The sequence below is a fragment of the Elgaria multicarinata genome, chromosome 12, assembly GCF_023053635.1.
Source record: "Elgaria multicarinata webbii isolate HBS135686 ecotype San Diego chromosome 12, rElgMul1.1.pri, whole genome shotgun sequence".
NCBI classification, from domain to species: Eukaryota; Metazoa; Chordata; class Lepidosauria; order Squamata; family Anguidae; genus Elgaria; species Elgaria multicarinata.
Genome location: NC_086182.1, coordinates 16,387,452 through 16,458,114, shown reverse-complemented (window position 1 = coordinate 16,458,114; position 70,663 = coordinate 16,387,452). Strand labels below are relative to the sequence as shown.

Below are 70,663 nucleotides of genomic sequence, written 5' to 3'. Positions count from 1 at the left end.
CCTCTTTTCTGGTGAGCACACTAAGATAGCTTAGGGCTATCTGCTGGACAGCCATCTGTCAGGGATGCTTTAGGGTGGATTCCTGCATTGAGCAGGGGGTTGGACTCGATGGCCTTGTAGGCCCCTTCCAACTCTGCTATTCTATGATTCTATGAAAATCCTATACATGTTTAAACTGGAAAAGAAGTCCTACAACTCCCAGCATTCTGCAGCCAGTCATGCTTACTGAAGGATGATGGGACTTGTAGGACTTTTTTTTCTGTCTAAACTTGCATAGGATTGTGCCCTAAATGAATGGCTCGAAAGGAGGATTAGAGACACTTTGCATGACAGTTGTAGGCAAAAGCCCCGAAATCACTGCTCCAAGCCACTTACTGTAATTTATTTTGGATGCCCGAATTTTCCAAGTGGTTCCATACTAACTGCAAAGATCCCTTGGTGCAGAGAGGAGAAGGTGATCCACCCTGGCAAGCTGGGACAGGCATAAACACAGCTTGCCATGGGGGTAAACAGGGAATAGGGAGTGACTTGGACTAAGTATTAATTAATGTGTTCAGGTTTGTTTGCTTTTTATTTCACTGTATTTTATTTTTGAAAACCTAACAAAAATTAAAAAGGAAAGAAAGAAAGCCTATTTCAAGCAGCCTTCCCGGGGCAGCTATCTGCTCTGCAGAGTGACCTTCCACTCAACTTTCGTGCTTCTTGCTGGGACAATTAGCTGTTTATGAGCATGAATGATCTGTTCGCCCATACCGCAGAGCTGAGCCATGGGCAGGTGTCTGGATTCCCACTTCCCATGATGACACTAGACTCCCCAGGGAAGGCAGGGGGTTTCTTCCTGGTTACACAAACATCCACTACACAAAAGACCCCAGACTTCAGATCAAAGGCCATGACCCAAAGCACAGTCAGGGGCCTGTAATCTGGATTGGATGCTGAGGGGAGTGGGGGGGGGAATATATCCTTCAGCTTTGGGTAGGGGAGGGATTTGACCAGGCTTGTAGATAAAGGAACATAAACTCCATCTGTCCCCTATTTGCCCAGGATGGGTTCTATTTGGGGGATACTTATCCCTGGTAAATCATAGAATAGTAGAGTTGGAAGGGGCCTATAAGGCCATCGAGTCCAACCCCCTGCTCAGTGCAGTAATCCCCCTGATTGCGCTGACAAGATGGGGGGTGTTCTACAGGTTCTGGATGGGATTGCACTCACCCTGAAGGAGCAGGTTCGTAGTTTGGGAGTTCTTTTAGATCCATCATTGTCACTTGAGCCTCAGGTGACCTCAGTGGCATGGAGTGCCTTTTACAAACTCCAGTTGGTGGCCCAGCTACGCCCCTATCTGGACAGGGATAACCTGGTTCAGTTGTCCATGCTCTGGTAACCTCCAAGTTAGATTACTGCAATGCACTCTACGTAGGGCTGCCTTTGAAGACGGTTCGGAGGCTGCAGCTCGTGCAAAATGCAGCAGCCAGATTGATTTCAGAAACCAGAAGGTTCGACCATATAACACTTGCTCTGGTCTGCTTGCATTGGCTGCCTGTATGTTTCCGAGCCCAATTCAAGGTGCTGGTTTTGACCCATAAAGTCTTACACAGCTTGGGACCACAATACCTGATGGAACGCCTCTCCCGACATGAATATACCCAGTCACTACATTCAACATCTAAGGTCCTCCTCCAGGTGAGTGTGGCAATGAGGGACAGGGCCTTTTCGGTGGTGGCCCCCAGACTATGGAACTATCTCTCTGATGAGGCTCGCTTGGCGCAAACGCTTCTATCTTTCCGGCGCCAGGTTAAGACTTTCCTCTTTGCCCAGGCATATGGCAGCACATCTTAATCACCCACATGTTTAGTTTTTTAATGATTTTTAATGCTTTATGTGTGTATGTTCTGTGTTTTAGAATTTTAAATTTTATATACTCGTTTTTATTTTAATTTTAGAATTTCTGTAAACCGCCCAGCGAGCCCTGGCTATGGGGGTGGTATATAAGTGAAATAAATAAATAAATAAATAAATAAAGCATCCCTGACAGATGGTTGTCCAGCTGCCTCTTGAATGCCTCTAGGGTGGGAGAGCCCACAACCTCCCTAGGTCGCTGGTTCCATTGTCCTACTGCTCTAACAGTCAGGAAGTTTTTCCTGATGTCTAGCCAGAATCTGGTTTCCTGTCACTTGAGCCCATTATTCCATGTCCTGCACTCTGGGATGATCGAGAAGAGATCCTGGCTCCTCTGTGTGACAACCTTTCCATTACTTGAAGAGTGCTGTCCTGTCTCCCCTCAGTCCTCTCTTCTCCAGACTAAACATGCCCCATTCTTTCAGTCTCTCCTCCTAGGGCTTTGTTTCCAGACCCCTAATCATCCTCGTTGCCCTCCTCTAAACCCCTTCCAGCTTGTCTGCATCTTTCCTGAAGTGTGGTGCCCAGAACTGGACACAGTACTCAAGATGAGGCCGAACCAGTGCCAAATAGAGGGGAACCAGTACCTCACGCAATTTGGAAGCTATACTTCTATTAAGGCATCCCAAAATAGCATTTACCTTTTTTGCAGCCACAAATCACTGACCCTATTTTTGACTGGAGGGGGTGTTAGGGCAATTCCCTGGTCCAGTTGGAAAGAAGCGAAGTCCAGGCAGGTCCCAATACAAAGGCTTTTATTCAAACTACATGTATGGGAGAGAGGCAGCCCTCAGCAAACTGAGGGACAGACTCTCTGAACAACACCCAGGCTCAGCAAACCTTTATACTTTCAGAGTTGCTGATGATGAACTCATATTTCCCCCTCCCTCCCATGATTGATTACAAGTCCCATAAATGTTCCAAAAGTGAAACTGTACTACATAAACAATGCCTTCTTATTATGGCAACCATAGGTACAAGTGTTACTTCTTGTTCCTAATAAGTGATGCCAAGGGCAGCTGGAAAGTCCGTAGCCCGCTCTGAAACTTTCCAAAATGCCCAGTCAGGGGTCTTTAGGTGTTTAAACAAAGGAAGGATGTGTTCTTCGTTTTCCGGGATGGTATGCAACCAGGGTCAAGAATGCAAGGTCTTCAGATACGAACTTCAGGCAAAAGTAACAAGTGAAGGGGGGAGCTAGGAGTCAGAATGTGTGGGTGAACATCTAAGGCAGAATTTGGCTTTCCGAGACTTCATGGATCCAGGGAAGACGGAGGGGGGCAGAGTGTCAAGGAGTCAGGGGTGCTTGTGTACTTTTGCATGACAGACAAAAACCTAGGGAAAATGTTTTCCCTGTCAGGGTGGTTCACATTTGTTTAGATGCATGTTGCTAGTGCTGTTCTTATTCTGTAGAACAGGGCTAGGAAGAAGGTAGATCAGGGGTGTAGTGGTAGATCGCCGATGATTTGAAGTAGAAGATCAACAGAGAATCCTCTGATTTTGAATTGCTTAACAGCATCAACATTACCCTCCTGCTTCAAATTAGACTACTGAAATAAAAAAAGCAGGGGTGTTGGAAGATACCGGAAGTGGATCATTGTGTAAAAAGTAGGGATGTGCTCCGCTCCGATTAGAAGCGTAGAAGCAGGAGCGATTTGGCCTGCTCCGCCTTGCCCAGAGGCGGAGTAGAAGCGGACCGCGGACCCCTAGAAGCAAGGCGAAGAGAAGCGCCCATTTTCGGAGCGCTTCTCTTTCCGCAGACCGATCCGATCGCCATTTTGAAACATTTCGCCCATAGGATTGCATTGCGGAAAAGAAAAGGGGATAACTGTGTTGTTTTTAAAGCTATCTTTCTGAAACTTCTTGTGCTTAGAGAGTCATGGCTGGGGGCCATTTTGAGCCTACTCTCAGCTCTGCGTTTTTTAAAACAGTAGCCCCACCAAATGCACAAACACAACCTGAAATCATATACTAAGCCAATAATAAGAGAGCACTGCTACCCACCCTAACTTTGGGGAACAACTGAAAAGATGTGGTGCAAGGGGATGAGCTCCCCTAGGGCATGCCATGTGGACGTACCCTCACTCTCTCCTGTACCTGGAGGGCCATCAGAGCAATGCCTTTCATGAGTTGAACTGAGAGCGTTGCTTCTTAAAAGACTGGTGTCACTAGGACCAGTCAAATTGGCAGATGCTTCCCCCTCCCCTGGGCACGTCCCCCTATTACTGGTAAAAGACAGATATAGCCTTTTTTAAAAGTTCTTCTTGTTTATTCAGCAACACTGCTGCTTTTAATTCCACCCCTCCTTCGTTTATTCATTTATTTATTTATTCCATTTTATATGCATTATTGGCTTATCCTTGGCTCACTTCCTTATGCCCCCAGAAATGTCTGCTGCCTGCCTGCCTTCCCTCCCTCCTCCCCTGCCCACCTCGCAGGGATGGTTTGTGTCTGGCTTTGACTCAGGGGAGAAGTCCTTCTTGCGCTCACTTGGAGTTTTGGAAGTTCCAAATCCATTTTTCAAGTGTGGAAGAAGATTCATATTAGGTTGATGATCTCTACTCCCCAATTCATGGCATCTTGGGATTTCCTTTGAAATGGCCCCATTGAGCTGTCTGCAGGTTTAAGCCCCGCCAAAAATCAGGGGATGATGGGATTGCCTTGTACCTTGGCATGATTGTGGGTCTAGATGGCATCTGTGAGTGTGCCCACTTCCCTTTTTTTTAATCTGTCCAAATGTCAGAGAACAGTCCACGTCTGCAAATGGGGTGCCCGATTTTCATAAATTCCCCAAAAATCAGGGGATGATGCGACTGCCTTGAGTCTTGGCATGCATGTGTATCCCTGGATAAGCTGTCATGGTGGTGAGTTTGAGGTTTCTAACATGCAAATTGACGGAGCTATTGAAAGGGGTGTGAATGGGGTGCCCGATTTTCATAAATTCCCCAAAAATCAGAGGATTATGGGACTGCCTTGAGTCTTGGTGTGTGTGTGTATCCCTGGATAAGCTGTCATGGTGGTGAGTTTGAGGTTTCTAACATGCAAATTGACGGAGCTATCGAAAGGGGTGTGAATGGGGTGCCCGATTTTCATAAATTCCCCAAAAATCAGGGGATGATGGGACTGCCTTGAGTCTTGGCATGCATGTGTATCCCTGGATAAGCTGTCATGGTGGTGAGTTTGAGGTTTCTAACATGCAAATTGACGGAGCTATTGAAAGGGGTGTGAATGGGGTGCCCAATTTTCATAAATTCCCCAAAAATCAGGGGATGATGGGATTGCCTTGAGTCTTGGCGTGCGTGTGTATACCTCCATGAGATGTCATGGTGCCAAACTTGAGGTTTCTAACTTTCACAGAAAAAAAGTTGTATACTTTTTTAGCTTAATGCAAGCCTATGGGGGGAAACGGAGTTCCGATCCGGATCCGGAGCTCCGCAGCGGAGCGGAGTGGACATAGGCGGAGCGGGGGCGGAGCGAAGTGGCCCAATCCGCAAATCACAGATCTGGAAGAGAAGCGGAGTGGGGTGTCCGTGCACACCCCTAGTAAAAAGACTATGGCCATAGCTAGACCTAAGGTTTATCCCTGGATCGTCCAGGGGTCAAACCTGTTCATCTAGGTGACACACAGAGGATCCAGTGCTCAGGCAGGGGCGAACCCTGGATGATCCCAGGATAAACCTTAGGTCTAGCTCTGGCCTATGAGCTCAATTCAATTCTGGCACTCAGAACAAGATGCTAGCTTAGCGTTCTAAGTGTACGTCTTTTGCACCAAACACTGGTTTTTAAATCTCAGGATACAAGTAATAAACAAAGTAGATCTGCCACCTTGAAGTCTGCCTTTCCCTGCTGTAGAGTTCACACAATCCAGGAGCCCCAAGACATTAAGAGTACAATCCTATGCATGTTTAGACAGGGGGGTGGGGGGTGGGATCCTACAAGTCCCAGCATTTTTGTCTTAAATCCACTGGAGAGTGTCCTCGAGCAAGCCCCATTGAAATGAATGGGCGTAGAATGGACATAGAGGAAAGATCTCCCATTCGTTACAATGGGACATTGACAGCAGATATTCTGGGCAATTTATGCCCAAGCTGTTGCAATGTAATAAGCTTGGGCTATTAAATATGCCTATGCACATTTGCCTTTTCTTGTCTCAGAATTTAAGGGTTGTTGCGGTTGTTGTTTTGGGATGCCAGATTCTGTTTCTCTGCTGAATTCTCAGTACAGGAAAGTCAGGGCATAATCCAGGTAATCTGAGAAACTCCACAGGATGCATTTGGGATACAAGAATAACAAGACACAGCAACCATCCTGTCTTTTCCATATTGCATTTATTTAGAGCACTGATGACAATAAAATAACCCAAGACCTTTTCTTATTAAACTTTCTGTTTATAAATGTCAGTGATACCTTTGGTGGTTTGGAATGACTTGAACACATATCATTCATCATACATATATGAAAGAAATTGGGTTAGAGATGGGGGATGGGATAGAAGGTTACACACTTTCCAAAACCTAGCTAGCCAGACTAAATCCACAGTCCTGTTGCACATGGACTCACTTCTTTGTAAAGGTGGATACAACTGGCCTGCATTTCCCATACATTTCTTCTAGTTGTCAGTGATCTCAGTCCTGAAAATTGGATTTGTTTGAGCAAACTCAGTGCAATCCATGTGGACTCTCCATGTGGATGCTCTGTGTGGAAATAAACTATCACAGACCAGGTACATTTACAGCTCTATAGATATGGGTTTCAATCCTTAGCCATTGGCTCAGCAGTTTGCTTTAGATGCTTTAAGCAGAATCAGCGCTAAGAGCAGCGTGTTGTTCTGGACGCTCCTTCTAAGTATTTCTTAATGATTTCATCTTTCCAAAAGTTTGCTGTCCTGCAAAGCCCTATACTGGGATTTTTAGCCAATTCCCTTATTTATTTTATGACATTTTTATACCATCCTTTCCTCCAAGGAGTCCATAGCAACCCAGACGGTTCTCTTCTTCAAAGAAAACAAGCAAAGCGGGGATGTAGGCTAGGGCAGAGTAACTGGTCACCCAAAGAGCTTCATGGCCGAATGAGACTTTGAACCTGGGTCTCCCAATTCCAATTCCAACACCCCAATCGTTAGAGTCCAACCTATCCTTCACCAAGCTGGTGCCCTCCAGATGTTTTGAATGAAAGCTCCCAGCATTCCTAGAATCATAGAGTAGTTGAGTTGGAAGGGGGCCTATAAAGCCATCAAGTCCAACCCCTGCTCAATGCAAGAATCCACCTTAAAGCATCCCTGACAGATGGCTGTCCAGCTGCCTCTTGAATGCCTCTAGTGAGGGAAAAGAAAGCATTCCTTTGACAGTGTATTGTAGCAGCCATTTTTGTTCTGTTCGAGAAATGGGAGGTCAGAAAAATAATGCCTTGAGAGGAAATATTTACCACAGGATCAAGTTTGTGCACTTAGGAAGAATTCATGCAAGTACACTGTGTTTTACAATCCAGAGCACCTCCCTTGCTGTTCTTTTACTCATTCTAGACCATCTTGAAAAGTCACATATATTTACAACACCCCCACTTCTAAAGTGTAAAATTCCAACTTAGTAACAGAGTATGGTTAGATTTAAATTAATCCCTAGTACATATTAAAGACAATATTGAAACATTTATTTATTTATTTATTTATTTATTTATTTATTTATTTATTTGCATTACCTGCAACTAAATTTTCTGTTTCACATCTGATTTAAACACTAGCAGGTAGATGAATAGAGATTAATAAGGTGTATTCTGTAGCAAAGTTTTCTGCCTGAGTTTACTCCAAAACACCCTATAAACTTTAGGCTAATGAAAATCTTGCGCCTATAGTGATAACTGGCAGACTGCAGGAAAAATATACATATATATTGTCCCAAGTGGCTAATAAGAAAGACATTATTATTTAGGCATTATGAAATCAAAAGTACAATACCATCACTACTCCACTTCCATTGCTATAACCTTTCCAATGCAGAACTTGGAAACGCAAATTATTTAGAAAGAAAGGTAAGGGTAGAAGGGCAGCAAATAGTTCATGTTTAAAGGTAAAGCAAGCAAGTTTAACACACTCTATCCCCGCAAACCCACAGTTCCAAAATGCCTGTCCCCTCTTATTACTGCAGCAAATGAGGTGCAAAGCAGGACACAAGTAACTTGGCAAGATTCCTCCAACTACATCCCATGAAAATTATGCCACACTTTCCCAATATGGAAAGGGGATGGGGTAAAGAAATAGAATGTGCAAGGTACTTCGATCATGGGAAGCAAGAAAGAGACCCAGGTAAAAAAATCAGATTCACAAAACACATTTTCAAAAGACGAATAACAAGAAACTGAGTACAGAAAAATACTAATAGAAGTGTTATTTCCATTTGTAAACTTGATCTTATGCACATCTGCTTGGAAGTTCATCCCATCGAACTTGATCGAACAAATGTCTAATTAATCAACCTTTCTAGGATAAAGGTTCCAATTACAGTATATCAATTTGTACCTATAATGTGCTGTTATACCTACCAAAGTTCGTTCTAAACTCAATTATGAATTGAAAACTCTCTGTCTGTCTCTCTTTCTCTGTGTGTTTGCACATAAAATAATAATTTTAAACTCTTGAATGCCATTCCTGACCATTGGCCATGCTGGCTGGAACCAGTGGGAGTTGAAGTCCAAAAACTTTGGAGAGTACCAAGTTGGGGAAGGCTCCTGTAATCAGCTCACCACCACCCGACTCTTATTTTGAATCCAGGGAGTATTTCCCTACTTTCTCAAAAACTACTCAATACTACTGATGCCACACTCTTTGCCAGGAGTGGGCAATTTGTGGTCCTCCAGATGTTTAGGATGATAACTCCCATGATCCCTCACCTTTGGGTCTGCTGGCTAAGTCTGATCAGAGATGTAGGCCAAAACATCTGAAGAGCCACAAGTTGCCCATACCTGCTCTTTGCAGTCATGCAGGATGTTCAGCAGCTGTCTTTATCATCCCACGGGTGTTGGCAGAACTTTCTGTCAGCCCACATACAAAATATAGGTCCACTGACGTCTCTCCCTGGTGGAACTTTGGAAAGCAGTGTAGAGACCTGAGCAGGATCATCCTGCTCCTAAAGTTAGATGGTCTATGGGAGCCTGCCCCAACCACTGCACCCTGGATGTTTTGAATGTCAACTGCCAACATTCCTGTCCATTGTCCATGCTACCTGGGAATGCTGAGAGTTGTCCAACACTAGAGGGCATCAAGTCAGGGAAGGCTGGTCTATAGGCCTGGTGTCAACACAAGGACATCCTTGGACAATTGCCCCAGTAGACCTGCAACTGATGCCTCCTCTGAAGCCCCTCTTTAACCCCAAATTTGTGCTGGGTAGCCAAGTCTGAGAACTTCCATTTTAATTTCCAACAATGCCCTAGAGTGAGACCACGGGGGGGGGGATTAAAATGGCAGCTGCATCAAAGTTCTGCTGCTGTTGCTGCTGTTGCTAAGACCACCAGGCTGGCCCATTGACATAGGAGAGGGGCTGCCAGAGGTTATTTCCCCCCTCCTCAAACCTGGAGCCAGCCCTAGGGACCACATTTTTGTGAGGATCCTCTTGGGGGATCAGCTCAAAGTCCCACTAGGAAGGTGTACCTTGCCTACCGCCATCCTCTGCCTACTCCATCTTCTATTCTGATCAGGTTTACAGAGACAAGACCCTAGGGGGCGGGGAAATTGCTTGATCGCCATGTGGTGAGGAGGAGCATGCTTCCTGCCTTTTACCAATGGAGGATTCTCTGGGCTTCTGCCACAAAAGGGGGAAGGTAATTTAGGTCTTGGGGAGCTGGTTGCTGGAGGCTCCATTAGCATCAGTTGCAGCCACATTCATCAATGATCATGTCCGCATGGTGATGGACCTTCACCCCATCCGTCTCAAAGTACAGCATGGACAGCGGGCTCAGTTTGACTGGGGCACAAGCTGGGCAAGGCACCCGATTAGGTTGGTATGCCTTCAGCAAGCTCTGCAAAAGAGACATGGGGAAAGAAAGACAGAGGAGCATTATAAGCAAGGGTTAGAATAGCAGAGTTAAGACCAGTTGTGCAGCTATGTAATTTTAGATCCTAGACTTCACGGCATCATGGAGATGCCTAGATGGCCATGTGCATTATTCAGAGGAGGCGGGTTGCTCCGATTTCGGTGTGGCGGTGAATCCATTCTGGGTTTCAGTCAGAACCAGCCAGAGCTCTCCAAGATGCTGAACCCTCCCCCTTCCCCCACCCCCAAAATAGGCCCAGTACTTTGGAGAGCTCCTTTAGAGTCTTGGCTATTTCTGATGGACACGCAGGATGGATTCACAGCCCCACCAAAAGCAGAGCCACCAGGCTCCACTGATATTATTGCCATTGGCCTGGTTAGGACAACACGCTAAACCATGCTGATTACCAAAAAATGATGAAGGGAATGCATATTCCATTAACCATTTTGTGATTAAGCAGCATGGTTTAGTGTGTTGTCTGAACGGGGCCATTGTGAGGCACACAACTAACATTTCTCTTCTACTTTCACCACCCTTCTATGCTTCACAACTGTTTTTACATTCCTGAAATGTTAGAGCAAAGGAACAAAAAGGAACAACCCTGCTTAAAAATGATGGTGTTGGTGTTGGTGATTGAGGAGGGGAGGAGGAGAAGAGGAGGAGGAATCTGAACATGTGCACTGTTGCATATTAAACCCCCTTAATTTATGGCACCATCATAATTACATCATAATTACAGGAACAAAATGGAGTTTGCTTCTGCTGCCCTGATGCTAAAACATTGGCTTGGGAATAAGCATTGCCATTTTACAGTGGCCCAGTTCAGACAACACGCTAAACCCTGCTGCTCAGCCACCATTAACCATTTTGTTGTCTGAACGGGGCCACTAAATGAGTTCTTTAAGTAGTCAGGGAGGACAATTGGGAACACATTCTGGATTGAGAACCAGAAGAAAGAAGAGAACAGGGGCCTTGAAGTTGCACATCCCCAGTTAGCACCTGGACACAAGACCATGCCAGCACATGGATCAGCTGACTGCAACCTCCCCCATGATGGTGAAATGTACTGTATTTCTAGTTGAGTTTTAGACATTATTTCCAGCTGTGCCTCTATGCATCTAAATTAGCACATAAGAATATACGAAGTGCCCTGCTGGATCAGACCGAGGGTCCATCTAGTCCAGCACTCTGTTGGCCCATGCTCATTTTAGGCAAAGAGGTGTCATCTTTTTTAATGGTGCATTTCCTTGTTATTCTTTTTATAAAGAATCTAGGCATCTAAAGTCCTCTTCCAGGTGCCTCCTGCAAGGGATAATTGGGAGGCGGCAACAAACCGTTTCAGTGGTGGCCCCTCAATTATGGAATGATCTCCCTGAAGAAGCCCACCTGGCTCCAACATTGTTATATTTCAGTGCCAAATTAAGACTTTTCCCTTTTCTGGGGCATTTGGCAGCACTGATGAGTTTTAATCGGTCGTAGAGTTGTCTTATGGTTACGGGTGATTGTTCTAAGCTTTCAGATATATGTTCTCTCTGTGTATATTGTCAGTTTGCCTGTTTTTACGCAAATGGTTTTTTAAACTTTTTATACTGCATTTTACAGATTTTTAATCTTTGTAAACCACCCAAATAGCTTTGGCTTTGGGGCAGTATAGAAATGTAATAATAATGCATGCATGCATGCATACATACATACATGAAAATAAATTATTTTTGGCAATGCATAAGTGCCTTGTCAGGGAGTTGAAATTGGGGAGCCACCACCAAGAAAGTCATCTACCATGTTGCAGCCTTCCAAGTCTCCATGAGAGGAGGCACCCGGAGGAGGACCTTAGATGATGAGAGCCTTTATAAAAAGAATTAGGAAGAGGAAATGCATCTTCAAAAAAGAGGACACTTCTTTGCCTAAAACGAACATGTGCTGATCTAGATGCATAACTAGCCATCCCACTTAGGCTTCTTCAGACCTTCCCACTTTCCAGATGTAAAGAACCTCGGGATGGGGCTCTCATTTTACCTGAACATATGCATGATTGGTGGGCTTGAAGGTCTCGTCTACTGGTGATGGGCATTCCCCCTCACACCGGTAGGCGTTGTACTTCTTGGGATGCACAATCCAGGTTCCGAAGCCGGTCTTCTCAAAGTCCACCATCATATCTACCCTCTTACACAGAGGTCTGCCAGAGGCATGGCTGTAGATCATTTTAATCTTTCGCCTTCTTTTCCCATTCCGCCGGTACCGACGATTCCCAGACTCTTTGGAATCAGGCTCCAACGTGACATACTTGGACATCTCCACCGTCCTGATGAGACTTGGGCCCTGAGAAGGCCTTTCAGGTTCCTTCTCTTTGGAGAAGACAACCAGGAGGACTTTGTCGGTCATGCTATGGTTTGATATCTGGGAGGCTTCTCTGGATTTACTGCTCTCATAGTTGAGCTGGACACCACTAGCCGCTCCGCCTCTGCCGTCATCCTCGTATAGACTCCCCTCTATCCTGTCCTCTTCCAGAACTTCTGGAGCACTCTTGCTGGATGACGCCCCTTGGTGGAGCCAGAAGCGAAGCAAACTGGTGACATTGAAGACTTTCCAGGTGGAAGGACCGGCGGAGCCACTGGTGACGAAGGAGCCAAGGTAGAGCGTGTCTGTGCAGGTCTGGTTCCTGTGGCATGTGTGGTCGTGGCTGTGGTAGATGCTTACTGTGACATTTCTGGACTGAGAGAAGGGCTGCAGGCGAATCCGGAGCTCGGCCAGCCTCACGTCAGAGCTGCTGGAAATGGAGGTCATGTCGAAAGAAAAGACCCAGTGGTCAGCAAACTGGAATGAATCTGGAAGGCAGCAGGAAGAGGTTTAATGAACGGAAGCAATGCCTTGACAGGTTCACATTTCTTATCACTCCTTGCAGTTGGGGATTTTCGACCCTGGCCTGAATGATCTTAGAGATGGCCATGTGAAGCTCAAAACTCACATTTCACCCCCTCCCCAGTTCCATACTTTATAACTGCTTCTATATTCCTTTTGTAGCTGGTCAAAAGGGCAGGGCTCCTGCAGCTTTAACTGTTGTAATGGAGAGGGAATTTCACCAGGTGCTGCATGCATATAAATAACACCTGCTGAAATTCCCTTTTCTATTCAACTGTTAAAGATACAGGAGCCTTGTCCTCCTTTTCATATGGTCACCCTAATAATAGCAGAATACGAGCTGAATACCTCCCTACTAAAGTTGAGACACTTCTTTTTCTTTTTTTGAGAAAGACCAGAGAATGTTAACAGTGCCTGTGTCCCATTACAATCAACAGATCTTAAATGCACAAGAAAACGTTTGAATTCCATTAACATAGATTCCAAACCCCATAATGAGTGCTATAATACCTGTATTAGGCCAGCCAAAAAGATCACCAAAAATGACCACCACATCTCTTCATTGGACAAGAGGGAAGGGAATAGGGGGAAATGAAAACTCAGACTTGATGGAGAAGCCAGCACCCACATGTCCAGAGTACCAAGATGGAATATGGGAGACGGGGTCTGCGGAGCTACAAATTAGGGTTTGCTGGTCATGTGATGGTTGGATCCGCAGCTGCACTTAGGATGCAATCCTAAACTTGCTTTCATGAGAATAACCCCCACTGAACACAATAGATTTACTTCTGAGTAGACATGTTTGCACTTTTTAAGAAAATCTATCCTTTATTGCTTGGTGAGGTAAGACAGCACGCTGTATAAATCAGGGTGTTTATAGTTGGAATCTAGCCTCAGTCATTTAAGGCCAAAACAGACATTTTAAATCTGTGCTTACCAGCTACTAGTCTTTTATTTTCATTTTTAGGCTCAGAGCTCCCAGTCTGGTTCAGGATCCTAGTTTCTGGTTTGGAGAGTTTTAACATCCAGATCGGGGATTAAAAATGAGCAAAAGGCATAGCTGCTAGATAAAGATTTAAAGTAATGACTGCTTTGGACCCAACTGAACAGCTCCTCTGTCTTTACGTTTTAAAGGCAAAAAAAGTTCTATAAGACTTTAAAATGAATTAATTCTAAATACCATTGCCTCTGTATTTACCTGTGCAGCCCCAGTCCCCATGCATTGCAATCAGTTAGTTAATTGGTTAATTGGATCATGAATCTTCAAAGCAGCCGGGGACCCAGCTCTGATTGAATTTCAACGCTGATTAGAGTCCTTCTGCCCAGAGGTCCTTTGATTGTCCCTTCCCAGGCCTATGTAAAAGCTATTTGAAAGAGCTAATCACTAATTAGGACTTTTGAAATGATGGCATTTTCAGCTTTTGAAGTAGAGGGAGAAAGACTGAAGGGCAGGATCTACACGGCTGCTTTAAAGCACTTTATAACAGTTTTGATAACTGTCTGGGCCCAGGCATTGGCGTGGGCACAACAGGTTCAAAGGGTTCAGTTGAACACCCTAATCTGCCACCACTGCCATGTTGCAGTAGCAGGGCTGGTGCTAGCTGTAGGAAAGGGCAACAAATTCAGCTGCTCCCCACCCCGCTCCTCCTCCTGAAGGCTCCGGTGCAGCCGCTGCCCCCCCCCCCAGTTCGCTCGCTTTTTCACTCACTCAGTTGCTCCCAGCTGCTCTGCCTGACCTCTCGCGACAGTTGCTGAACAAGGTGGGAGCAGCAGCCACGCTGGGGCCAGGAAGCAGCACGTGGTGGAGCCGAGGAGGGGGCTGTTTCTGTAAGTAATAAGATTGCCTGGAGCTGCGGATTGGGGCCCTCCGCCCTGAGCTGCTACCCTGATCTCGTCATCAGCCCTGCAGGTACTGTAATGTTTGGAAGAGAGAGAGAGAGAGAGAGAGAGAGAGAGAGAGAGAGAGAGAGAGAGAGAGAGAGAGAGAGAGAGAGAAGCTGTGCCTTCTCTCCTCATTGCTGCCCCACTGCCCACCCCAGTCTGGACTCCAGCAAGAGAAAAGAAAAGTGGAACTGGGGAGAACTGCAATGCCCCCCAGGACCTCCTGGCTAAGGAGGGTTCATTCAGCAGCACCTTTCCCAGAATGCTGGCTAAAACAATTCCTATCTGCCCTTGCTTATTTTAGGGTGTCCAACCCCCTTTTTTCAAGCCGTTCTTTTGGTAAACATGGTATGTGTGTATCTTGTGCCACTTTAAAACAGAGCTGTAGCACAATCCTATGTACGTCTACTCAGAAGTAAGCCCCACTGAGATCAACCAAACTTACTCTGAGGTAAATGTGCATAGGACGCAGCCTGAAAACGAAGAGAGGATGAAAAAAAGACAAGAGAAAAAGAATTGTAGAAATAGAATAGCAAGGGAATTGTGGGATATTTAACCATATTTAAAGACAATAAGTACAGTAAAATTAGTGCTCCTCTACTTCAGTCCCAATCAAATAATTACAACAGTGCAGTACAGATTATTTGTTAATTAAAAAAATGCAGTTTACTTCAGTTTACTTCATTTATTTTGTTTGTTTGATGAATGAAAAAAAAAGTCCTTTATTATTGTATATTCAATCAATGTTTACCTTAAAAAAAAATCCCTGGCCAAATCACCTAATGAAATGTGCTGCGCACACCTATGGGCCCAGGACACACTCCATATACAGTTGTCAAAACTGTTATAATGCGCTTTAAAGTAGTAGTGTAGATCCAGCTGATACTGATTGCAATATCAGTCAAGCCCATTTTGCTTTTCTGAAGCAGAATATCATCATATTCTGACCTGGAAAGCCAAAATAGGATGAAAAAGCAGGGAAAGGAAGAGAATTCACATTTTGGGAGAGAATTCACAGGCACAGTGACCATGACTTAGGGTTCAAGGGCATCCCCATGTGCAGAAGATCCCAGGTTCAGCGGGTGGCAGGTCCAGTTCAAAGGATCAGATAAGCAGGTGATGGGAACAGAGGTGGTTCTATACTAGGGGCAAGTGGAGCAGTGACCCTCCACCCACTTGTGGCAGAGAGATTGGGTATATGTGCAGCTCCTGAGGGCAAACATGATCTCCTGGCCTCCTCTGGCAATCTCAATATTGAACATCTGTCCTGTCCTCTGCCCAATGGGCACCAGCCAGCCACCACTCATGGGAAAGATTCTTTTCTGCCCCCCCCCAAAAAACCTGGCACCAGCAACCTGGGTATCTACCAGATGTTTTGGACTACAAATCCCATCATCCCTGACCATTGTCCCTGCTGGCTGGGGCTTATGGTAATTGTGGAACATCCAGAGGGCAACAGGTCGCCCACACTTGCACAGGCCGGAGAGGCCGGCATTTAACAGCATACGTTCAGTTTTAACTGACTCCAGAACTAGCTATGGCCTGGCTGATTGTTTAAAAGTTGTTTTAAATATTAGCTGTTTTTATGGTTTTAAATTTTGTATATTGATTTTCAATGTTCAGTGTTTAAATTTTTCTAAACTGCCTAGACAGCTTTGGCTTTGGAGTGGTATATAAATGTAAATAATAATAATAATAATAATAATAATAATAATAATAATAATAATAATAATAATTCCTCTAAACCTGTTGTTGGTTCTGGGCCCCATCCCCCCTTTTTTTGGAGTAGTTAATTAATTTCCATAAAGAAATTTCTCTTCACTGTCTTTTTAAAAATGTGTGTGCATATGTGTGTGTACACATGGAACATTAGAACCTGCTAGATCAGGTCGAGGACCCAACTGGTCCAGCTTTCTGACCCCATAGACAGCCAGATGCCCACAGGAAACCCTCAGGCAAAACATGAGCGTAACAGCAGCCTCCTGCCCATGCTCCCCAGCAACTGGTGCACATAGGCATACTGTCTCTGATACTGGAGGTCGCATACTAGTAACCATTGATAGCCCTGCCATCTATAAATTCCTCCAATCCCCTTTTAAAGCCATCAGAATTGTTGGCCATCAGTATGTGGATAATGGGGGTGTGTGTTAGCATATAGCCATCAGGGCTAGTAGCCACTGATAATGTCCAGCCATTCTTCTGAAAGGTGCTTGTGCAGAGTTATTTTCAGATGTACGTTTTTCTGTACATAGTACATTTTTACATTTTAAAATTTTGTATATTGATTCTAATTGTTTTAATCTTATATAAACCGCCCAGAGAGCTTCGGCCGTGGGGTGGTATTGAAATGTAATGAATAATAAGAATAATTGTGTGTACTAATAGTGACACTGCAGGCATCTCCGTTTCTTTGCCCTCCACCCTCACCTGCTTTCCCTTCCTTTGAAGGCTGAGCAGACAATGGAATCCTCCTTCCTCCCAAATAAGCCGCCAGTGAAAGTTGGGAGGTCACTTTCGCCTCTAACCACCTGCAGATGAATCACGCTTCGGGCAACCTGTTCTGACTGCATGCCTCCCTCCTCCGGGGAGTAGCATTCCCCCCCCCCGCCTTCTTTCTTTTTCTCTCCCCCAAATGCCCCCACAATAAACAAAAAGCGTGACGTTTGTGTCTCCCCCCCCCCGCTTGCCCCACAAGGAAGGCCTTATTCCTGCCAGATGTCAAAACTGCGACGGATGTGGATTGGATCCCCCTGGGCGCTGGGGTGTAGAGGGGGGGGGGGGTGTCCCTTCTTTCCAGACGTCTGAGACCACAATCCACAAAAAGAAGCCGCCGGAGAAGAACGGAGGCGGCTTAATTAAGGCACCCCCCCGCCCCCTTTCCCAGGGCCAATAAGCCTCGACCTGTCAACCTTACCGATCCAAACCCAGGCTGGCGGTTCCGAGACGAAACCACCAGCCTCTGCCAGTGGCGGCTGGTGACTCCGATGTCAGTGGGGCTGCGAATCCGCTGTGGGTTTCAGTCAGAACGCTAAAGCTGCTCTCCAATGTGCTGAACCTATTGCGGGGGGGTTGAGCTCAGCACTTCGGAAGTCCTTTTAGAGTCCTGGGGAGTTCTGGCTCAGACCCAGAAAGGATCCGCAGCCCCACCGACATCTGAGCCACCAGCCTCAGCAGCCAGCTCAGAAATACCGGGCGGTATCCAAACGTTAGTCCTAGAGCAGACCCATCGAAACGAATGGGACTTCAGTCAGCCGTGACTAATTTGAGTCCCATTCGTTTAAATGGGTCTACTCTACGTAAGGCTTACATTGGATGCTATCCAGGGTCATTTTTATGAAGTAGCACTTACTTCTGGCGGCCAGGCTGAAGACGGAGTCGGACTCTCGCAAGGCGGCGGGCTGGCCCAGGCGGCTTCCAACCGTCAGGGACCGGTACAGCTGCAACATGTACACCGGGTACCGGAGCGCGCGGTGGAGATGCCGGCGGCTGTTGGGGCGGGCTTTTGCAGACAGGCTTGCGGGAGCGGCGGCGGCAGCAGCAGCAGCAGCTCCGGGTGGGGATGGTCCCTCCTTGGCTGGCGGCTGGAAGAGCCCGGCCCCAGCCAGGCACAGGACGACCAGAGCCCAAGACATCACCTCCAAGACGGAGGCGGTCCTCGGGGGCATCTCTGCAGGCGAGGCGCCGAAGGAAGCCCGGCTTCCTTTCGCGCTGTCTCTTTCTCCCTCGGATCAAAATGCCCTTCCTTTCTCTCCCTTCTAAATCTGTCTGTCTGTCTGTCTGTCTCTCTGTCTGTCTCTCTTTCCCTCTCCCCCCTCTCTCTCTCCCTCTCCAGAAACAAAATTGCTTTCCTTCCTTTCTTTCCCCTGTCTCTTCTAAAGTAGAACTCTTCCTTTCTTCCTTTTCTTTCTTCCTTTCTTTCTTTTCTCTCTCACTCTCTCCAGAAACAAAATTGCTTTCCTTCCTTTCTTTCCCCTGTCTCTTCTAAAGTAGAACTCTTCCTTCCTTTTCTCTTTCTTTCTTCCTTTTCTCTTCCTTCCTTCCTTTCTTTTTTCTCTCTCTCTCTCCTAGAATAAAATTTATTTCCTTCCTTTCTTTCCCATCTCTTCTAAAGTAGAACTCTTCCTTCCTTCCTTTCTTTCTTTTCTCTATCACTCTCTCCTAGAATAAAAATTCTTTCCTCCCTTTCTCCCCTCTCTTTCTTTTAAAGCAGAACTTCCTTCCTTCCTTCCTTCCTTCCTTCCTCTTCCTCAGATCAAACTGCCCTTCCTTCTTCTCCCTCTTCTAAATTCTTTCTGTCGGTCTGTCCCTTCTTTCTTTTCAGCAGGAGAAGGTCTGAGCCTGTTGCGCCAAGCGATTCGCTCGGAACGGTCCTCTCCGCTGCTCCAGGATTGGCACTTTTTATACCTGACACCGCCTTATCTTGCGAGCCTTTGATGTTAACAACCTGTCAAACTTTCTACGCCCGTCCACAGGGTCCCTATTCTCATGCAACTCCACCCACCCGCCTTCCCTCCAGCGAGGAAACGATGAAGAGAAACACAGAGCAGGCGATTAATTACCCTCCTCTGACATTATACATCAGTCCAAAGCGAAATGTGGACAAAGTGATTATTTCACAGATGCTTGAAAATAGCCAGATCCTCGGGGGGGGGGGGAGGGAGTTATCCCGCCACCTCCCTTTTCCCCTTCCCCCTATCTTTGCATCCTGATTCTCCGATAATTTCAGCTTTGACACTTCGCTGAGGGAGTGGGAAAGCCCAGATTTGGGTGGCCGTTGCCATCTTCTGATCACTTTAATCTGGTGAGGGGGTGGAGAGGGGGTTGTGAAATGAGGGATCTGCAGGTTGAAAAATGTTTATCTTATTCATTAGACTTAATTAATTTTCCATCCTTTGATAATGTTTTCAGGGCAGCTTACAGTATTAAAGCAATAACTTACCTAACCTTCCTTCCTCCTTTCATCTCTCTCTCTCCCCCCCCCTTTTCTTCCTTTCATCTTTCTTTCTTCTTCCACATTTCAAACATGGAAGGGAGCTTCTGCTATTGGGCGGTATAAAAATGCAATAAATAAATAAATATGTGCGCAACATTTCAGCTGTAGTTTTGAGAAGGCTATTCAGCATTGCTTCCAAAGACTTGAACACAGACTTCCTTTCCCTGCTTCCGACTACGAAACGAGGGGGTTGATCACTTCATCATACTTAGAGTAGACCTCCCTGAAATCAATGGGACCTAATTTAGTCATGACTGATTGCAGTCCTATTCATTCCAATGGGTCTGCTCTACAACATGAGATTAACATTGGACGCTGCCCATGAAGTCCAGTGATTCTTCAGTGCCACTTTAAAACAAAAATAATATGGAAGAATGTCCTAGAATCATAGAATCATAGAATAGTAGAGTTGGAAGGGGCCTACAAGGCCATTGAGTTCAACCCCCTGCTCAATGCATTTCTGTAGAATTCCTTATCAGGGTTAGATCTATTCAGAACCAACCATTCAACCCATTCAAGTCAACCTTCAAAAGAAAACTAAGGCAGGAACTACACTACTGTTTTAAAGCGCTTTATAACAGTTTTGTCAACTGTTGGGGCCCAGGACACACTCCAAATACAGTTGTCAAAACTGTTATAAAGCGCTTTAAAGCAGAGGTGTAGATCCTGCCAAAGTGACAGCCTGTTGCCCAATGAAAATCTCTCTGGGACAGCTCTGAGTCGTTGTAATACAACCCGTCCTGAGAACATTGCAAGACAGAAAGATTATGGGGCAATTTATACGGACATGTCTTGCTTATTTTTCTGCAGGGAGCCACATATCTCTGTTATGGGGTTCCAGCTGTGGCAGACCCTTCCCCTAGAGGTGTGATTAGTGCCAACTTTGCAATGATTTCAGTGCCAGGTTGAAACTTCTCTTTTCATCGCAGCACAGTGGTGCAGCCAGGTAATTTTAGACCCTGAACTTGGGGCACAACCTCCTGCATGTTTAGAAAGAAAGACATCCTACAACTCCTAAGCGTGTCCCAGCCAACCATGCTGCCTGGGACATGCTGGGAGCTGTAGGATGCTTTCTGTCTAAACATGCATAAGATCACGCTTTTAGCCCCACCATCTCCTTTAGACTGCCATATATATTTTAATTGTTATTTTAATTGTGAAACACACAGTATTAACATGTCTTCCCCCCCCTACACACACACACACACCTACCTGGCATGCCATTCCATGTTTTACAACAGCTTAAACTTCCTGATAAGTTAGAGAAATAAACATACAGCCCCCCAAATTGCCTGCCAACCCTGACTTTAAAAATTGCAGTTTTGCATTTCAAACTCAATTGCATTGTAGCATCATTATGACCAAAGGAATCAAATGGAGTTTGCTTCTGTAAACAGTGCCTGCTATAATACGTTTTTAAAACTAAGAAGATGCTTCAGTGAATAATGTTAGCAGCACCTGTGAGCTTTGTTATGCCTATGAGAGCCCAAGGGGCTAACATGGGACCTGTTGGCCATTTTCCTCCCCTTCTCTGGGAAGCCATTTGGAGTCCCCTGGGCGGTAGAGTCCCCCCTAGCTGCCCCACAGCCTGGGCATTTTAAATTGGTCAGTCTGTCCTGTTGTATGTCTTTAACTGTCTTTTAATGCTGTTTTGGGTTTGGGTTTTATTGCATTTTGTGGTTGTTTGGCCATTTGGGGGTTATATTTATTGGCTATATTTATTTTTTTGCCACGCTGGTGTGTTTTGATGAAGGGCATTCATAATATCCTAATTAAATTAATCAATCCAATGCAATTGCATAGAGAAAAACTAGCATGAACCCAGCAGTATATCGAGGCAATCCCCAGTCTTTGAGGGTCTCTCACTTTCTATTTGCAAGCGCTGCCTAGTTCACCCTAACTTTTCTTCGACACAGTTATGTATCCATATACAATGTAGTTGAACTGGGGTGTGTGTGCGATATATCTGAATTTAATTTCATGTGTGAACTGGCCAGTGGAGGCTGGTGGCTCCAATTTCAGTGGGGTTGTGAATCCTTTCTGGGTTTCAATCAGAACCAGCCAGAACTCTAAAGGGGCTATCCAAGGTGCTGAGCTCTATTCCCAAAGTAGGTTCAACAACGTGGTTCAACATTTAGAGATCTTGCTGGTTCTGAGTCAAACCCCGAATGGATCTACAGTCTCATCAAAATCCGAGTCACCAGCCTTCATTGGAAGTGGCTCTGAAACACATGGATCTTTTGATCAATATACATGTTAAGAAGTATTTAGAAGAAGGGGGGGTATTGGGCCACCATGGCAAGGCAACCTGTGGCCCTCCAGATGCTGGCCTGCAACATCCACCAGCCCTAGCCAGCATAGGCAGTGGTGAGGGATGATGGCAGTTTTGGGCCAAAATACTTGGAGGGCTGCAAGTTGCCATCCCTGAATACCTACAATCATATGTGACCATACTTAAATCCAAGCAACACACTAGAGCTCTCAGTCTTTCCATAACCTTGGAGCCCCTTCCAAAGAAAGTGAAGTGGGTGGCTACTAAAAAGAGGGCCTTTTCTGTTGTGGCACCCCAGTCATGGAATGTGCTCTTCTGGGCGCCAGGTGAAGCCCTAATTTCCCCAGGCATTTTAGTCTTTCAGTTCTGTTGTTTTAAATCCATTACTGTATTTTAAATCTTTGCTGCATTTTAAATCTTTGCATTGCTGCTACATTTTATTTTGGTTTTGTTTTTTATTTGATAGTGCAGTTTTGAACATTACAACTTTTATAGTGCATTTGTATCATGTTGCATTTTATGGTTTTAATGGTTCTGAACTGCTCAGAGAAATTTCAGCTATTGGGTGGTATAGAAACGTAATGAATGAATGAATGAATGAATGAATGAATGAATGAATGAATGAATAATCCTCAAGAGCAATTCAGCCAGCAGATGCAAGAAGATCAACAGTAATACAGCTGAAGAAGGTGGACTTGGGTGTGGCAGAGGACCATGGGGATGCCTCTTTGCCTGCCACCTATTCCCAATTCTCCCAAACAGATAATAGCAACACACTGGCAAAATTCTCCTTCTCCTTCTCCCTAGCGTTCTTCTAGATCTTCATTGCTGATGCGGAGGGGATTTTCTCAGAAGTAAGCCTCACTGAGCTCCCTGCAGCTGACTCTTGGGTAAATGTGCATAGGATCGCAGGCTTAGCTTGCTATCAAGATGCTCAACAGCTTCAAAGACATTTGTGCCTTCTCCTTGGAACATGGCCTTTCATCTCCAAAGATGAAACAATGGATTTGCGTTGATCCACTCAGTTGGGCTCCCTTTGATCCCAGCTCATGCTTTAGCACCGCCAGACCACCCTTTCTGAACCCAGCCCTGGTTCTAAGGATTGCTCAGTGTAATGGGCTGACAGACAACAGCTGGCTGGAATGCCTCGGGCAGCTGATCATGTCATCAAGTTGCGTTAGGATGCCTGCAGGCACAAGCCTTGTTGTTACTGCCGTAGCCATTGTTTTCGCTCTTGGAATGAATGCTAACCTAACTTCCAATTCTGCATGCAGAAGAGATGCAGGGAATGTGTGCACCTGATCCCTAACAAACAAGAGTCAATGGACTTAGGGAGTGGCACCCCCTGACTTCTGGGGTGCAATCCACAGTGCATTAAAGTCAAGAGCAAAAGTCCCATTGATTTGGATGTGGCAGATTCTGCACAAGCTATTTCTGTTGTTGTTATTGTATTTTCCTCCCCTCTGCAGCTAATGTTGCAACAACACGATATTCCCAAACACCATTGAAATCGTTATGGGGAGAAGCATAGCTCAGGGGAGGCTGGTGGCACACCCATTTCAGTGGGGCTGTTCTTGGAACTGGTTCTGACTGGTTCTGATGGAAACCCAGAGCCAACTGACTGCCCCACTGATATGGGAACCACCCGCTTCCACTTCAAGGTTCTATCTAATGTGCATGCCCATCTAAACAATTTTAGCAATCTGAAGTTCATCAGAGGCATCTGATGAAGTAGTGCATACAAGCTTATCAATTCCTTAGTCTTTAAGGTGCCACCAGATCATAAGAATATAAGAAGTGCCCTGCTGGATCAGACCGAGGGTCCACCTAGTCCAGCACTCTGTTAACACATTGGCCAACCAGCTGTGGACCAGGGACCAACAAAGAAGGACATGGTGTAGCAGCACCTTCCCATCCATGTTCCCCAGCAACTGGTGACTATAGGCTTACTGCCTTGGGACTACAATACCTGATGGAACGCCTCTCCCGACATGAACCTTTCTGTACACTGCACTCAACATCTAAGGTCCTCCTCTGAGTTCCTACTCCGAGGGAAACTTGGAGGATGGCAACAAGGGAGAGGGCCTTTTCGGTGATGGCCCCCCGACTGTGGAATGATCTCCCTGATGAGGCTTGCCTGGCACCAACACTGTTATCTTTCAGGCGTCAGGTCAAGACTTTTCTCTTCTCCCAGGCATTTAACAGCATTTAACAATGCTAAGTTTGTTTTCTAACTGCCCCCAGAACTGTTGTTTTTTAAATGGATACTGTTGTTTTTATTTTTCTGATGGTTTTTAAATTTTGTATACTTTTTAATGTTTACTGTTTTAACTTTTGTGAACCCCCCAGAGAGCTTCAGCTGTAATAAATGTAATAAATAAATAATAAAAATAAATATTGGAGGTAACACATAACCATCCAGGCTAGTAGCCATCAATAGCCTTCTCCTCCAGGAATTTATCCAACCCCCATTTAAAGCCATCAGAATTGGTGGCCATCACTACATCTTGTGGCAGTGAATTCCATAATTTAACTATGCACTGTGTGAAGATGTACTTCCTTTTATTTGTCCTGAAACCTGCTGTTCTTTTTTGGTACAACTAGAGACATCACACTGACAACAAAGGTCCACATTGTTAAAGCAGTGGTATTCCCCATAGTAACCTATGCCTGTGAGAGCTGGACCGTAAGGAAGGCTGAGCGAAGGAAGATAGATGCTTTTGAACTGTGGTGTTGGAGGAAAATTCTGAGAGTGCCTTGGACCGCGAGAAGATCAAACCAGTCCATACTCCAGGAAATAAAGCCAGACTGCTCACTTGAGGGAATGATGTTAAAGGCAAAACTGAAGTACTTTGGCCACATAATGAGAAGACAGGATACCCTGGAGAAGAGGCTGATGCTAGGGAAAGTGGAAGGCAAAAGGAAGAGGGGCCGACCAAGGGCAAGATGGATGGGTGATATTCTGGAGGTGACGGACTCGACCTTGGGGGAGCTAGGAGTGGCAATGGCCGACAGAAAGCTCTGGCGTCGGCTGGTCCATGAAGTCACGAAGAGTCAGAAGCGACTGAACGAATAAACAACAAAAGGGCAAGCTACCCCTCTGGAAATCATGGTTATAGAAGATACTTTGTTAGTTGTCTGATAATGTGCTGTGAGATTTACATGGATTCTATTTCATGGATTCTTTTTCCTAGAAGAGAAGAAAAAGTGGGGATTGACTCTCTTGAGCTATACAGTCTATCTGTGTTACCCTCCCTTCAGGTCCCTTACTCCTTTTAGACCTAAACTTTCTGTGTTAGGTTTTTACTGCCACCAAGTGGTGTCACAATTTTTCTTCCTCCTCCTGGCCAAAAGATTTTGTATACATCTCTAGACCTAGTTGTATCTGCTGTCTTTAAGGGTTACAAAACAAAACAAAGTCCTTTCAAGCAAGCTACTAAAGAAAAAATCAAATAAAAATAAACCTGCCTCCCCATGAATATGTTAAAAAGAAGCAACAGGAAAACACATATATTAAAAACATCTAGGTGTTCCTCCTTGCAAAATACTAAAACCCGATAAATTACAGCGCAATCTAGCGCATGTCTACTCAGAAGTAAGCGTCAGTGAATTAAATGGATTTTGTATTTTGTATTTGTTTTAAATTTGTTGGTTGTTTTTACGCTCTTCATGGTTTTAATTTTTGTGAACTCCCCCAAAGAGCTTCGACTATTGGGCAGTATAAAAATGTAATAAATAAAATAAAATAAAAATAAAATAAATAATTTTACCCCCTGGTTTATGCATAGGATAGCAATCTAAATACAAGTAAAACCATCCTGCAGGAGTCTGGTATGGCACCATGGGACTTGGGCCTCACAACTCTTGGTGGAGAGTGCTATTGGAGGGCTGCTGAGAAGCAGTGATGTAAAACCAGCCCTAATGCACTCTTCTATATGGACCAATGGAGCACCCAGTTCACTAGCTCAGCCTGTGATGAAACCTGGCAAGGGCGAGGAGCAATAACTCTAGAAGAATTTCCCAGCGGTTTTCAGCACCTTGAGTAACGGACAGCAGCCTCTACCCAGCAAAGTAGAAGGCAATGTAGCACAGCCTCCCCATTCTGGCGTCCTTCAGGTGTATCGGACTACACCCTCTATCTTCCCTAGACAGCATGTTGGTGAGGATGATGGGGTTCATAGTCCAAAATATCTGGAGAACGCCAGGCTGGGGAAGCCAATGCTGGCTGGGAATGATAGGGTTGTAGTTCAAGTCATCTGGAGGATGCCAAGCTGAGGAAGGTTGCTTTAGCAACAGCTCTGGGTCCAACTTACAGTGAAAAGTGTGTTTCATTTTATCACCCAGCCAAGTACATATCTTCCTTTGAAGGAAGGCTGCTATCTTCTAGGACAGGGTTAAACAGACTTCAGGCTTGCAGGGTCTACCTTCTCTTTTTCTTAGAACCTGAAGAATCTCCAAGCAGTGCCTGGTGAAAAAGACATATCTTTAGAATTTTTTTTTTTTTAAAAAAAAGAATTCTGAGCTCAGGAATTTATTTTGAGCACCAGAACTGAACAGAGTGCACAGTCCTGCCACATAAACATCCACTGAACTATCTTCATTTCAGCAGTGAAACTTAGAGCAGGACTGGGGAAGTTATTTCATTGCTTCTCTTGTGAAACAGGAGGCCTTGGAAGAGGCTGTGGCTCAATGGTACAGCATCTGCTTTGCATGCAGAAAGACCCAGGTTCGATCTCCGGTATCTCCAGGTAGAGCTGGAAAAATTCCTGCCTGAAACTCTGGAGAGCCCCTGCCAGTCAGTGTTGACAGTACTGGGCTAGATGGACTGACTCAGTAAAAGGCAGCTTCTGATGTCCTACACTGGGAGCCAGAAATCATATTTCCTGTCCACCTTTGCTGTAGTACACTCTGCATCAAGTCTGGGTCATCCATACCATTTGCCCAAAAGGCCCTGCTGCCCTTTTTGGACTTTAACATTTTGTGTTATACTGACCCTGTTCAGATGATATGCTGAGCCACGTTATGGCTCAGCGTGTCATGTGAACCATGACTTAGCATGCTGTGTGAACCATTCCTAACCATGGTGGCTACATAACCACAGTTTAAACACGCTCACCAACCATTTGCGGCAAATGGGTTAGTGGCCTAACCATGGCTTAGCATGTTGTCTGAACAGGCCCAGTGTCTTAGTGCTCTGTGGCAGTGGAAGGGGACATTATCCTGTGGATGCCCCACATCTGCTGGGGCAACAGGACTCAGGAATCCTCCAACTGAGACATCAAGAGAGCCAGATCTGCTCAATGACACCTACAATACTAAAAAAAAGATGCATATGAAATTCTAGTGTGAAAACTTTAGAAAGTAGTTGGGAGAAGGGATTGAAGCCTTTCTCAGCTGAACCATTTACCTGCTCACAGTTTTGCCCACCAGCAAGCTGCTATTTGCCTTCAAAGCACTGCAGCTATCCCCCACCATCACCCCTTCCCAACCTGGATTGGGGCCACTACAGCTGCTGTTAGTTAAAGAACAACAATAGAAAAGAGGGGTTTCCCAATCACTGGATTTCAGATATGTATATTTAATGCCAGTCATCTAGTTTCACCTTCTCTCAGTGCTATTAGTAAATTGCACCTTGATTTCTTAGTCTATAAAATGGGTTTGTACTTCAAAGAGTTCCTGTGACAGTCAAGAGTCAGATGCTGCTGAAAACAATGGGCATTATCTGAGACTTCAAAGGGAAACTTAAGGTGTGGTGAGTTAATCTAAGCACTGTGCTTTGAAGATGAAAAGCTCCTTTTAGAAGCAATACTGATATTGGATGAATAAGGAGCAGATGTATGTTATTATATTATCTCCTAAACCAAGGGAGTTGCATTCCTTTTAAAAGATTTTATTTCAATGAGATAGAGAAATCTAAAGTAGGTATGGTATTGTCTTATCAATTACATCAAGATAAAAAAGAATACATAGGTTGAATTGAAATGCAGAAACCTAGAAAATAGGTACAACTTGTTAGGGATTGAATAATCCTAATAAGATAATGAGCAACAATCTTTGGAAAATTCATTTCAAAAGACTAGTGTTCTCCTACATCCTAGAAAGCATATCTTCACATTTCAAAACCATAAATATATACTTTAAAAAAAAAAAAAAAGTCTCATATTTAAAAACCCCAATACTGCATGTTCTTGAAATTCTAAAGATATGTAATACTGACATGTAATGCTAACAATTCTGGAACATGTGACAAAACAACACAAAATGAGTTAGGTTTAGGTTGGACTTTAAATATTCCCAACTTGAAATGGTTACAGTTTTTAGACTTTTAATTTCTTGATTTTTTTTTTTTAAATGATTAAATTAGTGTTTCCTAAGGAGTCAGCAAGACGCACAAACAAATTGCACTGACTCCTTAAGAAATATGTCAATTCCCAACATAGTATTGCACCCTAAACTGACATGTTTTCTAAGGAGTCCCACTGGTGTGGATGGAGTATAGCAGGATGAACAGACTGAAAATAGTGCAGCATCCCTGCACTTGAGTGGGAAGTCAATGCCAATTCCACTTGTAAGTTAGAACGAAACAGTAGTGGTTTATTAGCACCAGGAAACATGTCTAGATGTAGCTTTGGACAAGAAGAAACTAGGTGGGAATAACCCCCTTTATCTCTGGCTGAGTGGACATTTGACCTGGGGAATTCACAGCTCAGACCACTACCATTCTCAGACCAAATTTTCACAGTGGTGGCATACCTGTGAAATGCCACTTGAGACTATAGGTGGAAGCCAATCTCACAATGCTCCTTCACCCAAAAAGCCCTCTATGTAGAAAACTAGCAGGTTAGGGGACTTTAAAGACTAGAATGATGCTGGTGGTGAGGTAATGGAGGAGCTTTCTATGTGATGGGCACCCATCTGAAGACTAAAATGGCTCAGTTCAAACATGGTTCATCACTGCAGTGAGAATTTGCCCTATGAATGCTACTGACACAAGCTGCAAAGTTCCCATGCAAATATTAGTGCCTTCAGAAATCTTAAGCAAGACAAGGCCCTCCACCTACAATATGGGAGCTACATTGCCAGAGTTGTTGCTGGGCCTGGCAATGTAGGAAGCTTCGCTGTGTTCACTGGGATGTATTCCTTTGTAAATGTGTAAAGGACTGGAGCCTTAATCTCCCTGAATACCCCCAAAACACTAAATAAACGTAGAAGTATTTTTAAACATCATTGCCCTGTGTTTGGAAGTCACAGTGGAATGTGACAGTTTCCCTGACACCCTAGCTTTCTAACTGGAGGAATGTGCTGTTTATTTTATAGAGAAGCATTCAATAGGAAAAAAGGAGGCTAAGGGGAGACATGAGAGAGGTGTACAAAAGTATGCATGGTGTGGAGAATGTGTATAGGGCGACATTTTTCTCCCTCTCCCATAATACTAGAACCGGGAGTCATCCCATGAAGCAGATTAGTGGGAGATTCAGGAGAGGTAAAAGGAAAGATTTCTTCACCCAGCACAGTTAAACTATGGAATTCGCTACCACAAGACGTAGTAATGGCCAACAATTTGGATGGCTTTAGACAAAATTTAAACAAATTCCTGGAGGAGAAGGCTGCAAAGCCTATGTAATACCTCCATGAATACCAGTTGCTGGGGAACATGGGTGGGAAGGTGCTATTGCACTCATGTCCTGCTTGTGGGTTCCTGGTCAATAGCTGCTTGGCCACTGGGTGCACAGAATGCTGGACTAGATGGACCCTTGGTCTGATCCAGCATGGCTCTACTTATGTTCAATAAGGCCAAAATCATGTTGATAGCTCCAATGAAGTTTGGCTTAGAGCAGAGTGTGCATTTGCACTGAAGAAACTGTAATAGATCAAAGTGGCTGCTTCTGTAGTTTTGCATCTTAGCAGAAGCCCATCTCAGCCCCTTTTGTCCTGGAAACTGGAGTGTGATAACTAGCAGGGACAGGGGAGAGTAAAGACCTACACAAATGCCCAGAGATCTGAAGGCTTGGGAGATGGGGAAAATTGGGGGGAGCCCAGTTTTTCTCATTCTTTTCTGAGGAGCCCTTTTACCCCAATGGATTTTTATTTTATTGCAAATTTGGGGGAACACAGGCATGGGAATCCCTCCTATGAAATATTTTTGTTTTGTTTTGAACAAGTGAAATGCTTTTTAAGGCAAGATTTTAGTACTCAAAATGTGTACTAGAAAGACATTTATGTAAAACAACATACAACAGTAAGTACTAATTCCTGTGTATACAGTAGTGGTGTACTCTTATGTTTCCGAATCTGTTGTAGAGATTAACTCGATATCCCAAAACTATTCGGAGTGCATGACAGTGCTTTTGTCCAAATAATGTACTTGTGTTTCTTTAGGGAAAAAATGTGATTTCTATTTTCCCCTACTTCTCAGATGACGTAAAATAAAATAAGATTTGCTCAGGGTGCAGCAATTTGCATCTCTCTCGAACTAGGTACATTTGCAATTTTGCTTGTACGAACTAAGGCATGTCTAATTTTGAGGCTGTAATGCTGCGTGCGCTTACCTATTCTAAACAGAATAGGTTTTCTGAATGTACATGTAGAGGATTGCTCTGCAAATGTCATAAATATGGCAAATCGTACAATGGGGCTTGCTTCTGAGAGACACGGCTAGGATTCCACTCCTGTATAGGATTTCAGCCTTCGCCGCTGCGGTACATCTGCTCTGGACGCTAAAAACGACCCCTTCCCTCACACTCCATCTCTAATTGGAATTAGAGTAATTCCACCCCTCGCCCAGCCACGTGTCCCCACTTCCTTCGAAATACACCGCCTCTTGGCGTTCCCCTTTAAGGAAAGTGAGATTTAGCCGTTGCCCCTTTAAGGAAAGGGAGGGACAGAGGGGGAGACTAACAGAATGGAGCATTTCTCGCGAGAGTTCACGCGGGTAGTCCCGCGAGAGTCGGGCTCCAGCGGAAGATGGCGGCGGTGGCGGGGGGAGCCATGGCTCCGGCGCCTGAGGAGGGAGGAGAAGGGGAGGCCACTCCACCGGCGGCTCCAGAAGCTATGGCCGGAGAAACCTCGGGGTCAGCCGAGCAGGGAACCGGAGACTCGGAGACCGGGTGAGGCCTGGCGATACGGTCGGACGAGAAAATCCGGCATCTTCATTCCTATTGGCTGCGGAGCCTTGACTCCCGCCGCCCGTTCCCATTGGCCGAAACTCTCAGTGTCGTGTCTCATTGGTCAGACCCTTGACGGTTTGCCCAATCAGCTCTGTTTATCCTAGCCTCCCCTCCCTCCCGACTTTGCGCTCATTCTTCCAGTGCCAAGTTCTAGCTCAAGCCTTCCCCAACCCGGCGCCCTCCAGATGTGTTGGGTTGCAATTCCCATCACCCCATCACCATTTGGGTGTGCTGGGTGGGGATGATGGGAACTGCGGTCACTTCTGCAGGGCACTGGGTCGGTGGGGAAGCCTGGAGTAGACAATATCGAGCCAGGTGGACAAATACTCTGACTTGGCATCAAACAGCTCCTGTATTCTAGGGTGACCATATGAAAAGGAAGACAGGGCTCCTGTATCTTTAACAGTTGTGTTGAAGAGGGAATTTCAGCAGGTGTCATTTGTATATATGGAGAACCTGATGAAATTCCCTCTTCATCACAACAGTTAAAGGTGCAGGAACTATACTAGGATGACCAGATTTAAAAGAGGGCAGGGCACCTGCAGCTTTAACTGTTGAGATGAAGAAGAAATTTCACCAGGTTCTCCATATATACAAATGACACCTGCTGAAATTCCCTCTTCAATACAACTGTTAAAGATACAGGAGTCCTGTCCTCCTTTTCATATTGTCACCCTACTGTATTCCTACCTTGGTCCTTTGCTAGATCAGTTGTAAAATAGTTTTCTGTGTTTGGGAGGCAAACCACTAATCCAGCCTTGCCCGATGGTGCTCTCCTGGTGTCATGAGCTGCAACACCCATCATCTCCGGACAACATGGCCAATAGCCAGGGATGATGGGGCCTGTTGTCACAAACACCTGCAAGGTAGCACTAATCCATATGTTGCTCTTGTTCCAAGTAAACTTGTGGCAAGACGGAAGAGCGGAGGAAGAATCCTATCCCAGTATTCGAGCATGTTCTGACTTTTTACTGTTAAAGATACAGGAGTCCTGTCCTCCTTTTCATATGGTCACCCTACTGTATTCCTACCTTGGTCCTTTGCTAGATCAGTTGTAAAATAGTTTTCTGTGTTTGGGAGGCAAACCACTAATCCAGCCTTGCCCGATGGTGCTCTCCTGGTGTCATGAGCTGCAACACCCATCATCTCCGGACAACATGGCCAATAGCCAGGGATGATGGGACCTGTTGTCACAAACACCTGCAAGGTAGCACTAATCCATATGTTGCACTTGTTCCAAGTAAACTTGTGGCAAGACGGAAGAGCGGAGGAAGAATCCTATCCCAGTATTGGAGCATGTTCTGACTGTTGAGTACAAAGGGAAGGCTAATTTCGCTCCGAATTTTTTCAATGGGGAGCGGTATATAAATATTCTAAATAAATAAATAAATAATGAACAGAGATGCTTGAGGTGGGCCAAGCCTTTTCTTTTCATTTAAGGATAGTCAGAACTTTCTACTTTCGGGCAATGAAAATATGCTTCATACATCTAGACCGAGTTGTTTGTGAGGTGATCAACTGGTGTTGGACCAGGTTCAATCCCTCACATTTACAGTTAAAAAAACCAGCGAGCCAGTGATGAGAATGACACTCGGACAGAGAACTGGACAGCCACTGTCAGAGTATGGGGCTAGATGAACAAATAGTCAAATCACATGTAAAGGCAGCTCTGTATGTGTACTTATGCTGAGGAAAGGCAATCAGCTTTGAATTGGAGGGCTCTCCTCTCTGCCTCCTTTAGTGATGTTATTCACCTACTTGCTCATTATAAAAACTTGAACCCTACTTACTAATCAGTTGTTCTTGAGGCTGCTTACAATAGATTAAAAAAAGACAGTAAAAACATCTACTCATAAGGTGAAACAGTATATCAACTATACCCCCAAAAGATTCTGCTTAAATAAAAACAGTTTCACCAAATGCCTGAATGAATAGTAAAGTGCTCTCTCTCTCTCTCTCTCTCTCTGTATTTTATTAATAACTGTAATGCATAAAAATTGTTATAAGGCTCTGATTATGGCTTTCTGTCCTTCAGGGGGGATGCTTCTCTGGGCGATGTCACTGCCACCCTAGAGACAGAATCGTCCAGTGGAAAGGATGCATTGGTACGTGAACCGAATCTGCCCTCCTGGGATAGCCCAGGCACTTGGAATGTCTGTGTGTCCTTCGAATGAAATGGACTGTTTGAACTGCTTGGGGATTGGGCTGGCAGTCATTTAGGGGGGTGTTACTACTTTCCAGTGTCTACTCTGGCGCTTTCTACACCTAAGGATTATCCCAGGAAAATGGAGGGATCGTATAATTTGCATGCACATGATCCCGGGGGAAAAGGCGGGTGTAGAAACGGCCTCCATGCATCAGATGAATTACGGACTGTTTGTGGTGGGATTTCTTTTAGCCAGTTATTCTTACTGTACTATGCTTTATACTGGGTATCTAAAACCATTTGCCAGGACCTGTTTCTATTAATTCTAGTGACAAGGCTCCAAGGTAAATCTTGACCACTTGTCTCTGGAATGCAGAAGTGCTACATCAGCAAATGAAAAATATCAGTCTTTTACTGCTTCTGGGCTAAAGTGGATACTTGTAATCCTACCCTGATCTAGAAAACCCTTTCAATGTACATTCTTACAGCAATGCACCATCTCTCAGGCTAGCCTACCTCACAGGGCTGCTGTGAGGTTAAAATGGGGGGGGGGGGGGCGAGGAGAGAACCACATGTACCATTTTGAGCTCCCTGGCAGAAAGGGTGGGATAAAAGTATAACAAAGGTTATTCTCAGTCCTTCCTTTGGTGCAGCTGTGCTAATGTTGTTACAGGAGGGTGTTGGGGACAGTTCTGAAGTCATGGATAATCAGACCGGCTCCGTTGATGAAGAGAATGGAAGACAGTTGGGAGAGATTGAGCTGCAGTGTGGCATTTGCACCAAGTGGTTCACAGCAGAAACGTTTGGCATTGATACTACGTATGTAGCAACTGCACTTCTCCCCCATTTTTATTCTTAGGGCCCCAGTTTGTCACCCAGACTTTTTTAGATAGTCCTTTTGACTGAAACAACTTTAAGAACACCCTAAAAGTCCCATTAATTTCCCCTTCAAAACCTTGGGTTCTGTAATCCCAGAGGAGGGCAGTATGAGCTTGGCTAACAGATTGGTTTTAAATAGTTGTTCTTGAAAGTATAAGTACCATTGAAATCAAAGCTATGTTTACAAAACTGGTAGCAATTTTTAAAAAAGCTACTTAAGACCCTTCAGAAATCTTACTTCCCATTTTTTCTCTTTGACTTGTGGTTTAGCTGTAGGCTGTTGTGGCTGTTGGCACATCATGTACTCCAAAAATGCCTTGACATAAATGAGATCCACCATAATAAAAAAATTAAACGAAGGCATATATACGATTATACGTTATTCCTCACAGAGAATCATTGCTTAGACAAAACTTTTAACAATTCTGCTTTGTTGGGGTTTACTTGTCAATTTTTTTTTTTTTTTTTTTTACATTATCTGGGTCTAAAGACCTGGGTGTCAATATCAAATAGTTACACTCCAGGCTTGTGCAGAAAATCTTCCTGGGTTTTGTGTAGTCAGAAGACAGTGGAAGGAAGCACATTCTTTGAAATAAAACAAAACAGTTCTTTAGTTCAAATGATGCTAACCTTGTGCAGAAACCTGGGTTTCATCTTGGCAATCCTGTGATTCTTGTTGCAACCATTTGAATAATTCTCTGCAGCATATTCAACTTTCTCTGGCGAGGACCTTGTTTTGCTGTCTTGTTTGTGTAGTATCAAGCACACACAGACCTGTGTAAATAATAATAAAACCAGTTGTGCGTGGCCCAGCACTGTAGAGTTGCAATCCTTAACCCACTTACTTTGAGTAAACCCAGCAATTTTAGACAGACTTCTCCTGGTTGTGCAGTTTGGGGATTGCAGTCCTGCATGTTTATATTTTTCCTTGCATTTCCATGAAAAGTTGGGCTTCTGTTTGCTTGCTTTCTGATAATTTCCCTGAAATGTGGACAGCCTTGGCCCAAGTTGAGTGGGCAAATGCTGTTTGGCAGGACAAAAGGCACCAAGGCGATACATCCAAAAGGCTTGGGAAAATGTAATAAATAAATAAATAAATAAATAAATAAGCTGAATTGTAAAAAGCCATGGAGTTAATGGACATTGTGATCCAGAGCATTTGAGGGGTTGAAAGGTTTTTTTTAAAAAAATGGTGTATATTTTAATGAACTGATTTTAAAGCTGAATCTGCAAGCCAATCCTCAGCCCTCTTGAGCCGAAATAAAGCGATTATCCCCTTGAGGTTGTCTTCTTCCCCCTTGGTGTTTTGAACCAATCTAGTCCAACTTTGTGCTACAAGGCACCAACTCAGGCAATCCAGACTTCATGCAAAATAAGAGGTGTTTCAGATGTCTTAACCAAGTGAGCCATTCTGTTGCGAGAGTGAGAATTCCCAGAATCACTGTGCAAGTTGGTGTGGGGATTCCTTGCTGACTCGATTGGTTAGACCAGAGGTGTAGACATGCAGGTACACCCATTTAATTGTATTGAACATCGGTTCTTGAATTATTGGGGAGGGAGGATATAGAGGGCCAGCCCTTTTGCCTTTTGTGATGCCTTCCTTAGTTACTGTTTTTAGGTGTGTGTGTTTGTGTGTTTGGGAGGATGGGGGGAATTAAAATTGGAAGGAGTCCAAGGGGGTTGTTAATTTCATACCCACCCACCCTGGTAATTTAAACTCAGTTGTAGATTAGGATGAATCTTAAGGATTTTGTGGGAAATTTGCCTGTAACTTTGAGATATTTGTTCATTACTATCCTTGATTATTGCTCCTCTCTAAATCCTTTAGCTTATTCTAAAACTTGTACTTCAAAAGTGGTTGCAAATTGGTGCAGGGGGGAATCTTGAGTGACTTCTCTTTGGGATTCCTTTGCATTTTAGTGTTCTTGAACATTGCTGAATCTATAAAGTTGATGGAGATTTTTCTTTTCTTCCATCACAACTGAGTACTCACTACTTACTGTAAACTAATGAAAGAATCACTGCATTGTTGTCTTTTAGGGCTTGTCTACCTTTTATGACCAACTACAGTTTCCATTGCAACATTTGTCATCACAGTGGGAATACATATTTCTTAAGAAAACAAGCAAGTAAGCAAGGGAAAACATTGCCATGATCTGTTTGGGGAAGTATCGTTATTTCTATATTTTTAAACCTCTAAGCTTCTAAGGGTGAGGTTATCTAGAGTTGTCTCCATCCTTTAGCTCAAGAGTGACCACCGTTGTTCAGCTATTAAACCACCTGAGATTTGGGACTCAGTGTGTAAATCAGGGGTGGGGATCCTCAGGCCCTGGGGCCAAATCCAGCCCTCCAGCGTTCCCTGGATAGCCATGCCTCTCCTGCACACACACACACACACACACACACACACACACACACACCTTTTCTTGGCTTTTGTGCATTTCCCCCCATTCTTAAGGGGGAACTAAGGCTTAATTCCTGGCAACAAGAGCTTTGAGCTAAAATACGCTGGTATTTTTGGTCCCACACATTTTGTCTTTGGCCCTTCTCCCTTTGCCTTCAGCCTTGCTAACTAGCGGAATGTGACGTTCGCCCCTCCTCCCCCGAGAGTGTCTTTGAAATTGAATTTGGACCTTGGGCCGAAAGACAGAATGAATGATCATGAATGATGCCATGAATGATCAGCAGCGACAACATAGCCTCTTGTTTTCACTGGCAGTATAGTATCATAGGAAGCTGTCTTTTTATCAAGTTCAGCCGTCTAACTTAGTTTGGGCAGTACCCAATACTGCCGCTGTGCTCCCACTCAGTCTATTGCACAAGCTGGACCTGGTTCTAAAAACAAGTGCAGAAATGTTTATTCCTGGAACGGGACAGGTCCGAGGAGCTTCCTTCTGTGAGCTTCACTCACCTTTGTTTCCGCTTGTTTTGGGTTGCTTTTAGAACTACTAGCTCCCTGCTGCGTTAGCGACAGGTCCCACTGGCACGCAGGCAGGAGTCTTTCTCACCCTTGATTTCGGGATCTTTTGCATGCAAAGCACCCTTCTCCTACTTCTCCCCTGACTTAAGATTTTGAGAAGTTACGGATGATTCCATCATGCGCTGTGCAACATTCGGGGAAGCGTCAAGCTGATCATAGAGGATACGGAGGTTGATGGGTTGCTGAACTGACGCAGCATTTTAATTCTTACATTAGACATTTCTGAATGGCGAAGAGTCACAAGATGTACAGCCCACCCCATTTCTCCCTTCCTTGCGAACTATTTCAACATCCCACTCTTTGCCCTCCTCCTAATCCCTCCCATTTCATTCTTGTCCTTTTGATTATCTGATGCTTATAAAGTTTTTTTTTTTTTAATCATCGAATGCAGTTGGAGAAGCTGGTTCCATTTTTCTCTGTATTTCGTTTCTTTAAGATCTGAAGGAAATGTGTCTCAGCGCTCTGGCGAACTTAACTTGGCAGTCAAGGTCCCAAGATGAACACCCAAAAACAATGTTCTCAAAAGACAAGGTATGTATCCATGCTCATTGCTCTGGCTTGGGATGTTCAGAATGGTTGGAATCCTTGGCTGATAGAGGAGATTAGCCAGGTGGGCTGAGGATGAAACCAGGCCCCTACCAGATCTGTCCTAGTGTGTTTCCTCAGCCAGGAGGCTGAACCTGTTCCAAATGTGTTCGTGGTAAGGGGGAAGAGCTGAGGAAGGCTCCTCTCAATGCAAGGTCCCCAGAATTGTGTCTGACAGCTGAATATGAGAGGAGAAGTGTTGCGATCAGGGACGCCTGCAATCAGGGATGCCAATCAGGGATGCTTGCGAACAGGCTCAAGCATTTTCTTTTTCCTTTAAACAAGGGGTGCAGAACCCTGGGCTGAAGTGTATTTTGGAGAAGCTCTCGTGGAGGGGTAGATTTCAGTGTTGGGTGTGTGGGTACAATGGCAAAAGGCGCAGGATCAACAATACCAGCATGTTTTAGTTTAAAGGAAGTAAGGAGAGGCGTTTCAACTTTTTTAGAATGCCTGTGTGCACCAGTTGCTGGGGAACATGGGTGGGATGATGCTGTTGCACCATGTCCTGCTTGTTCATCCCTGGCCGATGGCTGGTTAGCCGCTGTGTGAACAGAGTGCTGGACTAGATGGACCCTTGGTCTGATCCAGCAGGGCTCTTCTTATGTTCGTAAACATAATTGGAATGGCTTTCTGCCTTAAGGCAATGAAACTAAGTTCCATACATTTCAGCTTAGTTCTCACTTGAGGTGATAAGCCTGTGTCGGGTAGTACCATTTCATACTGCCGGTGACATGTCATGTGAAGAAATGTGTGTGTTCTCTTTCACTCGCATGCATCGTCTTCACAGAGACCCTCAAATTATCTCCACGAATTAATTTCATGGAAATTGTCGAAGGCCTTGGCTCTTAACTGTGCCTTGATCAGTAACGTGCTGCTTACATAGGAAAACACAGATTATACTTTGGATCCACAAGAAAGTACAACCACAGTAAACTTTCGTGGAGGTTTGCCTTGGTGAATTTAGCTAATGTCTGCTAAGCTCTATCTATCTGTAGTTAAAAAGCCTGAAATATAATTCACATGTGGATGATTACCAATTTTTGCTAAAGCTCTCTGTTTTTTAGTAAAATCATCTGCCATAATTAACTTTGATTTCAAACAGGACATTATACCCTTTATTGATAAGTACTGGGAGTATATGACGACAAGGCAAAGACCAGGAAAAATGACGTGGCCGAATAATATTGTAAAAACAATGGTAAGCTATGAAGTGGGACATAACTAAATAACCACTACTTTTTTATTAATACGGTTTGGTAACAAGCTGGAATTTCAGTGGAAAAAAACATTGCTCTGAAAATATCCCAGTTAAATTACTGCACACATTTTATTGTTTGTTTACCTGATGTAATGACTTCTGTTACTGGGTAGCAGGATCTCAGCTAGTACTCATGACAAAAAAATATGTGTCTGTACACGTCCAAAGTATTTTTAACTACACTATCAATTCCTGATCATGTTTGAATGCTTTGCTGTAGTGTAAAGAAAGGGATGTCTTCTTGGTGAAAGAGCATCCAGACCCAGGAAGCAAAGATCCAGAGGAAGATTACCCCAAATTTGGACTCTTAGACCAGGTATGTCATATCAGCACAGTACTCGTACTTGGGGATATACTGTGTCCGGTTATTTATTAAAGCACCTAAAATGTTCTAAGCATTGAAACAGATATTGAAAGGTAAACAGATATTGAAAGGTAAAGTCCCTGCCACCAGGCTTCGACTAACCAGTTGCTGGGGAATATGGGTGGGAAGGTGCTGTCACACCATATCCGGCTTTGTTGGTCCCCAGTCGACAGCTGGTTGGCCACTGTGTGAACAGAGTACTGGACTAGGTGGACCCTTGGTGTGATCCAGCAGGGCTCTTCTTACGTTCTTATGATACATAAGGAAAAAAGGAATGGGGAGAAGAGCAAGCATTGGAGCAGCTGTACCTTCACTAGCCAGTGAATGGGGGTCAAGTTGGTCTTCTCCTTGCCATGACGTTCTCTCTCAGAGGCAAGGGGTGCAGCCTCTCACTGGTCCTAAATCTCGTGGTCCATGCCAGAGTGTGCCTCCAGTGTTTCCTAGTGCAGTGTTTTCTGATAGTTTCAAAATACTTCCAAGCTATTTCAAAAGTTTTCAAGCTAGCTACTTTAATCATCTCTTAGCAGGAGATTGTACTGCTGGGATGATTGAGACCTCTTTCAGATAGAAATTATCTGCCTTTGTTACATCTTGCAGTTTTTTGCCCAACTTAAGACTGCAGTGCTGAACATATTTACCATTGGATACAGTGGGACTTCTCATTAAACCCATAGAAGCATTCAAATCTTGAGCAACCAAAGTAGATCTGAGCAGCCTAAAGATGACCAAAAGTGTAACTTCTTAATGCTGTACGTTCTTTTCTCTTCTTTAGGACCTTGGTAATATTGGCCCTGCATATGATAACCAGAAACAGAGCAATACCGTATCTACTAGCGGAAGCCTAAATGGCAAGTTTGTTTCCTTTCAGTTTAAAATTTACTATCCCCAGGCCCCATCCCTGAGCACTTCTCTTCTTTATAGCTCAAGATAGATTACCTTTGCAGTGCAATCCTATGCATGTTTACTTCAAAGTCCTGCTGTGTTCAATGGGACTTTCTCCCAGGTAAGCGTCCATAGGATTGCAACCTTAATTAATTCAACCTTGACGTATCTGAGAACTGTCAGAACTACAACCATTTTAGCCTCTTTCTGTGGAATATTTTAAAGAGAGCACAGGTGTTTGTTTTTTAATCATACTGGAATTATTTAGGAATCAATGTTACAAATGTAAGGCAAATTTGCCTTGCAAATTTAAATGTGTGAACTATTGCTTGCACAACATAATTAGTGCTTGCTAGAGCAACAGAAATATGAGGCGGTTTGCACAAGAGTTGGTTTACACTAGTGCAGTGTCATTAGTGCTAGCACTGAGACACCCTCTGTTTCACTGCATTGAGTTGTTTTCCCAAGAAAATGCAAATGCCCAAGTCTAGGGATTTCTCGAAGTGAAATACCCTTATTTATTTATTTAAAAGTGAACGTGGCTGTGCTCTTGCATATCTCCCGTTAATTTCAGTGCAGCCTGTGCAAGAGAACAAGTCATGGAGATCCTGACTGGGAGCTTCAGTATAGATTGGGGTCTGTTTCCTGTGTTTAACTTCTTGCCTGGTTGCCACAGGTGACCTGGAATACCTTGCAGGAGACAAAGAATCCCATATAGGTGGGTGAGTGGGCTGGCAGAGGAGGGATGAACTGGTCTGCCCCTCCTCGGCCAACCCATGTGGTTTTCACACTGTTAATGGAGGAAATGAAATGGCTTCCTCTGTGGCTAACGAGGAAACCAGGCAGGATGGCACAAGAGGAGTGGATCGCTCCATCCCTTATCCGTGAGACTACTGAGTTTCTGCGTTGGCCACGAAGGAAGTTAAGCCCCTTCCTCCATGGTCAACTTAGAATCCAAGCAGACTGTCTCTTCACCACCATCACCTTGGTAGTAGATGGTATTTTTACCTGGCAGTTAAGAGGCTAGCAAAAAGAAAGGTTTCAGGATAGTAACTTTTCTGCCTTTACATAGAAGGCTGTTATAGGTGTTTTATCTCCATTTCATACTGTGGTGTTTTCTTTTTCTCTCTCATTAAAACGTGACAACTACATGGTGCGACTTCTGTTCTTACAGGTGGAGCCTCTTTGGGAGGTGAATATTTACTTTTCAGCTTCTTAAAACTTAAGTATTATTGTTTGAAAAGCCTTTTTCATTTCTAACCCCCCCCCTTTGTTTTGTTTTGCCGAATCGTCTTAGAAGCTAAAAAACTATTAATCCAAAACACATCCAGAGTATCACTTAAAATGAAACATTAATTTCACATTTTTGTGAAGCATCTACAAGCATTTAAAGGTCATATTCTGCCTTTCATTGGTCACCTTAAAGCTCCCCCCCCCAGTTGAGTTCATTCCACTGACTTTGCTTCTGTGTGGTGGCCTTGCAGCAAATTTCTTCCGCCTCAATTCCTCATCTGTCAAATGGGAATAAGGATAACCTTTCTCACAGGGTTGTAGCACAGGGTAAGGAAATGTTGATATCCTCCCTGATTAATATAAAGAAATGAGGCATTCCTGGAAAATTAGTATTTAAACGTTGTTTGGAATATCACATCTTATTAGTCTGTTTGGTCAATTCAAGCTAAAACAAAGTTTGTGCTAACGTTGACATCTGGATCCAGTCAACCAGTTTTTAACACCTCTTGGTTGGTGAGCTTTTCTGTAATCAGTTGGTGAGATCTTTCATAAATGAAGTCATCTGAGAGACCTGATATGTTGACCTGGCTCGAAATGGCTGCTTAAATATGAAGCTCATCAGGCAGCAAGCCACTAACTCTCAGCCTAGCCTACTTCACAGGGTTGTTTTGAGCATCACCATGTATGCTGCCCAGAACTTTTTAGAGGAAGGCTGGGATAGAAATTCTGATAATAAAAAGCCGACCAAGCCTCTGCCAGCAAAAATGAGCTGTTTCCATGCTTTTGGAAAGCTTGTCGGAGCCAGTGGTGCACTGGATAATCCATTTCCAGGAGACAGGAGAATTGGTTGCCTAAATTCACATTGAGAAGGAGAACACCATAGTTACAAAGGGGGAAGCCTCAGCTTTGACCCAGAAACCATATTTTAAACCCATTTTTGACTTTGGACCTGGGTTTTTTTCTTTTCTAAAAAAAATGTTGGAACAAGTGCTGTCATTCAAATTGATTCATGGCTGTGCAGAATATGATACCTTCTAAGGTCGTATTTCCTTTTTCTGCTAGAGAGATGTTGATTTCAAAGCTTGTTTCTCTTATTACGATGGTACCCTATGCTACTGTCTGAAGGTGGTTGTCTGCAGTACGACAAACTCTCTTGACTCTGGGTTGATCAGAAGCAAGGAGCATATAAGTTGAAGAGCTCTGCCATTGATGTTCATAGCTTATGCACACACCCTTTACATTCAAACCAAATGGTCCAGAATAATTCTCTCTCTCATACACACACGTTACGTCACCTAAAGTGAATTGGAATCCTTCTCTGCACATAAACAAGAAATAACTCAGTTTTTCAACTCTAACAACCCTGACTTTAAATATGAAACTGGCATTAAAGGGAATAGCTCATACCTATGGCAACACTGCATTTCCTCCCTGTGATGACATCAAGCTCATGGCTGTGACTCTTTAGAACTGCAGTTTTGGGGTCGCGCGTGTTGTGGGGGCACCCGTAGACTTGATGCTGTCATATGGAGTAAAGTGGGTAGTACCATTACACTTACAAACCATGCCTAAAACGTTGAGGGGTGGATAATCGGCAATTAAGTATTTTTTTAATATGGCTAAACCTTTTGCTCAGGGTTTTGTTAGCAACGTCTTGTGCTGTATACACCTGCTTATAACCACTCCAAGGCCTAGTTGGCCTGAGCCCTGCCATCTCTGATTCTCAGTGTTGTCCCAAATTTCAACCAACAAGGCAAATGCTGTTGTTCCTCCAGCAGACATACAGGTGCGTACATACCTGCAAGACAGATGGATAAACACACAAAAGGTGTGGGTGGGAGAGAGAAAGATTCGGACGGAAAAGAACCATCACGCTCTTGATATCATCAGCATTAATCATTTGCTAGCACTGCAGAGAAGCATCTTTTGCACTGGTTTCCCTATTTTGTTGTCTTTGAATGATGGATGCTTACAGCTGAGGCAGAGATTGTGTGTCCAAGTGTATCTTAACCATTTTGTGGAGTGCTCAAATTACAGGGGGACTGGAGGAGGGCAGGCCCTTTTACCATTTGTGGCAGCCCCCTTAGCTATTGGTTTTAGAAGGCAAGGGCACAGTTTGTCTAAAAGTGGAAGGTGTCGGGGTGTGGGGCTTGCAGATTTCAGTAAGGCCCCCCGACCTTTTCTCCCATAATTTGAGCACTGTTTTTTGCGTGGTGTCGAAATGAGTGGAAGTCTGATTGAGGCTTATTTATTCTCCTCCTCCCTATCAAATCAAATTCTGCTTTTGTCTTCATGTGTTTCGAATCTCCATGAGAGAGATGGCAATGCCTTGCTTGTAAATTAATATATGGCTAGTGTTCAGTTAGGATTCTTCTGTCCTGGTCAATACGCCACTTTGAAACTCGAGTTAGTACAGGCTAAGAAGTGAGCAAAATGGCAAATTGTACAATTCTGCTTTGCACCTGAAAGATATCTGGCTTTGTTGAGATTCAAATGCATCCATGGAATTTGAACTGACACACCCTCAATGTCATATAGTCAAACGACACACAGATTTGTGGTGTTTCCCTTCCCAAGGGGGTATCGTAGCAGGAACTAGTGGGAAAGGAAGAGGAGCTAAACGCAAGCAGCAAGACGGAGGGACTACAGGAACAGCCAAGAAAACCAGGAGGTAAAGTCAAATAGATTGTCTTGATGTATGAGTAGTAGAAAAGGGAAATAACTATTGTTATTGTGTTTTAATCTTTAACTGTTTTTTTTTTAACATTTACTGCATTTATACACCTCTTTTCTGCCAAAGCGCAAAAGTTGGTCCGCAGTTCAAAATAATCCCCATTGTACGGGGTTGTGATATGTGAGTGCGGCCATGATGGGAAACCATTGTTAACTGTGAACAGCCCATGGTTTGAGTTGGGTTGTGAAGTCTGGATGATTAAAACCATGGATTGTCGTTATGTGCAAACGGCTGTTCATGGATTGTTTCGCAAGGCTACAGAGGTGGCAGGCAAGAGCCATCAAAAAAACACAGCTGCTCTGTATGCCAGTATGAGAGCACCGCAAAGGCATTTGGGACACAGGGAGGAAGAAGGAGGAGGGAAACAATCCAGGGATTGAGAAAACAAGCTGAGGTTTGTTTGATAATCTGCCAGACATAGCCTGGGTAGGCCAACAAACCTTGGGTTATATAAACTGTGGGTTAGCATTATGTGATGTAGAGTCCCTTAACATAATAAAAAGGGGAAAGGTCTGGGAGGAAAGAGGAAAATGAGCAAGATTCATGGCCTCTGCAGGAGATTCTTCTGGAAGGAGAGGAACCAAATGTTAATTGTTCTCAGCCAGGCTGATGGAGAGAGCCTTAGATGCAGCCATGATCATGTATACATACATACATACATAGCTCAACCATGTTATGTAGCCAGGACTAGATGCCATCTACGATTCTTCCTACCCTGAATGAAATGCTTTTCTATCAATGCCTTCTGCAGATTATCTCCATCATGCAAACTGACAGAGATTTACATGGAGCTGATTTATTAGCCATTTGACAAGTTTTTGACAAGACCTGGCGATACATGAAATAGAAAGGCAGAAACAGGGTTGAAGGCAAGGAGACTTGTTCAGTGACGCGTAGTTATTCAAGGACCTGAAACTCTTTTCCTCTGAGGGTTTTTCCCACCCACCCGGCTTTTAAGCCTGCAGCAAGCACCACAGCTAGGACCACAAGCAAGAAAGCAAGCAGTGTGATTCATTAACTAAAATTGCAGATTAAAACCCTCAACCAGTGGGTGGGGAGGCTGAGAAGAATTTAAACTGGTGGGGCTTGGGACTTCTAAAAACTCCATGCAAGCCCCCCATCAAATCTGATGCTGGGGTGGGGTGGGGAGACTAAAAGACGTCCCTCCTTTCTAGTCTGTATCTAAAGCCAGCAGATGCTGTGAAATCTTAATTTTCAAACTACTGAGAGAGACATGGAGAAAGGGAAAATAGGCAGGAGCACTGATATCCCTGGCCCTGGCCATATCACTGATGTCTTCTGGCTCATGGAGAGCAATTTTGCCCCCCTCCCACCTCCAAATGGTTCTTCACCCCTGATGTCTAGGATTGCAGACAGATCAATTAAAAGATCATCTTTGGTAGAGCCGTGCTATCATCACATTTTGGGGTGTCTTCATTGGCAACCAGCAGTGTCCTACCTCTGCGTTAAGGTGAAGGCAAAAACAACAAGAATTGTAAAGCTGATTGTGAATTTTAAAAGTGCTGCATACGTAACTTGTAAAAGTTTATGGTTGCCCTTTTTTCTTCGATTTCTCAGGTGATAGGTGGCAGCCTTCCTTCACCTGCAGGCCCCCCACTGCGTTGGGCTACAATGGTCATGTTTTCTGCGGATTATGAAAGTTGTGGTTTGACACATCTGGGAGGGGCGGGTTGGAGAAAGCTAATATATTGAACTCTTTGTCCTGCGTATTCCCATTTCATGCCTCCCTTTACTGTAGCCTGCAGTGTTTTGTGAGCATCCTCCACTGCTGAACATGTACCGGAAAGCCTTTGGTACCTTTTCCCTTATGAAGTCATGTGGCAAAAAAAAGAATGGGAAAGCAAATGTTGGTTGACTAACAGAAATTCTCTCCTCCCCCCCAACCCAGTTTCTTAGCCTGGAGGTCTTTGCCACTTCTGCTTCCGTAGACTTTTAACACCTCTTTCTCCATCCCCCAGTGATCCCTTGTTCTCCGCTCAGCGTCTCCCACCTCACGGCTACCCGTTGGAGCACCCTTTTAATAAAGATGGATACCGTTACATTTTGGCTGAGCCTGACCCCCATGCGCCTGACCCAGAGAAGCTGGAGCTAGACTGCTGGGCAGGCAAGCCCATTCCTGGAGATCTCTATAGAGCCTGCCTATACGAGCGTGTCCTCCTAGCTCTGCACGACCGAGGTATGGAGCCTCCGAACTTTGGCCGAGCGCTTCTTGCACTAGTGTGTCAAGGCCCCAGGAGAAGTAGCGGTTGTGTGAAACCAGAGCACACTTTGTGTTCCTTGGATTCAGTGGGAGCTTTCCTGCTACCTGCAGAAGGATGCTTTGCATGGAGCACTAGGTTTTTGAGGCTGTGCCTTTTATGCCTCTCCTTGTGAACATTATTATAATCATCCTTTGTTTAGCGCTTAACCGTTTTGTTACGCTGGATAAAGGTTAAAACAGGACGGCCCCTACTTGCAGGTCCACAATCTAGAAGATATAAAACAAAAGGGAAAAGGAATGAGAATAAAAAGAAAGAAACAAGAAGATTTTTATTAATGTTTGGGGAAGGAGCCAAACACAGGATGACCTGCTGCTATTGGTTTGGACCAGCGGTTGGCAACTTGTGGCCCTCTATAATCCATCAACATCAGCTATGCTGGCTAGGGCACCAGACATTGCCCACAGCAAGCATCTTTGCTGGTCAGAAAGGCCGGACCTGCTACTTCAGAAGAGGTCCCAGAACAGTTGCAGTGCACAGTTCTCTTGCTAATGTCAGACCCTTTGAACACTTAAGAGATGTTCATATTCAGCCCCTTTGATGTTGCTTCTGTCTACATTTTTTTCTTAGCCTGCAAGGTAATCCAACATTGGGGGAAAACGTTGAGAGATTTCCCCTTCAGAGCTCAGGGTATGAGCATATGCTTTGCACTTTCAAAATTCCAGGTCCGTTCCCTGCCACTTCTAGGTAAAGCCATCCAGGTATGGAAAGGTCTTCCTCCGGAAGTGTCGGAGGACACTTACCGGTCAAGAGTACCTTTTACCAGGATAAATGGATCAGTGGTCTGATCCATTATAAGGCAGCAGAGAGAGAAGAGAGGTGACTTTTAAAAACATTTTCAGTCCTTGATGGCTGATTGAGAATCTAAATACACGGAAGGTTTAGCATTCTTTCCCTTTGCCCTCCAAAATGTGCAGCCCCTCAGCTGAAGATCTCGGACGACAGGCTGACAGTCATAGGAGAAAAAGGGTACTCCATGGTGCGAGCCTCACATGGTGTGCGGAAGGGGGCCTGGTACTTCGAGATATCGGTGGATGAGATGCCTCCAGAAACGGCTGCCAGGCTTGGCTGGTCTCAGCCACTAGGTAAGCTGGATATTTTATCTCTGTCATCTCTCTCTCTCTCTCTCTCAAATCTATCTATCTCTAATCTATCTATCTCTAATCTGCTTCTATATACCACCTTTCTTCCATCATGAAGCTTGAGGTGGTGTACGTAAGGTTCCCAGGTTGCCTGCTATCCAGGTACTGACTGAACCTGCTTAGCTTCAGCAAGGTTGCGGCATCATGTGCCTTCAGACCACTGTGTGGGACCAATTCAAATTCTAAGGTCTCCACAGTCCTCCTCCTTCAAGGGCCCATTCCTCAACTCTACATGGCTTGGGGCTGTTACAGAGCAATTAAGCCAATGGCAGATGCCGGAAGGCGTTTTGCCTGCTTTTGCTCAATGCAACATCCAAGCAAGTCAGCCAGTTGTATCCAGCTGGAATAGTAGCAGCCATGTTGCTTTATTGTACTGGGTCTGGGTTTCTCTTGCGGAGTTTGGTGAATTCTGTAGATACATCCAGAAATTACTGGTGCAGATGGGAGATTCCAATTTGGACAATCCCACTGCAGACTTTTTAAAAATTATTTTTACATTTCTACAGCTCTTTATAGGAATTTTATTTATTTATTACATTTTTATACCGCCTAATAGCCGAAGCTCTCTGGGAGGTTCACGAAATTTAACACCATGAAGAGCATAAAAAACAACCAACAATTTAAAAAACATGAATACAAAATACAATATAAAAAGCACAACCAGGATAAAACCACACAGCAAAAATTGATATAGGTTAAAATACGGAATTAAAACGGCAAACTGTTTTACTCTGTACAGCACCATGTACATTGATGGTGCTATATAAATTAATAATAATAATAATAATAATAAATTTAAGTTAAATTAGGTGTTAAAATACTGAGAAAATAAAAAGGTCTTCAGCTGGCAACGGAAGGAATACAGTGTAGGCACCAGGCGAACCTGTCTGGAGAGCTCTTTCCACAGCCGGGGTGCCACAGCAGAGAAAGCCCTCCTCCTAGTAGCTACCTGCCTCACTTCCTTTGACAGGGGCTCACAGAGAAGGACCCCTGCAGATGATCTTAAGGTCCGGGCAGGCACATATGGGAGAAGGCGTTCCTTCAAATAACCTGGCCCCAAGCTGTTTAGGGCTTTGAATGTTAGTACCAGCACTTTGAATTGGGCCCAGACCTGGACTGGCAGCCAATGAAGTTGTAGAAGGACTTGCATGATGTGGTCTCGCTGGATGAGGTTTGGGTGTTTTTAAGTTCTTGCCCTTCTCTGCCATGTTTGTATGATACGTCAACTGGCATAGGGTGAAACATGACCTAGATCCTGCTGCACCATAAAACTACTTTCTCTGCACCCACCCATTTCTGGGCCTTGCAAGGGAACCACTCTCTATGGCACCAGGCCATGAAAGTTAGGAAAGACGCAGCAGTGCCACCATGCTAGGGTGAGAGGACCGGTTGCTAGGAAAGGGCAAAGAGATACACAACACCTGTATGTCTTCTTTTAAACCTACTAGGTTCCCTTCCCAGCAGGAGAAGGCTATTAATGGCTACTACTCCCGATGGCTATGTGCTACCTCCAGTATCAGAGGCAGTAAACCTATATACACCAGTTGCTGGGGAACATGGGTGGGAGGGTGTGGTTGCACTGTGTCCTGCTTGTGAGATCCTGCTTGGCCGCTGTGGGAACAGAGGGCTGGATTAGATCGACCCTCAGTGTGATCCAACATGGCTCTTCTTATGTTCTTATGAGACCTCTGACAACTCTGTGTCAATAATGTCTGGTTTTCTGCAGGGAACCTTCAGGCTCCCCTGGGCTACGACAAGTTTAGCTATTCCTGGCGCAGCAAGAAAGGCACAAAATTCCATCAGTCCATCGGTAAACATTATTCAACGAGCTACGGCCAAGGGGACGTGCTCGGTTTTTATATCAGCCTTCCCGAAGAAACCGAAACCGCCAAATCGCTGCCTGACACTTACAAAGACAAGGTAAGGTGACCGCCTCTTAGGTGTTGCATATCTCTGCCTTCAGTGCCTTTCAAGGGCGAGAGCTGAACCAGGCGGTGACCTCAATTACCGTGTGAGCCATTTCACAAACGAGTACCTTGAAGAGTGGCATTTAAATATAATAACTGGCTGCTTCTGGCGCTTATTCAGCTCTGGTATAAATTCGGACTCTTTTGCAGCTTTGTGGCAAGGAAGCTGGATGAGAAGCTGACTTGTCCAGTAGATGAAGTTGCGCTTCTTTGAAAACGGATTCTCAATACGGCTTCCCTAGTAGGATCTGGTTTCTGTCATGCTTGCTTTGATTCGGCTGAGGAGAGAGCAGGGTCCCTAAGTGGCCTTCATTGTTGACCAGGGATTCGAACCTGAATCCCTTTGGGTCTTCTCTTAATCAGCTTTCCCCAACCTGGTGCCCTCCAGATGCCTTGGACTCAACTCTGATCATTCATGATCCACTGCCCATGCTGGATGGGGCAGATGGGAGTTGGAGCCCAAATCACAGAATCGGAATAGTAGAGTCGGAAGGGGCCTATAAGGCCATCGAGTCCAACCCCCTTCTCAGTGCAGGAATCCACCTTAAAGCATCCCTGAAAGATGGCTGTCCAGCTGCATCTTGAATGCCTCTGGTGTAGAATTGCCCACAACCTCCCTAGGTAACTGGTTCCATTGTCGTACTGCACAAACAGTCAGGAAGTTTTTCCTGATGTCCAGCCGGAATCTGGCTTCCTGTAACTTGAGCCCATTATTCCGTGTCCTGCCCAGTTCTTTCAGTCTTTCCTCAGGAAGGCTGCGCAAACTTCTGCCTTACGTTTTGTTGATGCCCACAGATTGTCCATCCCTAAATATTAACAGACATTTTGAGTGAATATCAGGGCATACAAAAGGAAGTTCCTCACACAGCGCATAGTTAAAATACTGTGTGAAGATGTGTAATGGCCACCAAATTAGATGGCTTTAAAAGGAGCTTCGACAAATTCCTGGAGGATAAGGGGCTAGATGTGATAGCTGTGTATGCCGGTGGTCTTCAACTGGTCTAGACCCGAGACCCACCTTGGAATCCCAACCTGCAACACAGAACCCACTTTCACAGTTTCACAATTGCCCAACATGGTGGCAACAGATTTGCCGTGACCCATCTGGACTGATCTCACAGCCCACTTTCAGGTCATGACGATCACTGCTATATACTACCTCCAGGCTCCTGAGTAGCATGCCTGTCTGAATACCAGTTGCTGAGGAACAACACTGGGAGAGGACTATTGCATTCATGTTCAGCTTGTGCGCTCTCCTGAGGCTTCTGGTTGGCCGCTCTGGGAAATAGGATATTGGCTAGATAGGCCTTTGGTTTGATCCAGTCGGGGCTCCTTTTACATTCTTAAGATTCTGCTGACGTTATAACTTATTTTAAGGTATTTAAATCCCATCTTTTAGGGTACAAACGTTGGAAGGCAGCTTACAGAACAACCAGTAAATGGAATGAATGTATTTTACGGCTAATCCTTGGTTCTGTTGTTTTGCCTTACCCCATCATGCATTCCTGCCAGTAGCACAGGCTTTGGTCTCCATGACTGTCATAAACAGCAAGGATCATCTCCTTGCTCAAGTGTCTGAATTTGACACAAGGTTCGACACAGTGTGGCGTTTGTCCCAATAACCAATGTTTGTATTTGCGTCAAGCTTCACCTGTGCCTTGGCAAGGATGTCATGCTCCACTCTTTACCTTCTTAGGCTTTGATCAAGTTCAAAAGCTACTTGTACTTTGAAGAGAAAGACTTTGTGGATAAAGCGGAAAAGAGTTTAAAGCAAGCACCAGGAAGCCAAGTAAGTCGCGATGATTCGGAAGGGGCGTCTTTATAGCAAGGCTGATCTGTTGAGGAGAATATCACTAAATACATTGAGGCTTAGTTCAGACATGACATTAAACCATGGATTATGCATTATGGGAATGAGAGTACAATAACTGATAGACTTCTGTATTGTCAGCGATGGCACAAATAGCATCTCTTATGTCCTTCATAGCCAATACCTAGTTGTGTGCCTAGTTTCCTGGGTTCAGGTAACAGCCTGTGCAATATTGTCACCATGATGCTGTCATTTCACACCATGGCAGGTATGCAGGGAATTGCCATCCGGCCTGTGCCCTTCCCTTCCTTTCATCTAACAATTGCCACTGACATGCTGTCAGCCACACTCACATCAGTGGTTCCCTAGAGAAATACAGAGTAGTGCATAGGCTTGCCAAAACGTTTATGAGAAATGTGTTCCATAACATTTTTTGGGGAGGTGGGGGAGCACCAGTGCATATCGCATAAACAGTGGAACTGAGCAGCTGCTCTGTGTAAATGAAAGTCATGGGAATACAGGAAGCTGCTTTATACTGAATCAAGCCTTTGGGCCATGTAGCTCAGTATTGTTGACACTGACTGGCAGCAGTTCTCCAGGGTTTTCAGGCAAGAGCTTTTCCAGCCCTACTTAGGAGAGTCCGAGGATCAAACCAGGAACCTTCTGCATGTGAAGCATGCACTCTACCACTGAGCTGTGGCCCTTCCCTCAAAAGATAAATCCACATGGAGTTTCTCTTCCTACAGACAACTTTTGGAAAGCTTGTGTACTATGCAGAATCTATTCGATGGCATTTTATGTCATTACTTGGAATACCCCCAGGTCTTTTATCCCAGGTGAAATGTGACACTGGGATGTGCTTCTAAGGTTCCCCCTACATAGCAGCTTAGAAGTGAGATGGGTGCTTATCCAAGGAGCATCCTATTCCTGCAGCCCACATGTGTACAGACTGTATCAACATGGGGTATTGCACCTGAGGAAATCATTCTACCTCTAGTACTTCAGCAAGCTCTTTTGAATATAGATCTCCTGTGGGATGCCCAGTCAGAACCTTCACAGCGGTCGCTACTGCACAGTCTCAGTATGTTTAACAGCACTTGCCCAGTGGGATTTTTGATACCCTTTCACTCAAATTGCCAAACCGCCACCCACCGTTTCACAGAAGTTGAAACTCTTTAACAGTGGTTTGCCATGTAGCTTGGGGAGCTGCAGTTTGAGCTACGTATGTCCAAAACCTGCTTGGGTAATGGAATTATAGCAGAGTAGTTCTTTGGCTCCTGGTCATTATATGCAGTGTTTAAAAATACAGGTATTCTAGGCCAGATGCCGTAGCTTCTTGGAATTGGTACCCACATCAGAACTTGTGCTTTCTGCAGGTAACCTGTGAAGCGTTCCTTGGTTTGGAAGTTCTGCATTCAAAACATAATCTGCAAAGAATGCTTGCCCAGTCTTACTTGGCTTGCAGAACAGTACTGGGAACATCTTTCCATTGTGCACTCGAGCAAAACTTCGCAGTCACGAGAGCCATTTTATCTTATGGTCTCAGTGAGTACAGCCTTCAAGACTCTCTTTGCAGATGACAAGCTGAGGATCCTAACGAAAGCTCTTTCACTGCAAAAAAAGTTTTGAAGGCTGCAGTTTGAAGGTTGCCAGATGCACATCTCTTCATCAGCAAATACTTACGCATTCTTTCCACTCCCTGACCTATAATGAAATGGCTTTCAAAGAAACTGTTTTGCATTTTGTAGAGTGCAAGATGGGGATTTTGTGCTCCCTTTTATCTTTTGGGTGCTCTCTGCTAGCCATCTTCCACACCCCAAGGAGACATGGTGTGTACGCTGAAAAGCCTGCGATGTGCACGTCTTAAGACCCAGCAAGTGGAGAGAAGGGAGCTAAGTCAGAAGAAAGCACAAAAAGATTGCGGTAATACCCTGCACTGTGTGGTGACTGCTGTCTATCTCTTTCAGATAATCTTCTATAAAAATGGTGCCAGCCAAGGAGTTGCATACAAAGACGTTTTCGAAGGTGTTTATTTCCCTGCCGTCTCTCTGTATAAAGGCTGCACGGTATGTACATGCCGGTAGACTGATCTGAGTTCAGCTTCTGCTCATTGGGCTTGATGTGAAGAATGTTGGCCTGATCCTGAAAGCAGAGCGGCAGGGCCCAAAGAGGCACAGAGCTATAGGCATCTGGCAAGCCCACCCGAATCCGTCCCTGCCCTTAGCAGTTCTCTTATACTGCTGTTTATAGGGGCAAAAATGCCTTGAGGAACCAGCCGGGTTGTGGACGAACCAGTGTTATTGATAGCGCTGACCATTCCCATTCTCTCTGCCCCAGTGTAAATATTTGTACTGTCCTGCAGACAGAATGCATGTGCATGTTGGGGGAAGATGTAATATCTCAGTAATACAAGATCACTAATGCAGCCTTAAGCTTGGCTAGTTTCTGTCTGCCTATCCTTGGTGCCCAGCCCAGGAGTGCTGGCAGAGAAAAATGGGATTGCTCTGTCCTTCTTCATCAGTCCAATATTATTATTTTTAGTAGTCTGCATTTCCCAGCTGAATGCATGGCCATCAAGGAAACAGGCCCCTAGTCTTTTTAACGGGCTATTAAAATTTTGCAGGCTAGTAACTTTGACAAAGCTGCTTTAGCACCACATGAGACAGTGGTTCACTTCCTTCTGTTTGCTCAAGCTTCTCTAAAGCAGCTTCTTCGGTTGGGTTTAATTGCTTACCTGCAGTCTTTTCTGTTGTAACATTCCTGTTTAACTGTCAGCCATGTGAACACGCTAAGCCTCTTGCCTCCTTGCTACCTTTCCTAGTACTTTAGGGCGGGGGTAGGGGAGGTAGCTCTAAACAACGCAACAGCTGAAAATAGATCCTTTTCTTTCCACAGGTTTCTATAAACTTTGGGCCCTACTTCAAATACCCTCCAAGAGATATCAGTTACCGCCCGGTAAGTAGGGCATAGGAATAGTTTTGACATCTGCCTTCCTTGGGCAGTGTAAACTAAGGTTTTGTTTGCGTTGAAAATCTAAGCATCCAAAGTGGCTTACAAATGAATAACATCCAGTTAATCAAATATTCCCCCCAAAAATGCAACTGGAAAAAACAGATAAAGAAGCAGCCTTAAAGAACCAGTAGGCTGACCCTGCGGTCCAAATCCAACCCACAGAGAAACCTCTCCTGGCCCTGCCCACTGACATGTTTACTGTATAGAGAAATAGATGCATGTGAACTAGGTCTGAATTCCTTCTCTTCGCATGCTGCTTGTTGCCCCTTTCAGGACAGCGAGCGGCACGCCAAAGTGGCACCCGATGTAGCTGGTATTTGGCGGAACCACTCCTCCAAGAGCTGGCTTTCTCCATGCAGGGAGAGTCGCGGAGAGAAAAAGAACTTGAGTGGAGGCGAATTACGTCAAGGAGGGCTTTGGGGGCAGGGACCAGCACCCTTGACGTCTTACAGCCCACGGGATTAGTCCAGGGCAGCAATCCCACCCCTCCCACCCCGACTGAAGAAGGTTCCCCATCCCTCCAGTAGGCAAACCTCTCCCTGCATTGAGCAGAGGGTTGGACTCGATGGCCTTATAGGCCCCTTCCAACTCTACTATTCTATGATTCTATGAATGCTTGAGCAAATAGGACAGTTTTTAGACCTGGTGCCTAGTGGGCCACAAAATCCCCCATCAGGAGGACATTCCACAATTGGGGCACCACCCCCATCTCTTTTCCTCCTCTCCAAAGTATTTATTTATTTATTTATTTTATTTTATTTATTACATTTTTATACCGCCCAATAGCCGAAGCTCTCTGGGCAGTTCACAAAAATTAAAACCATCATAAAACAACCAACAGGTTAAAAACACAAATACAAAATACAGTATAAAAACCACAACCAGGATAAAACCACGGAGCAAAATTGATATAAGGTTAAAATACAGAGTTAAACAGTATAATTTAAATTTAAGTTAAAATTAAGTGTTAAAATACTGAGTGAATAAAAAGGTCTTCAGCTGGCAACGAAAGCAGTACAATGTAGGCGCCAGGCGGACCTCTCTGGGGAGCTCATTCCACAACCGGGGTGCCACAGCGGAGAAAGCCCTCCTCCTAGTAGCCACCTGCCTCACTTCCTTTGGCAGGGGCTCACGGAGAAGGGCCCCTGTAGATGATCTTAAGGTCCGGGTAGGTACATATGGAAGGAGGCGTTCCTTCAAATAACCTGGCCCCAAACCGTTTAGGGCTTTAAATGTCAATACCAGCACTTTGAATCGGGCCCGGACCTGGACTGGCAGCCAATGAAGTTGTAAAAGGACTGGTGTAATGTGATCTCGCCAGCCAGTCCCTGTTAGTAAACGGGCTGCCCTGTTTTGTACCAGCTGAAGCTTCCGGACCGTTTTCAAAGGCAGCCCCATGTACAACGCATTGCAGTAATCCAAACGAGTGGTTATCAGAGCATGGATAACTGTAGCTAGGCTATCACTGTCCAGATAAGGGCGCAGGTGGTATATCAACCTAAGCTGATAAAAGGTGCTCTTTGCCACTGAGTTCACCTGTGCCTCAAGTGACAGTTCTGGATCCAAGAGCACCCCCAAACTACGGACCCGATCCTTTAGGGAGAGAAGTGTGGGTAGAGAAGCCTGATCCCTTCTTGACATTTTTACATTAAACCCTCTTCCTTCCCCTCCCTCCCCTCTCTTCCTCCTACAGATGAGTGACATGGGGTGGGTTGCGGTGGTAGAGCACACGCTAGCAGACGTCCTCTATCATGTGGAAACAGAAGTCGATGGAAGGCGCAGCCCACCTTGGGAACCTTGAAAGACGTTGTGTATATATTATTTTTTACAAAAAGAAATGGTTTCACTGGATGTAAAGTGAGAAAGGAATAAATTTCATTTTTTACCAAAAAAAAAAAAAAATGCTAGCCGATGTGTAGCTCCAGATACTATTCCTTCTAGTAGCGGCATCCGTGGGCCTGAGCCACTCAGTTTGGCCACAAAGTGGGGCCACTCACCAAGAAAAGAGAAGTCCCTGCATATATAGGGGGATGCGAAGAAGTATATCTCTTTCAAAAACGACTTTCCCCGAGGGTGCAAAATCTCCCCCTAAAAGAGGGTCTGTGCATGTGTGTTGCTCTCGTGCCATTTTTGGAACCCTGGCAGCATGAGGCTAGAGTATAGCCACAGCCTCACTGTGTTCTGACTGATGTGCCGCTGCTTTACTCTTGACTCTAGGGTTCTTCTCCTTTCTATCACCAGGTGGCCACCTTAAGAAGCAGAAAAGAAGCAGGGCGATTTTCATCGCCTCACCTGCATAGGTGTGAAGCAGAGCCACTAACTAGAGGCGGTGGGGGAAGGGAGGATGCACTTAGAAGGAGAGAGAAGAAGAAGAAAAAATGCCCTCTGTGAATTTTCTTCAAAAATATATTTTGTAAATTGGCGCTGTAGGAAGGGAAAACAATCGGGAGGAGGCGATATTGGTCACTAGAAAACAAGGTAAAATAACGTTAAGGAAAGAGCCAAGAGCTGAAGAAACGAGATAGAAATTGCCTGGACTTTGCGGTTGAGGTCCAGAGCCTCCCAGCCCAGAGAGGGGCAAGTGATGTGGGCAGCGATGGTGCTATGACTTATGTGATTCTAGAATGCAAGACTGCACATGCTCAGGCTATGGCAGTGGTGGTTTTATCAAGTCTAGCAAACAGTTTTGTTGCATTTCTGACATAGCAGGGATGTAGAAGCAGATGTAAAGGATGGATTGGCAGAGGGTGGAGAGAAGATAAACTTCAGTTGTGTGCTTTGCAACTGAAATAATGCACCCACCACCACCACCAAGTCTAGGGTCCAAAATTGCCTAGTTGCACCATGGCTGTAGGTCAAAACATCTGGAGCTGCCCACTCCTGCTTTAGCTATAGAAAGTCCTGAACAGTTCTTCATAGAAGTCCCGTATTTATGCTGGTAGAGAGATCACCCGAAACTATGTTCCCTCACAATAAGCCAACTGAAAAGTTTCACAGCCCCACTGTGGTTTGAGCATTAAACATATGTGGTGCGGAAGAAGAGCACGCCGTTCTGGGGTTCTTGCTTAGATTGTCTGCGCGTGTTAAGATCTGTTCATATATGGGCAGGTCTTATTGGGGTGCAAAAAGGATGCTCACATTGCATTATCTACTGCTGTGTGGGTTTGTTTTAAGTGAAGTTAACCAAGTTTGCTTTCTGCAGCAGGGAACAAGTGCAGTCAGATGTGTTTTGGTTACATGAGCCTCGAGTTTTATTTCTGTTGGCAAAAACAGTATGACAAACAAAATAGTTGCATGTAACATTTTAAATCATACTTTTTTATTTTTAGAAGTGTTGACTCAAGATTGTATCAGCAGAGTTGCCTCTTTGTTATACGTAGAGCACTATTTTTTTTTGCTCCTGTCATTCAAATATGCCTTTTAAATTGCTCAGATCCTAAAAAATACAGTCATTCTTTTTCCATATAGCTTGAACTAAGGGCTGTGTCTTAGTGCCCTAAATCTTCGCCCCGGATGACCTGCCGGTTTTTGAAGGGAAGTTAATGCAAGTATGCAAGAGTAAAACAGAAACGGAAACATTTTGCCTTTAGTGTACCTGGCTAGAATAAATATTAAATAAAGCACCTTGTCTTAACTGCAAACAAGGAGAGAAAAAATAAATACCTACGAACTGGATTGTTACAGGTAACTATGGCTAGTGGTGTATTCCAAGGATTCAGGTAATTGAAATAGTAAAAGCTATAGTGAGAAAGGCTGGATAATGGGCCTCCTTCGTGGCCTGGGTCATACTTTTCGGATTAGGGATCACGATTGGGGAACACAGATTCTCAAGGTGAGTTGAGAAGTCTACCTGGTTTATTTTAACCTTACAGGTGACTCTCAGGACCAAATGACATTTAAAATGCAGGTTTTAAAGAACCAATATAGCATTAGCTGTGGAATCTGATAATTATCAAGAGTCCAGCAGGTGTGGAAGGAGAATTTAATGCTTTCCTCCTTTGCTGTGGTTATGAGGAAATTCCATCATCTGAACCTGGCATTTTGGTGAGGGAGTTGAAATGGAGAGAGTTTCCACTTCAACCCCCCCCCTTTTTGCTTCCATTTTTTAAAGGCTTGGGGGAGGGTTTGTCTAAAATTGGGGGTGGGTGGGAAGGTGGAGTTTGTGAACTTCATTAAGGTCCCCTGTCTTCCCCTCTTCTAATTAAAACATTGCAGTCATTGAATAGCTGATTCGTGGAGTCTTAATTAAATCCATTATTGATATTTTAGATGATCTGTAGATTCGACATTTTTAAAAAAAAAAAAATCAAGTGAGCAAGCAGGAAGTGAACGAGGTGAAGCAGAGGGAGCTGCTGCACACCTTGTGCTTTTCCTGGGAGCTGGTGTGGATTGGGTCCACAGGGAGAGGCTAGCAGATGGGCAGTAATGCTGAGGGGGTGGATATGCTTGGGTGGGTACCGACAGCATCCTGCCCAAAGGCCCCCCAAAACCTGAAACAAGCCATGGCCAGGACCAAATATCAAAGCTTTCCTTTGTCTTCTTCTTAAAGGGGCAGTTTGGAACAGAGGAATCTGCCTTCTACCAAGTCAGACAATTTTGTCCGCCTAGCTGTGATCTGACTACCCTCTCCGGTAGCAACTCGCAAGGGTTTCGAGCAGAGGTCTTTCCCCCTGACCCTTTTGTTATGATTTGGAGACACTAGGAATTGAACATGGGCCCTTCTGCATGCTAAGCGATGTTTCCTCCCCTCTCAATTCAGCTGCGAGGAGCTAAGTATCCACGATAGGAAGTGTTGCGTCACAGAGATGCCTGAGCGGACTGGTCCGAGCAAACTGGCTCATCAGTTGGGCCCCCAAAGCCAGAGTGCAGCAGTGGACAGAGCTCTGCCTGAATCACACTGTTCTTAGGTTCTTATGAAATGCGCTGCCTCAATTACAATGCCGTGACTTTGGTTCAAATCTTCCCCCAGCCCTGAACTTCCCAGTCTAGCCTTTGGGCCGGTCGCTGTCTCTTACTTAAGCCTACTCCGCAAGCTTATTGTGAGATAAAGCGGGGTGTGGTTCTGAGCGCCTTGACCAAAGGATGGAATAAAATATATTGGTGTTTTTACATGGTACCAAGTTCTACGGGTATTTACGAAGCAAGAGGAGTGAGGATCGTGGCCTAAGTCGCTGCTGAGATCTATAGCTTGGTATGATGAGGATTAGACCAAGATGCCTGGAAACCTTTCTGTTTTAGGGCGTAGGGCCAGCTAGGCTTGAGGTGAAGATGAAAGATCCCACACACACTTATTCCTTGTTGAGGAACCGACTGGACTGGCTGTTGAATTTTACTTCAACACTGGCTTGCGGTGTGACAACAACATCCAGCGCACCTAAGGGGCAGCACTTGAGCTCAAGGTGAGCTGCGTGGCTGTAGCATCTGCTACCTGAAGTGCCAACCGATCTGTCTTACAGCATAGCAGGCCCTGAGCCCTAAAACAGAAAGGTTCCCAGGCATCTATCATGGGGGATGTAGTATCTACTTCTTCCTGTGTGTTCTCATAAAGTACCATCAACAGATCTTCAAAGGAAACTGCTAGGCATGGTACATCTGCTGCTCTATTGCTTGGGAAGACAAAAACTACTTCTCGGTTAGTATACTAAGAAGCAGCCTGGTCCCTAGCAGGAGAGATGGAGGTGCCTTTCTCTAGAGCGGTAGACCTCAGCTGGCAGAGAAAGCTGTGAGCGAGTGGTCCATGAGCGAGAGGTCATCATCCAGGAGGAACTGAGGTGGGATGGGGAGGAGTGCTTTGCTTCAACAACACACGGCGTGCGCGGAGGCGGAAGCGGTGGTCAGATGGTTACGGAGGTGCTTAGCGAAATCCACCTGGGTTTGGGAGAGGACTTGGTTGATGAGTGTCTTTGGCAGCCATCCCTGGAGGGGAAAAAAGAAAAGCACAATCTACAGGTGAGTTATGTTAAATTGCACCTGCTGAACCATATAGGGACGTTAGAAGCCTCAATATGACCCCACAGGATGCCCAATCAAACTTCTCTGCGTGGTTTTGGGGTGTGGTGGGTGCTCTCTTGTTCTACAAATGCCACAGGCAAAGTACGGGCTGTGTGTCCATCCTGAACTTGCTTCTAATCAGTTCCGCTGGGAGGGTTCTAGCATTATGGAAAGAGGAAGGGGAGCCTTCCCTTTCCAATTTCTCCACACTATGCATCCTATGTACTCAGTGATTCTGTGTAAGTTCAGGTCCAGCCATTGTGCATAAAATCCAGCCTCTTGAGAAAAAAGTCTTTAAAAAGTCAAAAAGGTTCTTAGTCCTTAGGGTGTTTTTTTTATATAGAATATATAAAAATGATTTATTTATTTATTTTTAAAAACCAATGTGAAGACATGTGGGCAACATCAAATGAAGTTCAACGGCATTACTAATGGCCAGAGGAAATCAGCATAGATGTTTGCCCTTCCCTGATAACTAGCAGAAATGAAATAAATTATGGAAATATAGAGGCATATTTGCCAATAATTTGTACTATTCTTTTTACTTTCTTTCTTAGCTCAGAATTCCTACAGCTAACACTGGGTCTTCATTACTGGTACCTTTCCCTTTGTTCAGCAATTTGTGAAAATATGCCCATTAGGTTGCATCAGCAGGAGATAACCCTCACTCCTCTAAACCTGGCAGGGAAATCTCTCTGGTCACATTGACTTATGCTGTGATTTAACCCAGTTCACCATGCACATGTACCTTCAAATCAATGCTGAGAAGCCAAGTTAACTTGGTTTGGGAGGTATCCCCTGCAAGTGGTCGGAGAACCATACATGTGGGACCATTCTCTGCTCTGTAGAAGGAAAGGAGAGCATCACATTAGCCTGATATAAGCTGGCAGGTACATTCCCATAAGCCAGAATCCAATTTATATAAAATCCATCACTTAGGGTAGAACTGGATTAGCTTTCCCCAACCAGATGTCCTCCAGATGTGTGGGACTACAGCTTCCATCATCCCCAGACTACATGCCCAATAGCCAAGCTGGCTGTGGGTGATGGGAGTTTAACACATTTGGAAAGCACCAGATTGGAAAAGGCTGAACCGTAGACATTACAATGAACACAGGGCTACTGCTGATAATGGCAGCACTGTCATCTAATTTCCCTCCCCGCTGCCCAATATGTGGAGTGAATCTCGACATATAAGATGACACCATCCTGCTGTGAGGTTCCCCACCTCTGCTCCACATTATTGGCTGCTGGCAGAACCGAGGAACTTCCCAACATCATGGCATGTAGTGGACATTACAGGGGGTAACTAGGACAAGCCGAACACAGGGATGCCATTTTCAACATCAATCTCGTGTCTGCTCCACCTTCTACGCATTGAACACCACCACTTTCAAGTAGCAAAATCTCTCATGCCCGGTCTGCTGATGTTACCTGTGCCAGACGCAGGCAGCCTTCAGGCTGGAGGGACCTCCTTTTATTTTTTACTACAACCATGTGGTCCACCAGCCTAAATCAGGTGCAAAACAGTAACAGCGAGCAGAACCAGATTCAAAAAAGGTGCTGGAGCAAATTACCTACTGCATCCCATGAGATAAACATTGAAATAACCTGGATTAACCCTGCTGCAGAGCAGGGGTTTTAATTCAAAAATTTACAGCCAGAAAGCAGAGCTGCACAAAGACCCAGGCTAGATCTCCACTACTGCTTTATAGTGGTATTGAAGTGCACTGAGAACTGTTGGGGCACATTACACGTCACATGTACCGCTTTCATAGGCCTTAGCTAGACCTACCTGCTATCCTGCGACAGAGGAGGGAAGATCTCACGTTGCGTTTAACGCGAGATCCCTCCTCTGTTTACACGCGACGACCTCAGAAGGAGAGGTGTCGTGCCCGCCATTTTTAAAATACTTTTTAAAGAGATAGCAGCGCACGAGCGTTTGTGCGCTGAAGGTAAGTGGGGGTTTTTTAATTTAAATAATTTTCCCCGCTCCCCCCGCCCTACCCCCGATGGGCGCAGCTCCAGGTTCTGCGCGAGGAATTGTGCGGAGCCGGGTCAACCAGCGGCACCTGGCCACACGTTCCGCGGTCTTAGGCTCAGCCCGGGACTGCAGAAAAACTGCGGCCAAAGTGGAGGGCGAGATCCCTGGGCAAGGGAGGGATGATCCGTCTCTGATCCCGGGATCCCCTGTGCTTCACGTGGATGCACAGGGACGATCCTGGGGTTTGCCCCATCTAGCGAAGGCCATAGTGTTATTTGCTGCTTTTTATTCCACATTATCCAAAATACTGCAACAAATGCCATTGTGTGTCCTCCCAGGTGTAGACGCACAAGAACGTAACCATAACGGGATTGTAATGATTTTGTCACAAGATGTAAATCTGACCCCAGTCAAAGCCAACCAGTTTATATTCCTATTTTACAAGCAAGGTCATAGGCTGAGAGATAAGCAATTCACACAGGGCCAGCTGTGTTTTACTTGCTCTTATTAAACTCTGGGCATGGGAAAGAAATCAAACAGAGATCTCTCAATAGATCTATCGATAGAACCCAATTAAACGTCTTCCCACCCATGATCTACGTCACTTAAGCAAAGGTGAAAATCAAAGAGTTTTATTTTTATTTTTGAGGATCTCTTTACCTGATAACCCCCTTCTGTTCCGGCATTGCCGCATAGGTGGTGGACATGCCAGCTAGAACGCACGTTGATCCGCGCCTCTTGGAACAACGGACGCTCACAAAGTCTCGCGGGCCGACGATGTTGCCAGGGGTGGGCGCCGCAGTCTCGTGGGTGATCACGGTATCTTGGTTGATTTTCTGCAGGATCTACGGAAAGATCGCCAGGTCAGAGAGGCAGCAGGGGTCTCTCCCAAACGGATATAGATCAGGAGTGGGGAACCTCTTTCAATACAACAAACAAATTCCATTACGGAGAAGCTCACATTCCCGTGATAGGCAGGGCCAGTGCAAAAACTACCAGCATACTGTAGTTCAAAGCTCTTACTGTCAGGGACTAAGCCTTAGAAAATGCATTTTAACCTTTTGGAAAAATTGCACAAAGGCTGAGAAATGGTTGCCAGTCCATTGGCTGCCAGTCCAGGTCCAGGCCTGATTCAAAGTGCTGGTATTAACATTCAAAGCCCTAAACGGCTTGGGGCCAGGCTATCTGAAGGAACGCCTCCTCCCATATGTACCTGCCCGGACTCTAAGGTCCTCCTCAGGGGTCCTCCTCCGTGAGCCCCTGCCAAAGGAAGTGAGGCAGATGGCTACCAGGAGGAGGGCCTTCTCTTCTGTGGCACCCCGGCTGTGGAATGAGCTCCCTAAGGAGGTTTGCCTGACACCTACACTACATTCTTTCAGACGCCAGGCAAAACCCTTTTTATTCTCTCAGTATTTTAACAGTCTATAAATAAATTTTAACTTTGCTGTTTTGAATTTGTATTTTACATTTGTATTTCTGCACTGCTGCTGATTTTATCCTGGCTGTGCTTTTATATTGTATTTTATATCATGGTTTTTATAATTTGTTTTATACTTTGAATGATTTTAATTTTTGTGAACCACCCAGGGAGCTTCGGCTATTGGGCGGTATAGAAATGCAATAAATAAATGAATAAATAAAGAATAAAAATCAATTTCTTGATTTACTGTAAATCATCCCCGGTCTACCAGTAGATCCAAGGTTGGCATCAAGGGTAGGCATGATTGGGCACCTGCCCAGGGCCCACTGACAAGAACCCCCCTGGACCTGCTCCTCCTATTCTCCATTGCAACCTGCTTGTTCACCTGCCTCTCGCTCTGACCTCAGTAAATGGTGATGGTGAGAAGGAGGTGCAGTAGATGCCACTGCCTACTTGCTCACTGGCTTCCGGTAAGTCTAGCCAGCAAGTGGCAGCAATGATGAAAAAGAGGAGGAAAACCAATAGCTGCTGGTGACAATGGTGGTAAGAAGGTCGACTCATTGAGGGAAGGAGTCTATTGAAGGTGTCTTGTCCAGTGGTTCTGAAAAACCTGGAGCCAACACTTAGTAGATTCCAATCTACCTTCCACCCATACTTGCACTACTGGACACCTTTGCTTGCTACTAATAATAACTACAAATACCCACACACACGCTGGGCAAAGCATGTGCTTAATATTCCTTGCCCAGCTGCATCCCCAATGCCTCTCTTTCCTGAGAATGCAGCTCTTTCTGTCTGTGTTTACCTTGATTTCTTTGACATTTGGATTCCAGTCGGCCATCTGTTCCATCCTTTCCACTAACTCTCCGTAGACACAGTCCAGGGGTTGATCAACCACCACCTCGAGCCGGAAGACCTTCCCCACATCTGGGAGTACTTTACTCAGCACTTTGTCACCATTGTCCTGCAGAAAAAGGGAAGGCCTAAAATGTTAGTGTCATTGGTCTGCATAAACCAACACACAAGAGTTCAGAGTGCTGTTAAGTGGAGGATCACATTTGACCACATGCTTTAGTAACCTCCCAACTGGACTTTTCTTATTGGCTGATCCTGCATGCTGTTCAGAAGTTGCAACTGATCCAGATTGTGGTAGCCACGTGGATGACTAGCGTTAGCTGCAGAAAGCATATACACCATGCCAGTTCTATGCAAGCTCCACTAGTTTCCAGTTTTAAACTAACCACAGTTCCTTGTGATATTCAAACTCACATTACTATGGTTTGTTTAAATGATCGTTGGTGAAAAAAAGCCAGGATGAAACCATGGTTCAAATCCAGGCTTGTTCTCAAATCAAAGTTTAAACAAACCACCATTCCCTGACATCACAAGGAACTGTTATAAGTTTAATAACAGAAGCATATGCTTTTGATCTCCTCGTGGGTGTGAAACAGGCACCTGCTAAGGGCTACAAAGGCCATGGCTTGCATTTCTACCTGCAAGAGTGGGCAATCTTCCCTCCGGATGCTGTTGGACCACAGCTCCAATCCTTGAACACTGGCCAGACTGATGGCAGGGGTGGGGGAGCAGAGATTGAAAGCTTCCTTTTTTTATCTTAAACTAAACATGGTACATTGTGATGTCCAAACACAGAGTTTTGTGCTCTGTTTAAATTATGGTTTATGAGAGTAAGCCAGAATCAAACTGGGGTTTTAAATCCAGGGTAGTTCTCATGGTAAACAAACTGTACTTTGCAGAAGAAGCCACAGGGAACCATGCTTAGTTTAAAGCTGGAAGCAGAAGTTTCCAATCTCCTACTCGTGGGTGTGCAAGTGGAGGAGGTGGTGCAAACTCCTGGATTGCTAAACTTTGTTCTTCTAGGAAACTATTATTTGGCTGGGTTCACACCAGATAAGCCACCTAGTGTGGGTTGTTTTTGAACCATGGGTTATCATGTTGTCTGAATGCAGCATGTTTTCACCAGGGTGGGTTATTGTGTTGCCTAAACACCATTTTACATTTTCCATGGGGTTGCTTGTTAACCACTCTGAACAACCCAACAACAAGGCATGAGATCTCAAGGTGGCTTGTTCGAGAATAATAAGCTGCACTGCATGATTAACAGGACACCATGTGGAAAACACACTGTGTTCAGACAACACAATACCCCATGGTGGGTTAAAGTGCTGTGTGAATCCAACCTTTCTCATTCTGTCTGAAGTGAACCTCTTTCTCCTCCCCCTGTTTTTCTACCCTTTAAAAAAATATTGTGACCCCACTGATACAACTAGTAAGATCATATTTGTAATTCCAGCCAAACCTTCAGCCTTTGCAACTGGAATGGAAATAAGTAACAAACACCATCTACAAGGCCGCAAACCTACCATCACTGTCTCTGTTTTCCAGCCCCCTTGGTCTCCAAGAATATTAAGTGATTTCTGAAGAGCCTCCTCTCCTTGTTTGATGTAGGACATCTCCATTTCGCTGAAGGGGTTCTCCTCCAGTCGAGAGCCTGTAAGGTTGGGTTAGGGCACGTTAATTCTCTTTTAAATGAGAAAGTCAATATTTGCCATGATTGACTTCGAATCAGAAAATCTGCAGCCCAAATGAGACCACAAGGGGAAAAAACCCCAACATGTCCTGTTACGAAACTTACTGAGCAAAGAGCTCCTCCTGCGAACTTGGTGGATCCATTTACTAGGACCAGGCCTGCTAAATGCGAATTTATTCAACTCCTGGATGATTGCAACTGCCGCTTGTCTCTTCAAGCCTAAATAGAGGAAAATATAAAATTGGAATAATAATAATAATAATAATAATAACAACAACAACAACAACAATAATAATAATAATAATATATAATATAAAAAATATTTATTTCTTACCCACCTCTCCCTGTGGATCGAGGCAGGGGACAATGTTAAATACAAATACCATAAAATACGTAAAACTGATTAAAACATATGAAAAGGGGACCATGACAAACATGACCACTTGTTTTCATTCTACCCAGAAACTCTACCTGGAACCACAGAAGAAGGGGAATGTCCATCTGTGGTCGTGGCAAAGCGGTTGGGCAGCATGTTGGAGAAACTCAGTGGACCCATTCAGAAGGCACCTTAAACCATGGCTTTAGGCATGGTGGTTAAGACAGAAAGCCAGGCCGTGTTCAGAAGACACCTTAAACCACGGCGAATAAGGCATTTTGCTTTATTCACCATAGCTAAAGCTTTGGTTTAAGGTGTCTTCTGAACACGTCCCGGCTTTCTGGCTTAACCACTGTGGTTAAAGCCATGGTTTAAGGTGTCTTCTGAATGGGGCTGGTCTGTGCCGGAACGCAGAATGTACTGTGTCTCCAGCTGGACAGTAGCCACAGTTTGCTTTAGGAGGACTGTTTGCAGGGGCAGCCTTAGCAGCAGATGTTATGGGGCAGGGAGTCCACAGAGCTGTGTAATGCCTCACGATCTCTTCTGTGCCCCTTAAGCTAGCGAGGTGCCCTCAATTATGGTCCTATTGCCAGTGGCAGGATCTACACTACTGCTTTATAATGGTACAGGACGGTATAGACAACTGTTGGGGCCCAGGACACATTCCATATACCATTTTCAAGTTGCTTTTGAAATGTATTATCCTGCTTGGTGTAGATGTGGCCAGTGCTGAATAAGATTAAACTGCCAGCCTGGTCATGCTTTCTTGCATGTGCTGGGGGTGGGGGGGGTGGGGGTGGGGGAGCCATCTTGGCCTCCGTTTCAGACAGAAAAATGTCTTTCACCAGCCATGATTTGTGGCATTTTCTATTAGTTCTGAACTGCCCAGAGAGCCTTGGCTATTGGGCAGTATATAAATGTAATAAAATAAATGAATAAAATTGTTTGTACATTTAAAATTTCTGGGGTTTTTTTGCGGGGGGTGCCTCCTTTTCTTCTTTTCTTATTTATTGTAAAAACAACCTCAGGTAGTTTTAAGGGTTTGTTTGTTTGATTGATTTAAAGTAGAAAAACTGCTCTGGGGAGAATTGGATTCATGTCCTCGTGGTTGGACTATATCTCCCATCATTACCACCAGCAATGATGGCTAGGAATAATGAGAGTTGTAGTCCAACACAACTAGAGGGCACAGGATTGAGAAAGGCTGGCTAAAATAAAAGTGAAGAAAATAGTACCCAAAGTTAGTACTGCAGTGGAAGAGAGTTTTACACTTTTGCTATGCACCATTTTCTAGACAATAAATTGCTCTATATACATATACACCTCTTTTTTTTTTGTCTCGTAGGGGACAACACACATGTACCGTATGGGCGGTTTGAAAACGCCATGAGAGAAAAGAGTTAACTTCCCTACACACACCATCCTTCTCCCAGCAAAATGGCTCTCAACTAAATGCCCCCACCCCAAGCTATGACTGCTGCTGCTGATACTGATACTGTGGGAGATCCTGATCACATTGAGTTGGGCCCAACAGTCTGGGATGTAGCCTTCTCCAGTAAACAGCACTGTGTGACATCCATCTAAGTAAAATTATAAATCAGATTATGCAGAAAAGAAGGTTCATGCACTCTCATCAGCAGAAGGAACTTGTGTTAGAGAAAAATGCATCATGACACTCCTTTGGCTCTATTTTAGAACTTTGCAATGGCTTCCACTTGTTTTCCTGCATCCAATTCAGCTTTTGGGTCAAACCGCAAGTCACGGCAACTGTATGAAAGCAGTGGAGGGTGGTGACTCTGATGTCAGTGGGGCAGTACATCAGTTTTCAGTTGGAATTCTAAAGGAGCTACCCAAGATACTTCCACACCTTGGAGAGCTCCTTGAGAATTCTGCCTGGTTCTGACTGAAACCCAAAGCAGATTCAATACCCAACTGTCATTGGAGGCACCAACCTCCCCTGCTTCTTGTTCAAAAAGGGATTTGGAGAGTGAAACAAGAGGCAGCAGGAACTGGTCAACCACCCTCCCAACCATATTCCCCAGCAAGTGGTGTATATAGGCTTACAGCCTCTGATATTAGAGGTAGCACATAGCCATCAGGACTAGTAGCCATTGATAGGCTTCTCCTCCAGGGATTTATCCAAACCCCTTTTAGAACCATCAAAATCCCATAGTATAACTATGTATTGTGTGAAGAACTTCCTTTTATCTCTCCTGATTCTCACACCAATCAGCTTCATGGGAGGACTCCACTGGGTTCTAGTATTTTGAGAGAGGGAGAAAAATGTCTCCCTCCCTATCCACATTCTCCATACCATGCATCATTTTGTACACCTCTATCATGTCTCCCCTCAGCCTCCTTTTCTCCAAGCTAAACAATCCCAGTTGTTGCAACCTTCCCTTGTAGGGGAGATACTGCAGCCCCTTGATCATTTCAGCTGCCATTTTCTGCACTTTTTACAGCTGTACAACACCTTTTTCTTTTTCTTTAGGTGTGGTGACCTCCACCACCTCCTCCTCCTCCTCCTCCCACTAATAATAATACCGTATTTCTTCAATTCTAAGACACACTTTCCCCCCCATATAAACATCTCTAAAAATGGTGCGTGTCTTAGAATCGCAATTGTGTCTTAGGGGTTTTTTTTTTTCTGTTGGTACTGAAATTAGTGTGCGTCTTACAATCGATGGCGTCTTACAATCGAAGAAATACGGTAATAATAATGACAGCAGCAGCTGTTTTTGCATGTCCTTACCTGTCATATTGTGTAGGTGTCTGTACGAGATGCCGGCACAGAGCTTGAAAGTCGCTGGCAGCATTGCGGTGATTCGGAAGAGTTGCGACGGCTTTGCTGTTGATGTTGATGTTGTTGCCGTTTCGTTGGAATTCTCTTTGGACTCTGGCCTTAAATACACCAGCTGAAGGATGCTGTTTTTGTCAGCAGAGAGATAAGAGAATACATCACTTACAGCAGGCTGGCTGACGCCAAGGTCAAACAACCCATCACCTCATGCGTTGGGGGGGGGGCGGACAGGGGGAAGGCGTGGATATCTCAAAGGGAAGCCCCATCCCAGGACAGAATCCCCGAACCTTTTATGCCAACGTACTTGAATTGGGGATTGCCATCTCTTTTCTGAGCAGGGTTGCTGTGCTTTTTAAAAGGCTCCATGGCAAATGAATTCAGCCACTGAAACTTTCCCCTTCACTCTGTTGGTGGAATATCTGCTGCTTGCCCAAGGGTTAAAGGCACAGCAACCTGCCTTTGGGTGGGAAATTGGCAGGAGACGTAGTAATCAGAGGCAACAAGTTAAATACCTTCGCTGGAGGTATTTAAGCAGATCCTGGACACCCATCTGTTGGGGTTACCACAGTTGCACCCAACTTTGTAAATCTTGCATTGAGCAGGGAGATGAACTAAAGAAACTCCAAGAACTCTCCCAGCAATGCAGTTCTATGATTCTATTAGTTCATTTCTGATTTATTTTTAAAATGTTAATCATACCTGAAAAAGAAAAGGAAAATATTTTATTCCCCCTAGGACAGCTTGCAAGGTAATAAGATTCAAATGCGATCAGTAAAAAATATAATCACCAAAATACGCAAAAAGACACTTTCCGGGTGCAACGGAGAAAAATGCACCTCTGCCAAGGAGCACCTTTCTGCCCATGTTGGGTGCAATTCGCTTTTATTAGCAAATTCTGGTCACATAGACATGAAATAACTGAGGATGTGCAAAGTACGTTGTTGACACAATAGGAAATTTAGTGGACCACAGATTTTTTCTGTAGTTTCTGCAGTTAGGCTAGCTTTTTCCTATCTGTCCTGTAAGAGGAACTTGCTTAACAGTCAGCTGTTTTGACGTTCACTCAGAGAGAATATTTCTACACTGGGCACAAGATTTCCATGTGAACAGTTCAACTCCAGTACCAACATGGCTTCCCTTATGCCACTACAGCATGTAGAATCTTAGGGCGAAACTTAATGTT

At 44.7% G+C, this 70,663-nt stretch overlaps 3 protein-coding genes across 4 annotated transcripts; 1 reads left to right on the top strand and 2 right to left on the bottom strand.

Moving 5' to 3' along the window:
• Positions 1–9,391: 9,391 nt before the first annotated feature.
• Positions 9,392–18,323, bottom strand: NODAL (nodal growth differentiation factor). The gene is made up of 3 exons (XM_063139485.1): positions 18,008–18,323; positions 11,935–12,743; positions 9,392–9,903 (listed from the first exon to the last, which is right to left on the bottom strand). The coding sequence occupies exons 1-3, from the start codon at positions 18,321–18,323 to the stop codon at positions 9,751–9,753; spliced, it is 1,278 nt and encodes a 425-aa protein (XP_062995555.1). The 3' UTR covers positions 9,392–9,750.
• A 12,544-nt stretch (positions 18,324–30,867) lies between these two features.
• On the top strand, positions 30,868–56,195 carry ASH2L (ASH2 like, histone lysine methyltransferase complex subunit). Of its 2 annotated transcripts, none has more exons than XM_063138925.1 (17): positions 30,868–31,030; positions 33,126–33,195; positions 33,910–34,055; positions 36,156–36,244; positions 37,532–37,626; positions 38,783–38,878; positions 39,159–39,254; positions 40,075–40,150; positions 41,359–41,376; positions 43,995–44,088; positions 46,131–46,348; positions 47,348–47,515; positions 49,299–49,492; positions 51,236–51,328; positions 53,317–53,415; positions 54,245–54,304; positions 56,055–56,195. In XM_063138925.1, the coding sequence occupies exons 1-17, from the start codon at positions 30,888–30,890 to the stop codon at positions 56,160–56,162; spliced, it is 1,863 nt and encodes a 620-aa protein (XP_062994995.1). In that variant the 5' UTR covers positions 30,868–30,887; the 3' UTR covers positions 56,163–56,195. The 2 variants fall into 2 exon arrangements, with proteins under 2 accessions (XP_062994995.1, XP_062994994.1); XM_063138924.1 differs by having other exon boundaries at positions 43,956–44,088.
• A 3,383-nt stretch (positions 56,196–59,578) lies between these two features.
• Positions 59,579–69,674, bottom strand: STAR (steroidogenic acute regulatory protein). Its single transcript, XM_063139253.1, has 7 exons — positions 69,433–69,674; positions 66,410–66,523; positions 66,138–66,265; positions 64,562–64,720; positions 62,997–63,181; positions 61,101–61,194; positions 59,579–60,277 (listed from the first exon to the last, which is right to left on the bottom strand). The coding sequence occupies exons 1-7, from the start codon at positions 69,494–69,496 to the stop codon at positions 60,158–60,160; spliced, it is 864 nt and encodes a 287-aa protein (XP_062995323.1). The 5' UTR covers positions 69,497–69,674; the 3' UTR covers positions 59,579–60,157.
• Between the last annotated feature and the right edge of the window lie 989 nt (positions 69,675–70,663).

Coding starts and splice junctions, on each gene's coding strand:
- NODAL (XM_063139485.1), bottom strand. CDS start 18,323: ATGCCCCCGAGGACCGCCTCCGTCTTGGAGGTGATGTCTTGGGCTCTG. Junction 12,744..18,007: donor CTTCAGCCTGGCCGCCAGAA/GTAAGTGCTACT, acceptor GCTGCCTTCCAG/ATTCATTCCAGTTTGCTGAC. Junction 9,904..11,934: donor CCAATCATGCATATGTTCAG/GTAAAATGAGAG, acceptor TCTCTTTTGCAG/AGCTTGCTGAAGGCATACCA.
- ASH2L (XM_063138924.1), top strand. CDS start 30,888: ATGGCGGCGGTGGCGGGGGGAGCCATGGCTCCGGCGCCTGAGGAGGGA. Junction 33,196..33,909: donor CCAGTGGAAAGGATGCATTG/GTACGTGAACCG, acceptor ATGTTGTTACAG/GAGGGTGTTGGGGACAGTTC. Junction 34,056..36,155: donor ACGTTTGGCATTGATACTAC/GTATGTAGCAAC, acceptor GTTGTCTTTTAG/GGCTTGTCTACCTTTTATGA.
- STAR (XM_063139253.1), bottom strand. CDS start 69,496: ATGCTGCCAGCGACTTTCAAGCTCTGTGCCGGCATCTCGTACAGACAC. Junction 66,266..66,409: donor CAGGAGGAGCTCTTTGCTCA/GTAAGTTTCGTA, acceptor CCAACCTTACAG/GCTCTCGACTGGAGGAGAAC. Junction 64,721..66,137: donor GGAAAACAGAGACAGTGATG/GTAGGTTTGCGG, acceptor CTTTTTCTGCAG/GACAATGGTGACAAAGTGCT.